The sequence below is a fragment of the Rhamphochromis sp. 'chilingali' genome (genome assembly GCF_963969265.1).
Source record: "Rhamphochromis sp. 'chilingali' genome assembly, chromosome: 7".
Classification (NCBI taxonomy): Eukaryota; Metazoa; Chordata; class Actinopteri; order Cichliformes; family Cichlidae; genus Rhamphochromis; species Rhamphochromis sp. 'chilingali'.
This window is the reverse complement of record NC_137934.1, coordinates 39,225,359-39,293,712: the sequence shown is the minus strand read 5'-3', so window position 1 is coordinate 39,293,712 and position 68,354 is coordinate 39,225,359. Positions and strand designations below refer to the sequence as shown.

The 68,354-nt window shown below is 41.6% G+C and overlaps 2 protein-coding genes across 2 annotated transcripts; both read right to left on the bottom strand.

Annotated features, from left to right (window-relative positions):
• Positions 1 to 33,322: 33,322 nt before the first annotated feature.
• On the bottom strand, positions 33,323 to 37,497 carry phlda1 (pleckstrin homology-like domain, family A, member 1). The gene is made up of 2 exons (XM_080886418.1): positions 36,815 to 37,497; positions 33,323 to 35,698 (listed from the first exon to the last, which is right to left on the bottom strand). Exon 1 carries the CDS (start codon positions 37,307 to 37,309, stop codon positions 36,854 to 36,856), a length of 456 nt encoding a protein of 151 aa, XP_080742544.1. The 5' UTR covers positions 37,310 to 37,497; the 3' UTR covers positions 33,323 to 35,698; positions 36,815 to 36,853.
• Positions 37,498 to 38,649: 1,152 nt separating this feature from the next.
• On the bottom strand, positions 38,650 to 62,029 carry nap1l1 (nucleosome assembly protein 1-like 1). The gene is made up of 15 exons (XM_080887665.1): positions 61,911 to 62,029; positions 57,919 to 57,957; positions 56,792 to 56,880; positions 53,954 to 54,056; positions 51,620 to 51,761; positions 49,209 to 49,289; positions 48,718 to 48,846; positions 48,492 to 48,563; positions 48,277 to 48,416; positions 47,656 to 47,801; positions 47,535 to 47,554; positions 46,926 to 47,048; positions 46,766 to 46,798; positions 46,629 to 46,679; positions 38,650 to 40,488 (listed from the first exon to the last, which is right to left on the bottom strand). The coding sequence occupies exons 2-15, from the start codon at positions 57,933 to 57,935 to the stop codon at positions 40,450 to 40,452; spliced, it is 1,185 nt and encodes a 394-aa protein (XP_080743791.1). The 5' UTR covers positions 57,936 to 57,957; positions 61,911 to 62,029; the 3' UTR covers positions 38,650 to 40,449.
• Positions 62,030 to 68,354: the final 6,325 nt, after the last annotated feature.

The window sequence follows — 68,354 nt, the reverse complement described above, 5'->3', positions numbered from 1 at the left end:
CTAAAGCATATAGTTAGGGCTGGACCAGGTGACCCTGAATCCTCCCTTAGTTATGCTGCAATAGACATAGGCTGCCGGGGGATTCCCATGATGCACTGAGTTTTTCCTTTCCAGTCACCTTTCTCACTCACTATGTATTAATAGACCTCTCTGCATTGAATCATATCTGTTATTAACCTCTGTCTCTCTTCCACAGCATGTCTTTATCCTGTCTTCCTTCTCTCCCCCCAACCAATCACAGCAGATGGCCCCGCCCCTCCCTGAGCCTGGTTCTGCTGGAGGTTTCTTCCTGTTAAAAGGGAGTTTTTCCTTCCCACTGTCGCCAAAGTGCTTGTTCATAGGGGGTCATATGATTGTTGGGTTTTTCTCTGTATCTATGAAGCGCCTTCAGGCGTTTTTTGTTGTGATTTGGCGCTATATAAATAAAATTGAATTGAATTGAAAGCCCTCAGCCAAGTGGCGGAGGGCTTTCGCTTTGGTGGCCTCAGAATCTCATCTCTGATTTTTGCAGATGATGTGGTTCTGTTGGCTTCATCGGGTGAGGGCCTCCAGCTCGCACTGGAACGGTTCGCAGCCAAGTGTGAAGCAGCGGGAATGAGGATCAGCACCTCCAAATCTGAGGCCATGGTTCTCAGCCGGAAAAGGGTGGAGTGCCCACTCCGGGTCGGGGATGAGTTCCTGCCCCAAGTGGAGGAGTTCAAGTATCTCGGGGTCTTGTTCGCGAGTGATGGGAGAAGGGAGCCGGAGATCGACAGACGGATTGGGGCTGCAGCTGCAGTAATGCGGACGCTGCACCGGTCCGTCGTGGTGAAGAGGGAGCTGAGTGTAAAAGCGAAGCTCTCAATTTACCGGTCGATCTACGTCCCTACCCTCACCTATGGCCACGAGCTGTGGGTAGTGACCGAAAGAACGAGATCGCGGATACAAGCGGCAGAAATGAGCTTCCTCCGAAGGGTGGCTGGCCTCTCCCTTAGAGATAGGGTGAGAAGTTCGGCCATCCGGGAGGGGCTCAGAGTAGAGCAGCTGCTGCTCCACATCGAAAGGAGCCAGCTGAGGTGGTTCGGGCATCTGACAAGGATGCCTCCTGGGTGAGGTGTTCCAGGCATGTCCCACCGGGAGGAGGCCCCGGGGAAGACCCAGGACACGCTGGAGAGATTATATCTCTCGGCTGGCCTGGGAACGCCTTGGTATTCCCCCGGATAAGCTGGAGGAGGTGACTGGGGAGAGGGAGGTCTGGGCCTCTTTGCTTAGGCTGCTGCCCCCACGACCCGGCCCCGGACAAAGCGGATGAAGATGGATGGATGGATGGATGAATTGAATTGAATTGAATTGAATTGAACTGAACGGTAATATAGATATATATAATGTCAGTGCTTCCCAGCTTTAAACACTGAATGGTTGTACTCTCTCCCGCACTCCATATTGTTGTTGATCTGACTCGTATGTCATTGTCATGAGACACTCTCACAAACAAAATCACGGTTTAGTAACACAGTAACGCAGTGTGCTAAAGGGAAAGTAACAGTAATCTAATTACTTTTTTGCTATAGTAATCCCTTACTTTACTCATTACTTGAAAAAGTAATCGGATTACAGCATTTCTGCCTATCTCCGCTGTCCACTGGGTAGCCATGGCTCAGGAGGTAGACAGGTCATCAACTAATTGGAAAGTTGGTGGTTCGATCCCTGACTTCTCCAGTCAGCACATGAAGTAGATAGAAAACACAAAGATGTAGAAAAACGTGTGAGATCACAGGTAAATGAGGGATGCTGTATAAAACACTTTGTGTGCCCAAGCACAGTAGAAAAGCACCACATAAAAATCAGCCCGTCATAACCTCTAAACTTGTTTTTCATCGTGTTTGAGAATAGACCAAAGCATGGACAAGCTCATTTTTATTAAATTGCCAGGCCCAGCTCCACTCAGCCCTCTCGGATTCATGGAGGGCTCTGGTGAAATATCGATCTGAGGCCTGAGCTGACCGCTGCACAGATGACAGTAACTAAATGATGAGTCTTTTGATAGAATCCCTGAAGAGGGTATTTAAAACAGATATCTGCTGTCTTCCGGCCACAACTAAGTGCCGGCAATGGCCTCGGGGATGTTAACTCTTATCTATGATGTATCAAGGTGGATTCGTGATTCCTAGCAAAGTGTTATAGCCTGTGTTCTGGCGCCCCAGGTTATATTTTCGCAGACTGTTCGAGCTGCAGACGTGTTCCTCAGATCTGCCTTTTTCCTCCACTCTCCTCCCATCTACCTGTCAAACACTGCAAGCTCCTGCAGTACAAGCCAACACAAATGCCTGGTTGCTGCTGATGGATAGAGACAGCTATAGTGCAAATTCACACACACACACACTGTTTATAGAGGGTGCAACCAGAGCCCTGGAGCAGATTAACGACTTTACTTACCAATTAGCCCACTCAGCAGTAGAGGAAATGGCTCTAACTGGCCTTCTGCTTCCTTTCTTCTGTGTTTGTGCTTCCCCCTATGTAAGTATGAGCGTGTCGGCTCTGTCTGATCTAATTCTGGAGTGTTCGCCGCTGCTCCCTGACAGCTGCCTGCTGGCCAGTGGCTGTCACATGTTGCCTTCACTTCCTGTTCATGTTAAAGCTCTTCAGAGGCAGAACAGGTCTGGAAGCCGGGGAGGGGGGTTACAAGTTGGATGTATATAAATGTGTTTGTGTGTGCCGTGTGACACACAGTCACACAGCAGTGGATCTTTTCCAGTATTTGATTATTAAATTATTATTGACCCTGCAAGACAGAATCTTTACTTTTTCCACTGGAAGTTTTTCAAAAGCCACATTTGTAGTGACCTAAATAGCAGATCTCACACCTAAGCCAATCATGTGCTAGCTGCTAAAAAATATAGAAGCAGCTTCCTCTTTCAGCATTTCAAAAAGGTGGTTTTTTATTGCAGGTAACCAGTGGTGGGTATATTACTTTTAACAGTAACTTACCACATTACACTGTAACAAAATACTTTTAAAAAGTCTTCAGAACCTACTGAGAAAAGCAATTTGTTTGTGTAATGAGCACTAGTGGTGTGCAATACTGCAAATACCAAGTACCGAGTACCAAGTAAATACACAGCCAGTATTACTTGTACTAATACTGATACTATTACTTTTAATTTGTCATGATTTATGAGATGAATCATCATCACTTTGCCAAATCTAAACACAATTTAATGGCATCCATTGGAGTAGGAATGCATGTGGATGTCAGATAGAAAGAAAAAAGTTATTGTGTGAATAGGTGAATGGGCCAAGTTGTATAAAGTGCTTTGAGTGCTCAGATAGAGTAGAAAAGCACTATGTAAGAACCAGTCCAACACATTTACCTGTGATTTTCCCTTTCCATAGACATAAGTTAACACATCTTTCAGCTTTTCATGTATTCAAAGACCTGGAATGTAAATGTGCCTGTCTTTACAGCACTTTGAGTTAACGTCTGTTGATTGCACATGTTGACAACATAAAAAGGAAATTACATTCAGATATTTTTAAATATAGTTGTTTCTATTTGGGGTAATTAATTAATTTCCAATAAAATAACTTATTTTAATGTAGTAAATTAAAACAATTCAGTTGGTTGAATATATTCATTGAATTTCTATGTAGAATCAGCTGTAACAACTATGATGAGCAATAACTAATGCAAGTAAGAGCTACCTGGTTATTCTTTGCCTCTCTGTCTCTGACTGTGACAGTGGGCTCTGTCTAATTACTGGGGTCTGTGTGAGGGATTTCCATCTTCCTCTCTTCCTTTCTTTGCTGTTTGTTCTGGGCAAAACCCTCTTTCTCATGGTCTTTTGTGTCTTTATACAAGTCGATGGTGTTTCCACAGTGGAGAATTTCCTTCCAGCATGTATCGTTGTTTCCAGTTTTTTCCTTTCACATCCCTGAAGCATAATGCTTTGCTTTCTCACTCACTGGAGCCTACTGGCGGCTCAGTGCCACTGAGTCGTGTGGCCGCACAACTAAACACAATGAAGCAAACTATGAATACATGGGAGGAGTGGTGTTTGCACAGACATGTCTACTTTCTGATGAATGGGAAAAAACTACTGAACTTATTGGAAGTAAAGTATTGACCCTATGGTGCTAGTATCGGTCTGATATCATCATTATTTGGCTCAGTCGGCCCACCCCTAATGAGCACCTCTTAGTGGTTCTGCTAGAATAACCGTTAAACTTACTGACTGTGCTACCCATATCAGTAGCATTTCTTTAAACCTCCTAGGACCTGGCGTCCACATATGTGGACATCACATTTTGGGTTATTTAGACCAAAATACTGAATTTTGCTCTACAAGGGCCTGATGTCCACTTACGAGGAGATAATGCTGCCACTGTTCTATCAAAATTCTAACAAATATCCTCATTTGTGGCTCTCATTTTTCTTAGAAACAAAAATCAGGTAAAATAAAAATAACATTTGATAATTCTTTGTTTTTACATTCATCGGGCCCCAATATGCCCAAAGATCAAAGAGAAATTAAAAATGCATGCTCTGGAAGAGTTCGGGTCTTAGGAGGTTAAATGAGCTAAAAGCTCTCTTTCAGAGCTGTAGCGTCATTATTCTCTTCTTCAGTAGGCCGTGCCACAATTGTTATGGAGCTATTTTTAGCTCGCTGGTACTTCTCCAAATATGAAGTATGACAGAAATCTGTATGTTATTCTATAATATCCTGCTTTTGTTTTCTTACACGTTTTACATAATGTGACTGTTTCCGTGACATGCAGGCTATCCTGTCAGAGTTTCATTTTTGTGGGCTTCTGTCACATCATCGTAATCGCAGGAATGCCATAATTGATATCCCACAATACATCTGCAGAGGAGGATATGTTCAGCTCTCTTAATGGTGACAAATTTAAAGGAGACAAACTTTTTGACTACAGAAAAAAAAATCAGATCTGCATTTGTTGAATTAGAGAGCAGGTAGAAGCAAAAAAATAAAAATCCTCTGAGAGCTGCTCTCTCTGTGGTGCAGAGAAGCTTGAAAAGCCACTGATACACTTCCAGTGTAATATAAGCTCAGCCAGAGTTAGCAGTGCTCAGGCAAGTCATGCTTCCCAGTGACTCATATGCTTAATTTTCATTTCAACAGTTTGTAGCGACTGTGTTACACAAACACAGTGGTGTGTTTACTACAATAAAGAAACTCATTAAGACATCTGTGATCATAACAGATGCAAGTTTGTTCTGTGCATATGTTGGCAGCACAAAGGATCAAAAACGACTTCAGAAATTTACAGACTGCACCAATCTGATGTTCATTTCAGAGCTCTCTCTCTCTCTGAGACCCCCCCCCCCCCCCCCCCCCCCAGTTTGATTTTAACTAGCTTGTTATCAAGTGGGCGGATATAAAGCTGAGAAAACTGAGGACAGGGGGGGGAAAGAAATAAAAGTAATTAAAAGAAGACTAGAGACACTGCTCAAAGAATTGACCACTAGAATAGGAAACAAATTGCATCTGCAACACAATCTGAGCCAAGGACTAATGTAAGAGACATGTAAAGTCTAGCTGGTACCGTGTTCTCATCATATTCGTCTTGGGATACTTGGAGTTTGTGAGTGTTGCAGGTGTAATCACTCTCACACACTGATATTTGCAGAAAAAGTCCTGTGAACAACTAAGTACACCCCATGATTCTGCAGCTTGGAGAACCTCCTTTATTGCAGTAACACAAAGTAAGCCTCTTACATTACTGTGGAAGAATAGTGGCCTATGCTTCAGTTCAGTGAGCTCCATTTATGCATAGGTCTCTGAGGTCAAACAACAGCATTTCAGTCAGACGGCAGTCTGGACTTGGACTGGGCCTTTCCACCACCCTGAGTCTTTTGTGTGTGGGTTCACTGTCCTGTTGTCCTGCTCAGCAGAGCAAAGGGCCTGAACATTGTAACTACATAGATCTAAAACATCATCTTTAGATAAACATTTAAATGTATTTTGTTTTCATAGAGCATTTTAGATTTATAACCACCATAACCGCCACGTAATGCAGAATTAAAATTTCTAGGGTGAAGTTTAGTGTGATGATAAGCAGCTGGATAAGCAAGTTCCAGTTCTAGCTGCACTTGATGAGACGGGTCGGGGGAATGAGTTTTCACTACTGCTGACCTTCAAAGTGTTCTGTTTATCGCTCCACTCCAAGGTTCTTACATGTCTCAAGTGTTTTAGTTTACATTAAAAACATCTGCTTGACTCCTGCTAACACTCTGGGTTCTCCTTTCTGTCAGACCAGCACCAACTGCTGCTACCAACTACGATCAAAACCTCATGCCATTCATTTGAGGAAGTGAGTCATTTGAAGAACCTGGTAATTTAATTGGAAACTGCAAATTATTAATTTGAGGGAACAAATTGCTACTTTGTGCACGCAATTATAAAAAATTGTACCCTTGATACCTGATGGGCTGTGTACTTTTCAGCCTCTCTGTCTCGCTTTGATAATTAGCCGAGTAAAAGTGCAAAAAGACACAGCACTTTGATATTAACATGTCTGCAGACTGTGATTTTTTGCTAGGTTTGCACTTCCACTGAGCACTAGATCTATTTATATGATATAAAACTGAGAGTCAGATTTGACTGATATTGCATAAGGTCGGCAAAGAGCTTAGAACAAGCTTGAATCATGCAGCTCTGTTTCTCCTGAGCTCTCTTTCTCTAACCAGTTCCCTGTTTTCTTCCTCCTTTCTGTCCTCCCTGTGGGTATTCTCCTACCTCTCAACGATCCCAGCCGCTCCTGTGCTGTCTGCTTGACAGTGCTCTGTCAAGCCCCAGCATCATCTTCCTCCCCTTTAGTTGCCATAGAAACCGATGGCTGTGGAAAAGTACAAGTGAGTGGATTCTCTGGGTAAAGGACAGCGATATTTGGCCATGCCACACTGCGAGGCAGCTGTGAAAAAGGGTCTGAGGATCCTTGGGGTCTACTGCTGATGTCCAGATAATCAGAAGGTTCTGGAGGTTTTAGAACATTAAAGTATGAAGTAATAACAGTAATAACACTTTAGCCATTCCCTTCCACCCAGACATCCAGGAACAGCGTGTAGTGCAGAAAGTACACGGGCGGTTTAAATGTTTCAGGCACAGTCAGGCTTGTTTTGTATCGGACAACCATTGCATGTCTACAGCTAGGAAACTAGAGCTTAGCAGCCCAATACTCTCCCATTTTTCTGTCACATGTTTCCACTAAATAAATATGAGTAGGGTAGAACTGCGTATGATCAAGATAAGAAAAAAAATCTGCTAAATTACATTTGCAAAACCAAAAACAATTCTGGAGGGAGATGCAACACAAGCTTGCACATTACAACGTTGCTGTTAAGCTGAGCATTGCAACTGTTTGTATGTGTTTTGCTCGTAGATATAAAAGATGGACATAGGCAACAATTTATTAGTAAGGTTCCATACTGAAGCCTCACCATCTCACAGTCTTGTTTTTATGCTGGCTCTTACTGAGGGGTACTGCAAGCTCAGAGTGGATTTGTCAGTCATCTAAAAGGATTTCTGATCAGTAACAGGGACCATAATTTAACTAATTAACAATTCTGTGTATTCATTTCAAGACTTGAAAAGAGCAATTAAAACATGCATTCTGAGGGCTGGTTGAGCTGACCAGGCAGAGCAGATGACCTACATGCCGTAAGGCTCAAGTGTCATTTATGCCCCCACAAAAATGTGTCCGTCTGCGTATGTTGGACAGCAAACAAAACTTGGTCCAGTGTAGTCCTCCGAAATCCCATCACAGATCGCTGTGAATGGGAGAAACAGGAAAACAACATTAAAATAAATGTCAGCTCTTCTTTCCAGCTGGCTGATGGACCGACACCAGCACAAGTGAGACCAGCACAGACTGGTTCCAGATACTGATAGTATTCATACCAGTGTTAGTACTGGTAGGAATACTACTCTGATATACTTGCATAGTGACTATCTTTCCTCACTCACGATGTGAGCCAAGTTAACATACAACTGACTGTGGTTTGTTGTTCTCTGCCAGACAGTGAATATCCAACTATCGCATTAGTGTGGGGAGCAGTTTGATACACACCCAGGGCACTGCTGGAAAAGTGTAAGCCTGTTATGTCGAATTTCACAGCATAAATAAAGGTTTCGAGCTTTGCCACCAAAGCTTTTGTAACACAACAAAAGTCATCGCAGTGGTCCCACTCCTCTGCGTTTATCCTTGCACTGCAGGCAGCTGGGTTTTGGGGAGATATGCCGTAAAATCGAAGCTCAAATTTTAGCCGCCTGTCAGTCACTGGTTTGTTGTAAGTTCTCGCTGAAAGGAAAGCAAAGCCTGTTTTTTTTTCTTTGTTCAAAGACTCAAAAAGAGTCTTTGAAGAAGCATTAAAGCAGCAAGCAGGAAGGGAAAAGAGCGCAACATAAAGAGCATATGTTATTAACACAGGCAAAAAGGAGGTAGGCAATCATGAGCTAACTGGCTAACAGAGCAGAAATGAACAAATTAAATGGAGAAAAGGGGCTCCTTACTTTTATCGAGTTGCAGCTAGGTGTGACATGTTGCTCTCATTCATAAAAGCTGCTGATGGCAGTGAAGTCTCATCAGTGCCTCACAGGCTACACATTTGTTATGCAACCACACAAGCCTATTTAGGGCATCTTCAGAGGGACGGGATCATCAATAATGAATGGCTTGCCCCTGTTTCAGAATACGCTGGTTTAATTTTGATCACACACTCACAGTCGGAGTGTGCACGTTGTCTGAGAGCTCATTTACCAAACACTGCCTGCATCGCAAGTGTGTAGCAGCCATGCCCAGAGCACACACATGCTGCATTTACAATTTCACAACATATGAAGTTGTGATGTAACTGTCGCTTGTCCTGTTTCCGCGTCTTCATTTCCCCCCCGCCGTTCTACAGGAACGCTGAAATAAACAGAGCACTTCAGTTACAGACAATGAGACGTCACTTTCGCGTATTTGCAGCAGGGTGCGCTTGAAAACAGAAATGTTTGATGCAGCAGCCTAAACAGAATGAGTTTAAAGTCAGATGTTGATAGATGTGCAGAAAAGGCTTCAGAGAGGATGATGAATTATACATGGGGTATATGCGCACTGACTGCATGTCAGTGTGTCTAGGGCTCCCAAATGTTTTAGATTTTCAGAGAAAAATGCCATAACCATTTAGAGTCATTACTGTTTCAAAAAGGTTACAGCATGTGGTGGGGAAAGAAATCAGCTTGCAGCTAGAGAGTTTCAGAATAATTCACGGATGTAAATGTGAGCTGAAATTCATCGATGTCTTGCTGAAGAATTGAGTTTAAAGCAGCATGAAATGGGATTTTTGCTGAAAGAACTTGGAGATGTACGAATGACTCCCACAGACTGGTTCAGGTTCAGTCTTTTACTACAGGATGACTCTTGCATGTGTCAGCGTTAATAAGTGGTGCTCGAGTTCTCTAAATGCTGACTGCAGGAGCCTCGCTCCGTCCTGTCTTCCTTCTTGTTTTGCTTGAAATTGGAAGATACTTTTTTGGTAAAGTTACAAAAATTCAAGTTTCTCATAGCTCGGTGCTTCCAGTATGTGATGATCAACTGAGTGGTGAAACTGTTAAACAGTTTAAGAGTCCAGGTTTCTTTTGATTTGTCATTGCAACAGTGGTTCATCGCAGACTAGTTGCAGTTTGGACAAAATTTAAAAGCTGGAGAAAAATGTAAAAAATAAACGGGAAAGCTCAAACTTGAAGATGACAAAACTAAAGATAACTAAGAAAACTGTGGACTCAGCTGGGTCCAGCCCCAAACACATTTCACTTCAATCCAGTTCAGTTTAATTTATATAGCACCAGATCCCAACAACAGCTGCCTCGAGGTCCTTTATAATGTTAAAGTAAACACGCTAAAATATTAGAAAAAACCCCAACAATCAGTCAAACCCTTATGTGCAAGCACTTGGTGACAGTGGGAAGGAAAAACTGTCTTTTAAAAGAAGAAACCTCCACAGAACCAGGCTCAGGGAGGGGAGGCCATCTGCCACGACCGCTTGGAGGTGAGGGGAGGGAGACAGGACAAAAGGCACACTGTGGAAGAGAGCCAGAGATTAATAATAACTGAACTACTTTTAGTAAACACATGTATAAATTCACACATAGAAATGATGCTTTTCTTCATAATAATAAATGCAGAGTGGTATATAAAGATATAGAGAGGGACAAGAGGTGAGTGAGAAAGACAGACTTCTTCTTCAGTTCGGTGCAATTAGACACACTCTGGATTAAAACTGGTAAAATCAAGCAGTTCCGGGTCAGCTGCTCTTGACTGTCACTGGCAGCAGCCCTCGCAGTGACAATTACTTTAATTTCACACAGACGGCCTCTTTTTCGCTCACGTACCTCACTCTGCAGTCTGTGAACATTCATAAATGTGACAGTATTGCTGTGAGAAAAATGCATGTACCTGTCTGTGAGAGGGAATATGAAGAGGGGGTATGTAAGTGAAAGAGAGAGAGGAAAAGAAATAAAGCGGGGGAGGAGAGGCAACGATAAAGTGTGTTGGATTACAGGGTGACATTGAAAGACGCCTCTCTGTCCCTTTTCACTCCATCTTTCTATCCCATGATTCACTCTCTGTGCACTCTTCACTTCCCACACATCATCCATCTCAACATACTGACTCTCGCCCCATCTCAATTTTTCCCCATCAGTGAGGGTCCCCCAGCCATCCAGTGGCATTGCACGAGTACCTGTCAGCACTCGGGAGCGTCAAACATTTTCCCAAGGTGGGCGTGAATGAGATCATTGTCCTTCGACACAGCGGCGTACAGGAGGACGGCCTGGGGAGGGGTGAGGAGAAGGAATGTGGAATGAAAATGAAAGGTGAACTAACAGGAATCGGGAGGGAATGAGACGACAGCGAAGAAGGAAGAGAATTGGAAAATAGGAGAGGATGAAAAGAGGGTAGGAGGAGAAAAACTGCAATGGCGGATAGAAAAGATGATAAGTCTTCAAAGGAGAAGAATAAGGATGGAATAAAGATTAAAACGAATGGTGGCAAGGAAAGGTGAGAAGACGAGAGGAGGGAAAGGAGAGGAAATGAGGAGAAAATGATGAACAATTGGAAAGAAGGTTAGGGGAGCTGAGCAGACAAGAAATAAAACGAGCAACAATGACAGGATGAAAAATAACAGGTATTACTTTGAGGAAGAGAAAATGGGGGGGTGTAAGATTAAAGAATAAAAAGAAAGGTAGAAAAGGGAACATGGATCAGAGATGTGTAGATGGAGTAAAGAGTAAAGACACACACATCAGATCATCTGCTGGTGTGTGGATTGCTGTTTGGCAAGTGGGCCATCACCATCTTGATTTTTCCCCCTTTTTTGGAAATAGACATGAACAAGCACTTTGGCGACAGTGGGAAGGAAAAACTCCCTTTTAACAGGAAGAAACCTCCAGCAGAACCAGGCTCAGGGAGGGGCGGGGCCATCTGCCATGATTGGTTGGAGTGAGAGAAGGAAGACAGGATAAAGACATGCTGCGGAAGAGAGACAGAGGTTAATAACAGGTACAGGTAATTGGCATTTAGATGCTGATTAATCCTGTTTCAGTGTCAGTGGATATTTTAGTACCTACAACAAAAGCGCCCTTTGAACATCAGGAACTATGCTTCCCTAAGCCTTTTGGTCCTCTTTCTCTGCCCTCTCCATTGCATCCACCACCAACCTCATCTGAGTTTTCTTGGCTTTCTGGTGAAGGAAACAAACGAGAATCAAAGTAAAACTGCTCTCACCTTCTAAATTGTCCTGTACAAGTGAATCTCCAGTGGGTACTTTAATGGTGAATTTAATAAGGTCACTTTTCTGGAAAAAGACATATGTACTGTACACACAACTCTAGTATTATGGTTCATAATACTATATATTATTAAAGGGTACTATTTGGCTGCTGTTTTTGCAGAGACATTTTAAAAGCCATAGACAGCAGTCTGTTGCTCTGAAAGAACTGCCCTGATTGCTGAAATTTTCTGTCACATAGAGATCTTAGTTTAGGGGGACATTCAGCGAATGGCTTGAGCTGGATTCTTCCATATCTGCAACAGGCCCTGAAGTACTTTGAATTACCATGAACTTTGGAAGTCTCCCAAAGTTCACTGCAGCATTAAAGGAAAGGACACACTAAATATATCTTGTAGGAATGAAATTCAAGTACCTTTGTGACTTGTTGTGGCTACTTTTCCAGAATCACTTTTGTAAGGTCAGACACTGATGTTGGACAAGAAGGCCTGGCTCACAATCTGCTCTAATTCATCCCAAAGGTGTTCTAACAAGTTGAAGTCAGGCCAGTCAAGTTCTTCCACACCAAACTTGCTCATCCGTGTCTTTATGGACCTTGCTTTGTGCACTGGTGCACAGTCATGATGGAACACGAAGGGGCCATCTCCAAACTGGAAGCATGAGAATGTCCAAAATGTTTTGGTATGCTGAACCATTAAGAGCTTATTTCACTGGAACTAAGGTGCAGAGCCAGCGCCACACCATAATTTCCCCTCCACTAAATTTTGAACAAGGCACAATGACTCATCCATCAACGTTCCAGATTTAGAAGCAGAGAAAACATCTCCACTGCTCTAGAGTCCAGTGGTGGTGTGCTGTGGAATATTTGGCTTAGGGAGGAAATTTAACAGCTGGACTTGCACAGGTGGTACCACACTGGATTTCACTGAGTTCCTGAGAGCAAACAATTCTTTCACAAATGTTTGTGGAAGCAGTCTGATAACACTTAAGGACATCAAGAGAAACAATGAACAGTTCACTGCAGCCACTGTCTCTACTGTTCATGCTGTATTTTTGGTCTTTCGTGTTGTTTTCATACTGATCCCATTTCTGTTGAAGTCTGCCTTCACTCCCTTTGTGAAGGGAGTGAAGCCCACTTGTTAACCCAAACAGCATTCAGCCGACACATAGGTCATCCACCTCAAGCGGAGTGCAGCTGGAAACCCATTTTAGCAAGCTTGGGAACAAAGAAAATAATCATTCAAACTGACACACATCAAAAACTATTCTTTTACTTAATTTTATTTCTCAGAAGTTGATACCGTTCATCTGGACGTAGTGGTTTCAGTGGGAGAAACATTAATTTTATTCATTTATTCTTTTTATTTATTGCCACTGTATCAAAATACGATAGGGTTTGGTTTAGGATTACCACCTAAGACTTAGCCTTCAGAAGAAGTTAAAAAAATCATCATTGGACCTGTTACAGCCTCAATTTTCTTCTAAATAACTCTATATAGGTGTATTTAATCTGTAACAGATGGCAAAATCTAGAGCAAATGTAATGGTGTAACATAATTTACATCATATGTATATACAGTGGCACTCAAAGATAAAGATAATCAACAAGCTTATCTGCACTGTTATGAAATGAAGAAGAAATGAATCTGCTTGATGCCAGTGTTCAGTACCAGGATGCTGATAGTGTCGTCTGAATATTAAACACTCTACCAGGCTGGAACAACAATCACCCATATCAGCATTACAGGCCTGATATCAGATGCAACAGCAAACAAAGAGTTGAATCTGTTTCCACGACGTTCTGTTTGCCTTTGAAAGAAAGACTTTTATTGTTCCACATTATCAGATGACAGCCTGGGAGCTTCAACCAGTTCTGAACTTGCAACAACACGTAAACTTTCAAAAAATACAAAAGCAACTTTTTTCTTGAGCAGTTTTTTATATGACTTAGTCATACTTTATATGACTAAGTCATATAAAGTATGACTAAGTTAGTATGGCTTAGTCAACAGGTACTGATACCCACTGAAAATATTATTAGGTTATATATTGTAAGAAGACTCATGTATAATCTTTATTTATGTGCGCATAAACTCTTGCCATTACTCCAAACCTTTAGTATGTATTACGTTAGCTGAGGAGGGAAGATTTAAAATGTATTGGCATGGTGTTGCTAGCACCAGGCTAATAAACCTCTTAATTTCCTACTACTGATTTATGTAGGGATGGGTTATAAGCAACCAGTTTTACAAAACGTTTCAGTGTTTGGAACACCCAAACATCAAGAAAACACAAAGACCCCAATGAACGAGATTTAATATAAAAGGTAAAATATTGAATATAGGACTAAAGCAAAGCCATTTCTGGTTGACTTTTAAGGTGGCTTTATTCTTACTTACAGGATCAGTCTTTTAGTATTGGACAGTCACTGCCATCTTCTATGAAGATGATCTGTGGGGTACCTCAGGGCTCTGTACTCAAAACTCACCTGTTTTCTTTTTATGTTACCCGTTTATGTCATGTGGATCAAGGCAGGTGAACTCAGTCACAGACTTGGAAGGGCAGTTCAGTGCGTTTATTTGAAGAGTGCTATACAAATACAGTTGTATTATTATTATTGTTGTTGTAAGGTTGCCAGAGTAATGAGTTCAGAAAGTATGATTGGCAAAAAGGAATATTTGTTTATATAGACGTCAACAGAAGTGCTTGATTATTCTGAATATATGAATTCCTGCTTTGTAACTATAAAAAAAAAAAAACAAAAAAAAACTCTTCCCTCTTTTCTGGAGCAGAGTGATCTTGTGGTAAGACTCGACTTAAGCGGTCAAAGAAGTGCAGGAGACTGATGCTGTCCAGTGTAGCAAGTGATTTATTCACCATTCTGTGGCCCAAGAATATTTACAAAGAAACAAATAAGAAACTCAACTCTATAATTAACTCAATTCAAATAAACATAACTGAACTTAAATCAACGGAAATTAAGGTCAAACTGCACACAGCTACACTGACCTGAACCCTTCTTCTGAAACACCTGAGTTCGTCTGCTTAAATAGTCCCCTTAATCAAACACTTTCTCCTCTGGACTATTCCATTCAGTAGGTAGGTGAGATGAACATGATTATATTCATCCTCTACTACTCCTCTTGACTGGCAACATAAACTCTGGTGTAATCAATACATATCACAACATTAAATCTATTTCTTTATAAACCCTTTAAAATCAACTTTATTAAATTATAAGAATTCTTCCCCTCCTGCCCTTGGTCTCTTCCTGTGACCTCAGATGAACCCAGAAGGTATAAAGCAGGAAGTAGAACTACATTTCCTCCTTTTGCTTCTGGAAGACAGGTAGGTAAAGGTAAGTTCAAACAATACAAATTAACAGTTGAAATAAATAACATGTTAACTTAACAAACTTGTATGAATTGATTTAAACCAAGATGTTATATTATATAATCTGTAAAAGTGCAGAACATAAACCCGGGATAGTAGATGTTTGCCTATTGCAGATTACATGTGAAATATGGTTAAATCAAAACAAGAATGTTAACTAAGAATGTAGACAAATGGTCTTCTCACCCACTTTGTCACACTCCCCCCCCCCCTTAAGACCATTACTCCTCTGAGTCACGGGACAGGAAATCAGCAATGACATTCTTATGTCCAGGTCTATACTGGACCTGGAAACGAAAAGGCTGGAGAGATAAATACCATCTTGTTATCCTGGCATTAGTGTCTTTCATATTATGAATCCATTGCAAAGCACGATGATCAGTCTCAAGAACAAACTCTTTCCCAACAAGATAATATCGCAAGGTGTCTAGAGCCCATTTAATCGCCAATGCCTCCTTTTCAATGGTCGAATACCTCATTTCCCTTGGAAAAAGTTTGACTGATGTACTGGACAGGCAACTGCTGCCCTTCCTCTCCTTGCAGTAAAACAGCTCCCAGACCCACCTCAGAGGCATCTGTTTGTACTGTGAATGGAAGGTTAAAATCTGGACACTGCAAAACAGGTTTCTGACACAAACAGTCTTTCAAATCATTAAATGCATTCTCAGCATCTTTCGTCCACCTGATCCTTGTAGGACTAGATTTTCTTGTCATGTCAGTCAATAAAGCTGCTCTTGATGAAAAATTTGGAATTAGTCGACGATACCAACCTACTAATCCCAAAAATGATCTCAACCTTTTCTTTGTGTTTGGCAAGAGTGCTGCAGCAACTGCATCCACTTTTCCAACCTGAGGGCGAATGCCTCCACCCCCTATTACATAACCCAGGTACTGCACCTCGGGCTTGGCGATGTGACATTTCTTGGCATTTATGACAAGTCCAGCATTTGCGATACGTCGAAACACATCAGCAAGATGTTTCAGATGATCTTCCCATGTACCACTATAAACAACAATGTCATCAATGTAGGCAGCTGCATATTGTTCTGCACCCTTCAACACTCGATCCACCAACCTTTGGAATGTAGCTGGTGCTCCATGCAAACCAAAGGGCATCACTGTGAATCTAAACAGTCCACTCGGCACTCTGAATGTTGTTAAGTCCTTAGATGAGTCTGTCAAGGGAACCTGCCAATAACCTTTACAGAGGTCAAGGGTAGTCAGAAATTTAGCATTTCCCAAACGATCAATTAGTTCATCAACCCTCGGCATTGGATAAGGATCAAAAGCAGACACAGAATTTAACTTAGAAAAGTTTACACAAAATCTAAGCTTAGGATCATCTTTCTTTGATACAAGCACAACAGGGCTACACCACTCACTGTGCGATGGCTCAATGATTCCTGCAGCCAGCATCTCCTCCAGCTCACTTTTCAACTCAGGCAATAGCTTAGCTGGGATACGGCAAGTGGTATCTCTAATTGGCCGTTGGTCTGGAGAATGCAAAGTGATTTTGTGTTCAATGAGGTGTGTACGACCTGGCTTTAGACTGAAGAGTTCTTTGGTCATAAGTGATTGCACCTCCTGACGTCTTTCCAAAGGCAAATGGTTTAAATCTGGAAACACAGTTTTGACAGCTGAAGAAGGGAAGTACTGCTCCTGAGGCTCTTCCTCATCCACAACTGTACGTGCCCACATGGATGTTGAGTCCTGTGGCTGGTCAGTCCACTCTTTCAAAAGATTGACGTGGAACACTTGATGATTCTTTCGACGGTTTGGTAAATGAAGCTCATATGTGACTGGGCCTGTCTTCTTTGTGATTTCATATGGCCCCTGCCACTTTGCAAGAAGACTGCTCTCAGAAGTTGGCAAAAGTAGAAGAACTTTCTGTCCCTCACGGAAGACTCTTCTTCTTGACACTTTATCATATCTTTGTTTTTGCCGCTGTTGCGCATGGGCCAGATTGTTATTAGCAAGTTCTTGGAAATGTTCTAGCTTGTCTCTCATTTTGAGGACATGTGAGAGTTCACTAAACCTCTGCTCTGACATCGAACCCTCCCAAGCTTCTTTCAGAACATCCATTGGACCTCTGACAGGATGCCCATAAAGTAGCTGGAATGGTGAAAACCCAGTAGAACTTTGTGGAACCTCTCAGTAGGCAAATAACAAAAATGGGAGCCATTGGTCCCAATCTGACCCTGTTTCATTCACAAATTTCCTGAGCATTGATTTTAACGTCTTGTTAAATCGCTCCACAAGGCCATCAGTCTGTGGGTGATAAGGACTGGTCTTGACACCCTGGATCCCTAACAAACTATATACTTCTTTAAGCATCTTAGAAGTGAAATTGGTCCCCTGATCTGTGATGATTTCTTTTGGGATACCTACTCTGGAAAACAACTGAATCAGGCAGTTAACAATCTGACAAGCCTTTATTTTCTTCAGGGGGAAGGCTTCAGGACATTTTGTGGCATAGTCACAAACTACAAGTATGTACTTATGACCTGCTTTACTCTGTTCTAGTGGGCCAACAATGTCCATGGCAATGCGTGAAAAGGGTGTATCAATGATGGGCATACTGATAAGCGGAGCTCTATCTGCTTTCCTGCCTGGAGCTGTTAACTGGCACTGTGGGCAAGCTTTACAGTATTGTACCGTATCACTGAACTATTGGGGCCAGTAAAATCTGGGAATCATTCTAGAAAATGTTTTAGATTGTCCCAAATGTCCTGCCCAGGGAATGGAATGACTCATTTTCAAAATGGTAGATCTCAAACTCTGGGGGATCACCAACTGGTCACCAATCTTGCTACGGCGATGCAACAAATCTCCTTTAACCACAAACACTTCCTGCCTTCCCTCAACTGTAGTTGACTCTGGAACACATTTAGAGAACAATGGTTTAAGTGTTAGATCCTCTTTCTGAAGCCTAGCAACCTGACTAGCACTGGGGAGAGACTCAGTCTTTAAAGGATCTAAAATGTGTTCAGCTACTCTTGTTCCCTTCACCTTTTCATGTCTTCTCTGTCTCTTGCTCTTTTTTGGTTTAGAACGAGTGCTAGACTCGTCCAATGGGGCATCCTCATTTGCAAAAGGTAATTCATCCCAACCCAAAGCATTAACCTGTAGCTCCTTAGCTTTTGACCTTGTGACCGCTAACAAACTTTCAACGGTTTCAGTCTGACAGGGATGCTTGGCTATTAGCTCTGTGAGTATTGGGAGATCACGGCCCAACACCACTTGATAAGGCAGCGTTTGCAGCACTCCCACTGAAAGAGTGTAACACTGGCCTTCTACTTCAATTGCAACTTCAGCAACTGGGTATGATACCTTATCACCATGAATACAGCACACATCCACTGTTGCTCCTGAAAAGATCACATCCCTGGGAAGACTGTCTTGTCTAACCAGAGAGCGATTACTTCCTGAATCTAACAGAGCTACACAGGGTTTGTCTTCAACAAATACCCCAATTGATGGCTCACGTTGCTGACATTCAATTTCATTTTTGTGATTCTCACTGACTTCAGTTTGTCTAGCAGAACACATGTAATTTTTACTAACAGACATCTTTGTACACTGAGCTTTAAGATGACCTATCTGACCACACAAATGACATGCTTTATTGGTTTTATTTTTTGTCTCAGATCTGGCAGGATCTGAGTTATACCAGTTCTGTCTTGTGTGCTTAACTTTCAAGTCAGGGCCACCACCTAACTTGTTGAATGGCACGTTGGAATTTGACTTAACTGGTGTGAAGTCTTTTGATGGTCGACGAGCTGCTAAGAAAGCTTCAGCCAGTTCTGCTGCTTCCTTGGAAGTCTTTGGGTTACGTTCCTTAACCCACGTCCGAAGATCAGGATTCAAAACCTTGAGAAACTGTTCCATGATGATGGCGTCTCCGATTTGATCCTTTGTCTTTGTTTCAGGATTCATCCACTTGATGTACAACTCCTTTAGGCGGACCTGCAGCTCCCTTGGTGTTTCCTCTGCTCCAAAGGTACTAGAACGAAACCTCATTCGATAGGTGTCAACACTTATTTCATATTTCTGCAAGACAGCACACTTTACTTTTGCATAGTCCATAGTGTCATCAATATCCATGGCTACATAAGCGGAACGTGCTTTACCAGCTAGCAGTGGTGCTAGGTGAAGAGCCCACTCATCTCACGGCCACTGGCAAGCATGAGCAATTCTTTCAAAGGTGATTAAATAATGTTCAATGTCCTCACCTTCATTGTAAGGTTGCATTTTTGGCCCCTTCCAGCCTGAATGTCTCACCAGTGTTGAAAGCTGTGCCTCACTGCGTTGATGTGCCGGCTCCAAGTCAAGCCTATTTGATTCTTGTGTGCTGGCAGATGGTTCTGGAGTAGGTGCTCTCGAAGAAGCCGATGTAGATGCTTGTACTTCAAGTAACTGATGCTCTAGATTGCCATGCTGCATCTGCTGTTGAAGCTGGGCAAACTGATGCCGGATTTGCCTCCATCTATCATCCTGGCGCTTGTGCTCTTGCTCCAGTTTAGCATCACGTTCAGCCTGCTGTTGCATCAGAGTTTGCAAAAGTTTGGACAATTCAGCCACATTCTCTTGTCCAGAAATATGGCCACTTATTGCCCCTTGTTGGTCGCTGCCATCTTGTAAATCATCTGCTTCACATTCTGGAACATGCCCTCTCTTTGCTCGGGTAGACATCTTCTCCACTCCTTAATTGGCCTGGAATCCCACTGCTGCTGCTACCAAATGTGGTAAGACTCGACTTAAGCGGTCAAAGAAGTGCAGGAGACTGATGCTGTCCAGTGTAGCAAGTGATTTATTCACCATTCTGTGGCCCAAGAATATTTACAAAGAAACAAATAAGAAACTCAACTCTATAATTAACTCAATTCAAATAAACATAACTGAACTTAAATCAACGGAAATTAAGGTCAAACTGCACACAGCTACACTGACCTGAACCCTTCTTCTGAAACACCTGAGTTCGTCTGCTTAAATAGTCCCCTTAATCAAACACTTTCTCCTCTGGACTATTCCATTCAGTAGGTAGGTGAGATGAACATGATTATATTCATCCTCTACTACTCCTCTTGACTGGCAACATAAACTCTGGTGTAATCAATACATATCACAACATTAAATCTATTTCTTTATAAACCCTTTAAAATCAACTTTATTAAATTATAAGAATTCTTCCCCTCCTGCCCTTGGTCTCTTCCTGTGACCTCAGATGAACCCAGAAGGTATAAAGCAGGAAGTAGAACTACATTTCCTCCTTTTGCTTCTGGAAGACAGGTAGGTAAAGGTAAGTTCAAACAATACAAATTAACAGTTGAAATAAATAACATGTTAACTTAACAAACTTGTATGAATTGATTTAAACCAAGATGTTATATTATATAATCTGTAAAAGTGCAGAACATAAACCCGGGATAGTAGATGTTTGCCTATTGCAGATTACATGTGAAATATGGTTAAATCAAAACAAGAATGTTAACTAAGAATGTAGACAAATGGTCTTCTCACCCACTTTGTCACAGATCTCCAGTGGTGGACGGTCAAATTAAAAGTGACTGTAGCTCAAATTTATTGGTAAACAGGACAAGCTGACATTTCCAACATAGAATTTGTTGTAAAACATTCCTTCACATTTTACATTCCCACTCAAACAATACAACTCAGCGCAATAAGTGCAATTAATATAAGTTGGTGACAAGACTATACCATGTTATAACGTGCTTTAATAAGACTCTAAGACTTAAAAGATTACATCATCTTCAGTAAGGTACTGTTTGTGTTGTATCAGCTTATTCTTATTCATATGAAAATATCAGTATTCATTACCATCATATTTTTTTATTAGAGAATCCATAACAAAAGACAACAAACAGTCACTGGAACAAAAGGAAACTTTGTCCTGGGGCTGTTTTCTTTCACCACATTGTTTAGCCTTGAAATATACACAAGGTAGTATCAAAAGCATCCGTCTCATTACACACACACACATACACACACATTACAAGCCTACCTGTGTGCTGTGAAAAGCCACAGTCAGACTACTTTTGTATCAGCTTGGGTGCTGATTCACAGTGTGCGTCACCGCTTATTCGCATTCCTGGAGACTGAACAATGTCTGTGTTTATCATGACGATATGTAACACACAGGGGGGCCTCCTGCCAGGAAAAGCAATAAAGATTAGCTGTAATTGGAGAGGATTGAGTGGAAAATGTTGTTGCTTTTTAAGGACAAACGGTTGGGTATTCATACAGATTTGGCAAATGTCAAGTCGACTACTGTTGGTACACCCTAAAATTACCCCTAATCTCCTGTGTCTTGTTCTGTGTTTACATCTTTGAAAAACAAAAAACTCACAGTCCCACCAGGAGTCACAAAAAATAAGATGCGATTTAAGCTAACGTTAAAATCTCCACAGATTTAACAAAGCTTTACGGTGACAGTGGAAGAATTTTCCCAGTCATAAAACAGATCCAGGTCTGAACCACTTTTTGTATCCAAAGTACACTTCTAGCTGCCAACTTTACTAACAAACCTTCCAAGCACAGTACAAAAAGAACATTTGCTTTCCAACAAGGTGACATCTCAGGGAGCACTTGCAAACAGGCTATGTATCGCTGCAAAAAAGTATTTTCAGCGTGTTAGTGGAGCACCACCGCACGGTAGCAAATACTAATGTTACCTGATAGACTCAAGTAGAAGCAGACTGTTTATATTATGATGCAGACCTGGCCAGTGCATGTGCACGCACTTTCTTTACGAAAACTAACTGATAAGGTAGATTATAGACTGATGAAGGTGGACAACTATGGGTATCTGTAATCATATTACGTTTCTCAGTCATGCTATATTGTAATGTATAACTGTATTCAATTTGACAGGTACTTTACTACTTGTCTTGCAAAGTTTCTTCAGTTATCCGCACACCAGGTGGATAAAAAGGAAAAAAAATCAACAAATGTTTTTTTTCTTCCTGTTGCACCACAGTCAGCTGATTTAAGTTAATGTGCAGATGGAGGAACATGATGGAGCGGTCACAGCTTTGTGGAGTGGCGATACGGGCACGCTTATTTTTATTGCACAAAAGGGTAAGAATGCGATGGTGAAACTGTGTCCAGGATGTAAAAAACATAAACCTGCTATTACAACTTCAGCTCTTTTCAAGCATCTGCATAGATCCCATGCTAAGGCAAAGCTAGATGAGAACCCAGAATCATGCAGGTCTGTACATTTTTCTACAGCAGAGTCATTGTGGTGATTTAGTGTCAGCTTTGTGTGAAAATGTGTGAAAAATAAAAGATTGTACACGTGTCCTTATTAGGATAGGGATTGTGTTGGTGTGGGGGACTGTAGCCTATTTATATTGCTAACTGCTACTTATGTGACAGTGCGTTTCAGGTCATTTTGCACTGTAACAAGAAAGTAATGTAACAAGTAGTGTAACAAATTCCTAATTTACTGCACTAGATAAGGTCTAATACATTACTTTTTTCCTGTAATAACCCAACACTGGTTGTGACCTACTGTTTTCTGACTTAGGATTTGATGTTGTTTGTGAAGTAAAGCTAAGGTAATGTTGCCCAAGCCTTCTACTTTTGAGCCTACTTTAAAAACATGTCTGAATTTAAAAAATAAACAAAAAAATAAACAGACAGTTTTGAAAATTAACAGAAATCTCGCTGCAACACAGCCAAGCTAGTAGCCCCCGAAAGACGATGGTGAATTAACCGGTGCACCATTATGAGGACAGTCAAAAGTCATTTCAGTTTGATGGTTGGTTGCATTCATTAAAAACGGGGCTAAATCAAATAGAAAATGAGGCTCAGAGGCACACATAAGACGGGCTGATCTGAAAGATGGTGCATGTTGGCTCTGTGCTCACTGCTCTGCTGCAAAGAAGGAGACCTGCTGATGCCAGACTTATCAAATAATATGAATGAGAGTAATCCCGGTTATGGATGCCTGACGACCACGCTACATGGACTAGTTGGTATCTAACATCAGTGCTCATCTTAGAGCTTTTTCTTCATAACATAGGAGTGTTGTGGCATTTATTGATGACAGCATAGCATGCAGCATAACGCGCACACACACCTTTAACATCTGTTAAAACTGGCACAGATAACGGTATGAGGGGGGTTAAGCAGATTAAAGTGTCTTTTAATCCCATGGTTGGATGCTCACGTCTTGCGCACTTTTTGCGAGTGGGAATTCCTCCCACTGAAGTAAACAGCATCACAGCACTCGCACATTTCCTCCTTAGATCTACCACGAGCCACTATTAGTGCTCAAGGTGAAGATATGAAAGTCATATTAGGGAAATCATACCAACTGCTGTGTGTTAGAATAAGATTCTATATAACCAATGCATTAAAGTGCATCTCAAGCACTGAGAGGGATTTTAATGAAGGCAGGACATTGATGGGGCCCAGCTTCACCTTCTTCTTTACCTGATCGTATAGTGTTTGAAACAGAAACATGTCTGTTCACTTGTCTCCAGTTTTGTTTAGAGCAATTTCATGGTTCTTCACGGTGCATGAACCGCAAAAAGTATTTGATTATTTGATTAACAGCTACTGCCAATATCTATAAAAATAAATCCTGCCGTTGTAATCATGAAAACGTTGTATCTTTAGTTGCCAAACTGGTTCTGGCCAACATATATTCCCAGATTAATTTACCTGCAAAGTGCTTTGGTGTCTCAGTTTACATTATTCAGAAACTGCCATTTGGCTACTGGCAGAAGATAATCCCAGTATAACAACAACATTATCTCATGCAAAAAAGGAACTGTGCTTTTCACACAAACAAAGGAGGTACGTCATTGGCTGAGACACAGCTGTGCCTGCTGTTGCAGGCCTATCGCTGACCTTGATGGTGCAAGGAAGGTTGAGTCAGCTCAGCTGCTGGACTGCTGTTATCATAGGCAGACACGGTATAACCTGTGTGTGTGTGTGTGTGTGTGTGTTTTTCCCTGTCAAACAGACTGTTGGTGTATATTTGCATACATGAGTCTAAAGCTTACACCAGCTGCATATTCATTCTGATAAAGGAATGGATACTGTGTGTGTGTGTGTGTGTGTGTGTGTGTGTGTGTGTGTGTGTGTGTGTGTGTGTGTGTGTGTGCGCGCACCCAACTGGCCTCCTGCCTACATTAGAGGACATAAATGTCACATAAATACATTTGATCGCTGTTTTGTAGACCTCGTGTTTTCGTTACCACTCAGCTAAAAGGGAAGAAAAACACTATAATTTTCAGAAGGATTTACTTCATTCTTCTCACTCATGTACGCACAGTACTGGACAAAACACACACAAAGACGATGCAAAAAACATATTTTGAGAGTTTTGCTATACTATTAAAAATAAAAGAGCACACTCTATAATATGACACTTGCTGTTCAGCTCTACTCCATTCTACTTCTATCAGTTCAATTCAGTTCTCCTATATAAGCAGCCATTTGCAATAACAGTCACCTCAAGGTGCTTTAGGTAAACCTCAACAGTCAAAGCCCTATAAGTAGTCACTGGGAAACAGTGGGAAGGAAAAACTACCTTTTAACAGGATGAAACCTCCAGCAGAGCCAGGTTCAGGGACAAGAGAGGGAGTGTCATGGCCCCGGGTCTTGAACCCCGAGTTTAAAGTTGTATGGGTTTGTGATTTCTTTTGGGTTTTGTGTGTATCGTGTTTTTCTCTTGCTCTCTGTTATTTGTGCTCTTTTCACTATGTTCCTCCAGTCCTCTCCTCTCAGTGTAAGCTGCTTCTAGTTTTATTTTGATCATCTCTGATCTTGTGTGCCTTGTATTGCATTTAGTTTGTTTTCCACTAGTCTTATTACCTTGTGTTTATGTTGTCTGAGTGCCCCCTGCCCTTTGCCCTTCCTCAGTGCTGTGTGTCTACTTATGACGGTTTTTTGTTGTTCAGATCTGCAAACATTTTGGACTTTCTATATTTCAATATGTCAAAAACCTGCCTATGTGAAAAAAGCAGCCAACAAAAGAAGAAGAGACAGACAAGACCAAACATGTACCAAGTGATTGTATTTTCTTTATTACTGCAATAGTCCTGAAATGACATGATTTCATATCAGTGTGGTTCAATAAATCTTCATTCATGCAGATTTAGGGATGAAAAGTTTTGTAACGCTCTTTTATTTAAACCAGTCTGTATGACGCAGCGCTTACAAAGGATTTAAATATGTGTGGGGAGAAGGTCAACAGGTTAGTTAACTTCAGTTCATTTGATAAATATCACCATGAGACTCTGGTAAGTCAGTGTGTTGACCTAGATGTGTCAGTAAAAATATCTCACTATGTTTCTCGTTTTTTTTCCCTTCCCCTAACATCCACTCAGTCATGGCCAAGGAGCAGCCCAGGAGCCGAAAAATAAAGCCAGCACCAAAGTGACAAAAGCTGCAGTTCCTCTAGTCACAGCCCATGGCCTCAGCAGCACTTACACGCATATCACAGTTTTGCTTTCTGTGGATAGTTTCCTTCTTCACATTTTGATTGGGGTGATTATTTTGTACTTTTTCCCCCTTAATTGCATAAGGGCCACACTGATTAACCTAATTCAGGAGCCGGTTGGAATCTGCTTTTTCAACTCACTAAACTGAAATACTGATTTTGTAGCCCTCTTACAAAATGGCTTTGATGAGACAGATCTGTGCTGAAGCTAAACTGCAAGTTCTGTGATTTCTGTAACTCCCAAAGGTCGGTTGGTCATAAAAAATTTGATCTCATAAAGTTCGGTTTTACAGCCAACACATCTCTGTGTCTGTAAACCCTCACTCAGGATTTTATGGAGTTTTTTAGCAGGAAGAAGGACCAAGGTGACATTTCTACTCTTATCACCAACTTTCTTCTCTAATCACTGAGAAAGGAGAGCCGAGCCAGCTGACCAGCTCTGCCTCTGCTGGGTGGTTTGGCAACAGGTGCTGCTGTGTGTGGGAGGTCATGTAGGACTAAAGCCAGCAAGTACGGAGAGGGTTGAAGTGCAGAGACAGGTAGCAAAGCCAAATCTACAGACGCTCCAGACTCAACACATACACAGAGTAAAGAACAGTTTGAATTACACCAACACCACCCAGGGCTGGAGCAAAAAAACACCATCTTTTCCTATTTAAGGACACAGTATTTACTTTTTTTAGAGGGCATGTCAACATCTAACAAGGTGCAATGACTGAAAATGCATTTTGGTCCAAATATAAAAGAAACAGGCTTGAAAACAGAGCAGCACGAGTTTGAATAGAAAAAGACCCACAGGTGCATTAACGGTCACCTGACTGTGTTGAATTTTAGAAATTACATTTGTCTGAGTCGATAAAGAAAATCTACTTCCTTCTGGCTTTAATTATTCAATGTGCCGTGTCATTATTCAATTCTAATCTAAAATTCATGCTTTTTTTATTGATCGCATGAAAGGCCACTAAACTGTTGCAAAGCAGCGTGGCTTTTGGGAGTTCCTTTTTGCGACACAGAGAAAAGGTGTATTTGAGTAGCAAACATAAAAGCAGAGATAAAGGCACGGTGTTAAATATTAAAAAATAATAACTCCTTTACACCCTCTGGATTTCCAAAACACTTTGATTTTCAAAAGAAATATTTGGCACCATCACATGCAAGTTACAAAAAAGTGAATCAACAAGAGAATCAAGCTGATGACAGCAACCCAAAAACACCCGCAAAATTAAAAGATGCATTTACTCCATTGTTGTCCTAGCACTTACTTGGCTCGCTCGCCTCAACTTGACTCAGTTTTTAGGGTTTTCCATTAGGTAGTAGTTTTTAGTACTCGGCAGGAGTAGGTACTAGTGGAAAAGGGCTTCAAGTGTTCCTAGTTGAAATTCAAAGAAAGCCATACAGTTTAGAACAAGCTTGGCAGAGGTAGGAAAGGAAAGACTTCAAAGACTCTGGAAGGAAAACTAGTGAGAGAAGTCTCTAAAGACCCCGGAATAACTGCCAAGACAGTAGTGAGTGACTTTGTAGTGTCACAAAGATGTTCACCAGAACCCAGCACGGGAATGGACTGCCAAAAAATCCACTTCTCCAGATGAGACACCTTTGGGGGAGGCTGAAGTATGCCAAGGACAACCTGGAGAGTCCCGTGACGTCCTGTGGGGTGGATCATTTTGTTTCTTTCCGCAAAATAAAATAAAAGTAAAATATAAGCATGTGAAATAAAATCAAGATGTTTGGAAAAGCAGAGCTCAAAACGTCCTGCTCTGTTGAACAGCACTTTTTAAATGAATTTCACATTTTACACGGAAAGCAGACTAATGATTCTGTCCTCATCTGTAACCAGCTCACAGTTCTAGTTTGGAGCAATCAATGAAACACTGTATTGAGATGTAAAAGCAAAATAATAAATATTCATTTTGTTGCCGCACATATTTTTCACAGCCTGAATATCACAACTCAAACTGGCAGCACTGAAAAGGCAAATATTGCAAAACTGCAGTTTGTCTGAAAATGCTGGACTCAGCTGTTTCCTCTGCTTTGATGAAACTTGCCTTGATAAGTCACATTTTGAAGTTTGGGCATTGAAGAAATATATCTTGGCCATGGTGCATGCTTCTTTTCAGTTTAGCAACTTTGTGAAGCCTCTGTGTTCTGTCCATGGCTTTCTGACGATGCACAGGTTGACCAGGTTGCTGTTCACTGCTGTAATTATGAGGGACAGAGTACACTGCAAAAGCTGAAGTGCTAGTACCGTATATGGGACGTTAAAATAATGCATAGATGCAAAAACTGTTTGTTTGTTTTGGATCAGGAGGTAACCGTGCGACATTTTAACGGGGATTGATTGCTTTTGGAGCCAACCTCAAGTAGCCACTAGAGCAACAGCTATTTCAAACACTTCAATGTTGGCTTCACTTCTCAGCCCCAAAGGTTGCTGCTTATTTCTCTTTTATCTTAACCTAACATTCTCTAACAGGAAAATCTGTGATATAACTCAAGCAAAGAGGCTATAAGGAATACAAAGCTGTAGCTATCTGATAAAAACCAACTAAACCCCAAACACGTCACAGTGTCTATGAATCACAGAGAAGCCCAGCGATGATTTTATATTCCACGGCACTTTTGCCTGGAGACATGTTTGCATAACTGAAACTCCAGTCTGTGCCCACACATACACACATGGAATGAAATGGGCAAACTGACAAGCTGAAATACTTTCTCAAAGAGCCAGCTTGCCTTGCTCATTATAATTATTATTTTTTTCTTTCCATTTGGGTCATTTACATAGAAATTATAAAACACACAGTTTATGTACTACTAAACAGATGGTTCAGTATTCCTGGATTCTTTATATGGCTTTACCACACTGCACAGCCGGCTAATAGCTAATCACATGAAGCATAATGGTTTAAAAATGCTCAATAGTTCAAATGAAGGTCTAAAATATGGCAGCATTTATTTTGCGTTCCGACTACAGAATAATGAAACTTAGATTAAACCAACAAAAAAAAACAGCAACTTGAGTGGAGCACTCGCTGGTGTGCAGTCCATCAGGAATACAGACAAAAGCTCAAACAAGTTGGCTCTGATTGTAACGTGCAGCATGAACAAAGCACCGTATAGCAGTCTTACACCTATCTATCTTCCACCCACACAGCAGGGAGAAAATAAAACAGCTACTGTGTGAACAATCTGCACTCCGTTCTCTCCGCTGATGAGCTGTTTCCCCGTCTGACGAAGCCCGTGGAGTCGGGCTGACGCCAGATGTCCCAGAATAATGGGCCTTTCTTTGTGTACCTGTTATCGCTTCGCCACTTTGAATAACGAAGCAATCTGAGCGGCTGCTACACGAGCCGTGATACGACGTTGATGTAGCACAATAAGAGTGGCAGCTGAGGATGATTATGGCTTTTAGACAGTGGTTAACAACACTTGTGGACCAAACCTTTTTCTATGATCAAGCAAACAAATATCAGAATAAAAGCAAAACAAACCAGGAAATGTTCAGAGCAAGCGTAAAGCAGTAGAGCATTTGACTCTCAGACTGCTTATGAAGAAAAGCACAATACTGCTCGTGAAATGCTGTCACTTGTAAAAACCATGCCATATTTCTGCACACTGTATAAACAGTGAGTTAAAGTATGCTGTGTGCGTCAGATAACAGAGGCACATTAGCAAAATCAAAATGTTATATGAAGGCGGGGCATAGTTACTACATGAGGAAGAAAACTGGTTTGCTGGTCCAGTGGCAGGATGTGTGGCTCATAAATGTATAATCAGAGGTTGCCTGGTCTGCTGACCTCACCTTTTCATAACTGCTGAGCATAAAGAAAAAAAATCCTTAAAAACTAACAATCGAAGGGAAAAATATACTCTATGTATTAAAGTATGAAGGTGTCAGAGGTGTTTCAGACGCCTGCTGTGCAAAGTCTAACAAACATGATGACTGCATGCAAATCCACACTCCTCAATTTGCAAATGAAATGAGATTATTGTATCCATGTTGCATATCTTTGTATAGCTGCAGCATATCATTTAGCTGAACATTATAGTAACCCCAAGATGGACAGTTCCAGTCTGGCCTGTTAATCTGTTCAGGAAGTTGAGCCAAAATCGGGGAGCAGTCCCAGCAGGCGACAGGGTGCACCCTCGTTTCCCCTGGGAAGAGTGGGCTCAAGGAGCTGGGGCAGCAGAAGCCTCGGATGAGCACAGGCACGGAAACTCCAACAAGCTGCACAGCATCCTAGGCCATCGCGGGCAAGAAAACCCAGAAACTAAAACAAAAAAAGAAGAAGAATGAAAAAAAGAGTCCCCCGGTGTGAGCCTATTCATAATCCTTTTTTCATCACCGAGGACCCCTCATTTTTGGACGGGGCACAAGAGGCAGCGGTGGAGGTGAGCTGGCACTTAGGCAACTTTTCAGAAGTACTTAAGGTTTTGTGAGGGTACAAAACCCTGTTTACTCTTTCCCTCCTAGGCTCCTGGACGTCTGATTGGCCAACATTTTGTTTTTAGCGTTTACATGGTAAAAAACGGAGATATTTTTTCAAAACTGCACGTGTGGACGGGATATTTTTTTTAAAACGAAAAGGGAAAATCTCAGTTTTCAAAAATACCCGTGTACGTGTGAATGTAGCCTCAGTGACTTGTAGCAAAAACAGGTTACATAATCGTTCGCGACACAAACTAAACAGGTACTGAGTCAAACTACCTTCAGCTAGGAACTGCGATTGAAGCCACAACCAATGGGAGTAAAGAAAACCACTGACTGGCATATATTGATTGGCAACCCTCTAAAAGAATCGGAAGAGTGTGTGACAAGTGACTTACTCTTTTTGTGGACAGGAACCAGTGCCACCACTTCCAGTAAGATAATAGCAAATACAGCTAAAGAACATTATGGAGGAAACAAGTTTACTAATAGACGTAAATTCATCTGGTGGTCAGAAACACAGCTCCACAGCTTTTACTCTCCTGGAACTGTGTTTCCTTACAGAGTTGGTGGCAGGAGCAGACAACGCCCGACTGTCTGCTAAAGTAAAACACAGACAATGTAGCAAATTTGTAACAACTTAAGTGGTCACACCAATTTAGAATACTAAGTTATACTAAGCTAACCTGAACTATAGCTTAGGTTAAATTAAATCGACTTTCTCAACAAGCGTATAAGCTACTGTACATGAGTGATATGCAGTCTGAGGATCAACGACTGCCCGAGGCACTCATATACTGCAGTTCTCACAAAGTCATTTAGCCTAATCATATAATAGTGGATCCAGGGAAGGTTGCTGGTTACCCGGAATATTCTGCAATTTATGGACACATGAATTCACTACTATAAAATCAACAAGGCCTGACAATTTTTATGCACCATTTGAGTGCCAGTATTGTGGCATACATACAAATGGTCTGCTTAAAGATCCCGGGCCAGAGTGTACCTGCTCCAAATGCAATATATAAGACTCAGCTTTGGAAGGGATCTCGTAAAGAATGTACTTTTAAGACTTGAAGCGTTGTAGGCAGAAAATCCACCACAAACTAAATGCAACAGATAAGGACACACAGACACACTAAGTGATGAGTTTATGCTCTTTTTACATGTTTATACTATAGAAGGGAAGGGGATAAAGACTTCTAGGCATGTCTGCCAGCTGAACTTCATCACAGCATCACCTGAAGCAAGCAGGCTCCATTCAAATGTAACATACAAAATCCTGCACTGTCTTCATCCATCTTAACCTGTGCAGGTGGTCGGACATGAAACCAACCTTTAAACATATATATATTTGTCTGTGAACTTCAAGTCTGGGAAATAGACCTGAATATCTTAGACTTGCTGGCTTAGTTTCTACCTTTAAATCCTATTAGCTGTTCTTTTTTTAACATATAAAGACTTTCAACGAGCTAGTTTAGTGTCTTACTCTCTTCATTCTTAAATTGTTATGCTGCATTGTTTATTGCATTGCTTGTGCAACACCTTAAAACTTGTATTATTCATCCAAAAGGGTCTTATGAAATCGCTCACTGTGGAATTAACTTCCATCAGCACCAAAGATGAGCTTCAAGTTTCAGTACAATGTGTGTGATTTTGTTCTGTTTCGTGCCCTTTTGTCACAACTGAAATTATTCATTATTCCCAAATTTGTCTGTGCGGGATACCTGTAGGAAAATACAGAATACAGAGAACTCTGGTGAAGGTATTAAAATGTGACACTGATATACTGATTCAATTTATATCACAGTCAACTTTTAACTTCTGGACTTGACATATAAAGGATAAGCCAGAATCCAGTCGCCCAAAATAGTCTTGTTTTGAATCAGCTTCTTGTTTGGAGATATTGAGTGAGCATCTTGATAAATAGGCTGGATACAGAAGAAACCTTTTTTTTTTTTTTTTTTTAATTGTCCTTTCCTGTGAGTAGCCCGGTGGTGGAACAATGGCAGCGGAGTATCCCGAAGGGACCCCACAAGTTTGGATTAGATGCTCTTCCTAAATCACTCGCAGCCACATGCACCTATATGTGGCACGATATTCCTCCATATCGTGAAAACCAAGTCCCCCACATCATACTCCAGATCAAAGAGAGCTGCTGATGGTGAGGAATGAGTTAGCGCTCATCCTACATGCCAAGACGGAACTACAGAGGCTTCTTAAGTAATGTTTGAAGAGCAGCTGCCGCGGCTAGTTCAGAGGGGCCGGCTGCCATGTTGGACGGTCTCCAACAACAGCAAGAACTGTAATCGTATCCTTGTTGATCCTTTCTCTGCTTTGTAGGACAGTCTGAACACAGAGCTACAAATGAACACAGAAGCTAACCACTTTTGTTAGGTTAAGAAGAAAACATTGACTGTGATGCACTTATTGTTAGCAGTAAAACTCTGGAATTAACGTGTTACTGGATGGAAATGAACAATGCGATCTCTTTAACTAGAAAGATCATTCTGGATACTTGTTAAACTTTATTCTTTCCTTCAGCAAACTGAGTATTTTCAAAACTGTATCCATAAGTAGTGCCAAACACTGAGTTTGTTACCCTTTTCTATCTCTTCTTGTTCAAAGTTGGTGTTCAGAATAATGTGTAAATTGCCAAAAACAACAACGAAAGTACAAGTTCGGCTCAGAAGCAACAGAACCTTTTAACTTAAGTATTTTTGCTGTTCCAAACTTGTCCTGGTATGACCAGTGGGCTAATGTCACAAACTTACTGATAATTACGCAACCATTCTGCCTGTACTGCTGTTGTCACAGCTTGTAGCACTGATCATCAAGGAAATAAAAACATACTTAGCCTTCACCTTAGAGCCTCTGCTCTGTTTGATAAGAACATTAAGTAGAACAGGTAATGAAGGACATGGTTCACACAGAGTAGTCCAGCATTCCTGTGTTGGAGAGAGTGCTGCCTGTCACATGCACCATGTTTAATGAAATTAACTCTGCTTTGAACAGAGGAGGAGCTGGAGCCACGTGCGCTTTTGACATTACACGCTCAGTTTATCTGAGCAACGACAACTGCCAGTGAAACCCAATTCTCTCTGTGGTTTCTACTTTTAGAGCAGGAAACATGGGGTGAGAGGTTCAGGGGTTGTAAAGCACTGAAAGGCTGGAGACGGACAGAGCAGCAGCTAGTTAAACAGGTCACGGAAAAGTCCCTGCAGGGCTGACATTCATCTGCCGCTACAGGAGAAGAAAGCACAGGAGACAACAGACTGAGTTTGGTTTGGTTTTTTCTTGCTTTTTTGTTTTTTTTAATGGAATGTATCTTGTATCGAGGTATGAAAATAGATCTCACGTTGAAATAAGAAATTGAACAGTGGCTACAAAGGGCACAGCTATAACTGTGTGTAATGATGGCAACAGGAAGGAATGTCAGAGAAGCATCACACCAGTTGCATTAGATAAAGGGCAAAGCTGTGACCCTGTGTGGGAGATGACAACAACACGGAGACATGTGCTGGTCTGCCGGTGATACGCTGGCAAGTGGGGATAGCAGAGGGAAACTGCCAGCTAACAGGAAACGACATGAGCCACAGTGAGATAAAATGTTTCCTGACAGCACGATATTCCTCCATCGTGAAAACCAATCAAGGACATTTCTGAGCCCATTACCCAGCATGTCCCTGTAAATGTTGCCATGTACCACACCGTTTCAAAGTATTATCGGTCTGTTTGCTTTCACATGAAAAGTATGTCATGCCTATTAAAACTTTGCAAACGAGTGTTGTGGTTTTACAAACATTTCTCAGAGGCAGAGCTGCTACAGAGACAGAAAGAATCTCAGTGGTCATGATAAATGTCTGTTAGCACAGCGAATGACGGTGCTTTAGCTTTACTTGGATGGCTGGCTAGCTTAAATTCACAAACTCCTATCAAAATACAGCTAACTGGGAAAACAAAACCTATCAGGTCTAAATGCCACAATATTTTGTTGTGCAACATGGACATTAGAGAAACATTTGTACAACTACAATGCTTGTTGATACATTACTTACTGATAGTAAGTATCACAGTGAACAACTCAAAATCTGGACCTGCAGCACTTTTTTCAATTTCTCCGTCTTTAGCAGTGATTTGAACAAATGGTAAAATGGTAAATGGTCTGTATTTGTATAGCGCTTTACTAGTTTTTACTAGTTGATTCTTTCAGTTACAAAGTTTCTAAAAGAATCAAATTCTTATGACCATTAAGTTTTACACGGGCCAAGTAGGTTTAACGTGACACATGAAACTAATTGCAAGTGGAGAAGGTAACATTGCATTTGGGGAGACTATGAATATGGAAATCAAAAGAGCTGGCATTTAAAATAGGTCTTTTTTTATGTATAAATGTCAATAATCTCTGTATGAGTGTCTGTGCAAAGTTTCGTTCAGATCGGCCCGCCCCTGAAGGAGGAGGTAGGGTCCATACAGACATACTACAATCACTATAGTAATACTGTTAACCCAATCATGCTTATGTAGTCACTTAATACGCCAAGTAATAAGGACTTGGATTTCCTATGAACCTGAAATTTCAGAAGTTGGTAAGAAACTTAATATAACTTAAAAGCCACATGAGCTCTCTGCAAAGACTCGCTTGGCCCCTAACAGGACAGTAAAACTCAAAAACAGAAGCTTTACAATCTCTGATTCCACACAACTCTGAGAACGTTGGGACTGTCTGCTGTTTCTTTAAGTTTTCCTTCTCTGTTTCAGCCATGCCAGAAAAGATTTAGCACAACCACTGAACCTGTCTCAGATTGCAGCTCAGATTCTGCAAACTGGTGTTGTAACTCACACACATCCACTTTACTTTGCACTAATAATCTTCTGCTGTTACTAAGCTCTGCTCTGTAACCACTGAAAACCAGCTGAGTGTGATAAGCTAGCATCTTCTTTAGTTTTAAGACTCACATAAAGCAAAGATATCAGACAACTTCTGTATCTATGAATGCAGCAAAAAAACAAAAACAAAATTACGATCGATTTACACCGTAAAACACTCCCATATACTGCCGCTATACAAATGAAGAGCGGAAAATAATGTTTGTATATACTGAGCAGGTATATCAGCTTATAGACTCCCTACAGATCTTCAGTATTGTGAGTTATAACACTGCACAAGCGAAAAAAAATTGTTTTGAAATGAGTCTTTGGTTCAGTTGAAAAATAAAACAATGGACAGTGACACATTCTACTAATAGTGAACTGGTTTGGCTAACCTACGATATCCATCCTAATACATATGCAAGCTTATTTCCAATGGCCTTGTAGGCTATGAACCGCAAAGCCACTCCTTCCTCTTCCATTTATCAACAATGTAACATTTTTATAGAAAATATATATATACACTTCTAATAAATAAGAGATAAACCCATCGCATGGTAGAACACAGCTCTTTTTTTCTCACATGCTTTTTGTCCATGAGTCTTTTGTGAAACAAGTCTCTGTACTGAAAAAGGGCGAGGCGCAGGTCTGTGGAAACCACCGCATGGAAGAGGGGTTCTCCTGGAGAATGGAGGCTCGGTGGGGAAGCGGCAGGGAGAGATGCACCTCGGGTTCAGATTCATCCACCAGCTGAGTTAACCTGCAGATGCAATCAGTTAGTCAGGCTATTGCGCGTGTATGCATTATTTATATCATTATGCTTTTGCATGGAAAAGAAAGAAATAAACACAAATAGCAAAATATACAAAAAGTCATATTTCTGCTGAGTTTTTCTGCTGTCACATAGTCTAACAGTATTAGCATCAGCAAATGCTATAATCTCCAAATAATGTCCTCAGTCTCCTCCTCTGCAGTGCACTTAATTAAGACCACAGAACAGCAAAATCCTGATCTATGGACATTTACTGTGGGGGAAGGATCGCTTTTGAAATCTATTCCTCTTACAAAACCAGTGAATGTGTTTTAACAGCGGTTTGGGTTTAAACTAAAGATAATGCACTCTAATGACTCTTCAGTAAGAGGGTTTGTGCCATATTTGTAATTGATGCGGATTATTTTTCACCGTGAATTGGGAAAAACAAACATCTGTGTTGGTTCAGGCTGGCTTTGAGTGTTTGACTGGACCAAAAGCTGCACGTGCTCCGTCCAGCTGCTCCTACAGAACACTTTAAGACGCATTTGTGGGCTTCACGTCATGTGCGCGCGCACCTTCACGAATACGCCTGCAAAGTCTGCGCATATCTACGCGTAATTTGGCACGCGATGTTTCACTTCAGCTTTACTTAAACTTTAGTGCATGAATCTTTACACCAGTTTAAAGTTAGCTTAAATTTAGATTTAGACAGATGGACTACTATTTTAAATCGCACACGAGTCTTTCGGTTATGTATGGATGAAGTGAATTGTCGGAATTACTTAACTGTAAGTGATTATGTCAGGGGCATCATTTCATTTTACGGTTATCAGAGCGAAAGGTAGGTTTTGGTGAGAAACCCTTTTATAAAATGTCAAACCTGCCGTCGAAGTCTCTTTTCTTGCGAGCGAATTCACCTCCACGAGGGGGGGTACAAGGAGGCCTAAAGCGCGCGGGGGGCTCCTAAACTTTTTTTTTTGTTTCACCAAAATAAATCCTGGTTTCGTGGGATTAGTTGGACCACTGACAGAAGATAAACGCTTTTTAATTTAAAGGGTACCCCCGGGTGGTCCGCGGACCCGGGGGAGCCCCCTCCACCGCTTTCTCCTGTAGCTGTCTTACCGCAAATCGTGCACCAGTGTCTGCGGGACTCGCCGCAGGTCACGCTACGTTCGGAGAGCTGCGCACGGTCTTTTGTCCGGGCATCTGCACCACGAGCAGCTGCTGCTTCTGCCGGGTGGACTTGACGGCCAGGATCGCCTGCCGGTTCTTGTACTGGACCATCTGCAGAGTGATCTCCGCGTTCCAGCCCTCGTCTTGCGGGCACCTGAAGTCGATCTCCTTCCCCTCCGTCATGACCACCGTGAAGTACACGTATTTACCCTTCCGCTCCACGCAGTCCACCGTCTTCATGTTGGCGAAGTGGAGCTCCTTGACTTTGCCCGCGTCCCCGCCGCCGCCGCCGTGATGCTGCTGGTGGTCGTGTTGCTTGGGCGGCAGCAGCAGCACGCCGTCCTCGGTCAGGACGCAGTGTTTCTTCTTCCAGAGCTGCAGCAGCCCGTCGCTCCGTTTCTCCAGCAGACCCTCCTTGAACACTTTCCTCCCGTTTTCCAGCATGTTTACCCGGACGCCTCGGTGCTCCTGCCCTTCGTGGCTGCTTCACGGACTGGACGCGTGTTTTACTCCCAAGCAGGTGAAAGGCATGGGATGCTGCTTGTGACTGCGGCTCCAAGAAGCGCTGGCTGTAGTGAGAAGGCTGCCAGCCTGCCTGTCTGCTTGCGGTGTTTGTGTGTTGTGTGTGTATATGTGTGTGTGTGTGAGAGAGAGAGAGAGAAGTGGGTTGGGGGCGGGAGGGGTCTGAAGAGGTGCACCGCCCCCCTGAGTAACATCCAGCCTCCTGGGATGAGCACAAAGCAGAGTACTGATAACGTCAGTATTTTCAGTTTAGTATGGAAGAAGAGATTGAAAGTCTGCCAGTATGTGCAGACGCATCAGAGGTGCTTTAAGTTGCACTGCGCAGAGCTGAGATTTCGCCTTCATGCATAAACACTGTAACACCGCCTAGACTGAAACGCAGGCAAATTATTGTAGTCAGTCATTCAGATTCACTGCCCTCCAAGTGAATCACAGTGACAGTAAGCACCAGCCTGCTTTACATGCACTCAGTTTTCATTTGCATCACTACTGCTGCCCTTCACTCTCCATTCAATTGACCTTTTGGTTCTTGTGTGGGGTTCTGTGTGCTCATGTTCAGTTTCTATTACAAACCGCACTCCCCGGGGGACATGGTTTCAAATGTTGCACAACTGCGCCATCTGCTGGAACAAGCACTTCATAGGCCACATTCCCAGTGTAGTTTGAAAAGTAATTTCTGGGGCTTGTGTTTTTTTTTTTTTTATTCAGTGTGTTTTCTTGGTAATCATAATGAGTGGGTTATTTATAACACAAAGAAATCACCTGCTTTTCAAGTATGATGGCTTCATTATAACCAGTCCAGTTCTTTTTTGGTCCCTTAAATGACATTTATAAAACTGCTGTGATATTTGTTATTCAGAATTTCTGACACTCTTGGCCAAATCTGTTTTGACAAAAGACATTTTTTCATGTCAATGAGACTTTAACAGGATAAATGAAGGAAATACAAGTCACTTTCCCAAAGAACAGGTATATTCAAGGCAGTAAATGAAGCCGACTCACGTGCATAAGACAGTTTAAATTGGAACGCTTATTTTAAACACAACACTTTGTCAGGACCATTTGTGATATTTTATGATGCACGACTACAAGTTTAAAAATAAGTGTCAGGGCATGCAAATATACTTTGATGGCAACCTAATAACCATGCTGTAGTTTCCGGGTGATAACAAGCAAAGCATTGTAGAATATTTCAATCTGTCACATCAACACAAACAAAAACTTGATGGGGAGGAGAGAGAGAAAAAGTCAGCCATCACATACATGTTTAACCAATTTATTCATGAACATACACGTACAGTTATTGAGTACATTAGTATTTTGTAGCATAGCATTTTGCCTTGACAACAGCTGCTCAGAAGGACGCCCCCACAGAAATCCAGTCAGTCCATTTCCAATGAACATGATCTGGACACTCCCTGCAAAATGCCAAGTACCCTGGATCTCCACAGTGGACATGATGATGCCCCAATGACAACCAACAGATGGCTGTTCTCACAACCGAGGGGAGAGAAAGGGGGGGGGGGGGGGAGACGCTAAAGGACTGGGGGGAGCAAGGCTGCTGTTACATTTCAGTTCCTCTCCTGGCTTTAAGTATTGCTCCGACAACCTTTTCCAAGGCATTCTGGGTAACAAAGGAAGCAGGTTTGGGTGGGCAGGGTGGTGGGTCATGAGCCAACACAATGGCCTTATCACACTCCCCCATTTCTTTCACAGTGATAAAAATGAACCGTGACCTCAGCTACTGGGCTCAGGTTCACATGCGACATGAATTGGTTACATGATGGGGGTGAACAAACCGAAGAGGGAAAAAGTGAGGTGAGCCCAATCTTGACACTCCACCCCTCCCCTTGTCATCCACCGTGCTACATCTGCCCAACACTGTTCCTATAAAGCTTCCCTGAATGGGACTAGTGTGCCTCCCTCGACAACAACGGTAATGCACTTTAAACCAAATAGCACAACTTGAACTCTGCAGAGCGGGGCTACAGCAGCACCCCCTCTCACATCCCCCCAGGTATGGGGTGGGAGGAGTCAAAGGGCTGCTCACATTGAATAATTGGACAGGACACCACTGGTACACCACACAAGTAACAAAGTGCTATAGAAAAAGACGACAGCCACACTACTGCGAGCCTTCGAGGAGCCTGAAGCGTGAGGTTACTACGCCATCCTGACAAACTGTCTCACCCCACCTTCCAGAGTTTTCTTAAGATAAGGAATGTTCGAGAGTCGGCTGTAGAGAGCCACAGGAGCGAAGAAGTCACTGCAAACGTCAGTTTTGATATCATTTTAACAGTCCGTCCGGAGGAAGAATGGCAGACTCTTTAAGAGGTTCACTAATGGGGCCAGCCAGTCCGTTTACCGGAATGTTTAAGCGGAAAGCAGTGGAGCACAGGTGGCACAGGAATTCCCAAAGAAGTTGTGGGGGAGTGGGAAAAAGAAAAGTCAGGTGAGGGGGTGGCAACTGTGGATCCCACAGAATAAACTGGACTGGACACTCAGGTGCAGCTAACACATCCATCCTGTCTGGAAATGCTACAGTGCTTTGTGAGTTCTCTTTTAAGTGCTCAAGTCCCCGCTAAGAGTTTAGAAAACAAAAGCTAAAATAAATCACTGGGACAACCTGGAATTTAGCTTGGAGGAGAGGATATATAGATTGGTGTCGCCGCAATGCCAGTCTAAACCACAGCTGTTGTCTAAGAGCAAATACAACAAAAGACTTCACAAGAACCCAAACTAGTTTAGCAGTGAAGAAACAAGTTCATGCTTTTTGAGGGAGGTTATCTTCCTGCAGTCTAACTATTGTACAGAGAAGGAAGAGAGGGGAAAACAGGTCTAGTAAAATACTATGTATATCGAGCCACACTGCTCCCAGTATATTACCATGAGTTTTTGTAACAAAAATCTTGAAACCTTTTTTTCTCCAAGTTCTCTACCAAGAAAAATACAAAACATTATAAGGCGGTAAGTAACTATTTTTTTATTTTTTTTATTTATATATTTCTTCTTTTGAGAAGCTGTTACAGTGCAGTTGATCCTCGAGGCAGCCGGGTCAGGCTTCACTGCTGCTTGCACTCAGCTGGGGGGGCTGCATCCTTCTGTAAGAAACAGGATGGTGGGTGTTAAGATGAAGGCCGCTCCATACGGACTCATTCAAACGGCACGTACGCAGTCACGCCACTCCACCACTCAAGCAGCTACAAACTCAAACTTCTCACCTCAGCTATTTTTAAATGCAACAGAAATGACAAGGATGTGATGACTGACACATTCACATTAGACAGACAGCAGTATGAAAATACTTTTTGTTAAACAGTATTGATGCAAATAAACATCAGGCCAGGGATTCTTTAGGGTGCTGGTGAGACCATTTGAAAGTGACATGACTTTCAGAGGATCGAGTGCACTCCCGTGGGAAGCTCCAGCAGCAGGTTAGCTTAGCAGTAGGCTGGCTCTGCTAAGCTAACATTTTTTTCTAATTATCATATGCAACTTGTGACCTTTAAGTGCTTCATATAAATCTTTCCCCATATGTCTTTGTATCAGCATGAGGCAAAATAGTGACAAACCTTAGATGGCCATTTCAAGTTTTTCTTCTGGAGTGTAAGTGTAAGAGCACTCATGATGAAAGCTAAGCTGACCACAGGTGTGAGGGAGATAAAGTGCTTAAATGGATAAAATAAAGCCCGATGTGGATGGCTTGGAGTTTTATAGTGCCCTGAGCGAGCTGTAGGTATTGCAAGTTTCTTTTACACAGCTAGGAGGTTCCTGTCATTTTTACTTTACTGCAGTCGTGACTGGGAAACTTCAGGGGGCTGTGCGCTCATGTCTGAGTAAGGACCACTTCCCCACCCACCAGCCTCTACTGCACAAAAACCATCAGCTGCCAGCATCCCCAACATGCCAGCCTAACATGCTAGTTTCAGCAATATTACGGTTCCTGCTTTAACGCACATTAGTTGGCATCTACCAGGAGCATGTCAATCTTATGCAACTCTTAAAGCACCCTCAGACATCTTTCAGCACTCGCATGTTACTAAGCACTTCAGAAATCAGTGTGAAGGGTTTCCAACATCATAGAATACACTTTGATTCTCTTATTGTCAGCTGTGCCAAAGGATTAAAGGATTATTCTGTTCCATTTATCAGCACATTCATCCAGTAAACACATTTCTACTCGTCTACTTGATGCATTCTGAGCAACCAGGAATGACAGGTAAAGGTAATTCCTCATGAGATAAACAGTTTGCTCATTTTTCTGAGACTTAAATGTTGCCGTTTGAGAACGCCGAAATGTATCTTGGTGCCTTAGGAAATGACAACTTTCAGATCTCTCTGAAACATTAACGACATGATAGATCTCATTTTAAGACGAGCTGGTGGATCTTCTTGATGGGGTGTGTCAACAGAACAATCTGCTGTCCTCAGTTTGACTTATGGTGAGGAAAGAAACTCGCTCAGTAATCTTCAACAAATGCAGACAAATACTGGAGTTTCGAGGCCTCCATCACTGTGTGAGATAATCTCATAATGAGTCCTGTGGAGGACAAAATAATAATGATTGTTCACTAAAACAAAAAAAAGAAATCAGACATTTCTGTGTAACTTGTTGATTAGAGGCTGATATACCAACATCCAACCAGCTAACTGCCAGAGATTCAGTGACTGAAAATTTAGCTTCAGAATCTCCGCTGGTTAATTAAATTAACAATGGCTGGGGTATATTTTTTTTTAAACCAGCAAAGTTGAATAATGGGACTCCGTATCCACAGTACAAACTTGGGAGAGACCCAAACATCTGCCATAGGAGCCCATTTTCCATTAGCCCTTTCAAAATAACAAATGTCGACACTTTAAACATAAACTCAAGGACTTCAGATCAAATCAATTAGCTGCCAAATAAATGAAACACTGGGGCAACTTAAGGTTTAAAACCACACAGAGGATCATTAAGCCCCCGGCACACTCAGGGTGGGACATCCTTGGACATTACACACTTGCAGAGGTGATGATGGCACGCTGCAGCTGTTCAAGGCTTGATGCCACACACATTACTACAGAGTGAGGTCGTTGCTGCCACCGTTCAACACATGTGGCTTTTAATGAGCGACTCAAAGTACACATTCAAAAAACGAATGCCCTGTCTGTAACCAACACCACTGCTGCAGCATCTGAGCTTCTTTCTCCATATACTACCAGAACTCCAGTTTCTAATGGATCGTAACAGGCCCTTTAGAATTAAAAGCACTTTTGGGGACATTTGAGAGCCATTTAACCAGACATTAAGACATCACAGCAGCCCTGTATTGGGGGCATGTAGATGAACAGAGGTCATGAAGGAAAACAAAGGACGTTCATGGACGAACAGACCAATGACATTTAAATGGGAACTCACACATAAACAAAAAGGACATTTTTGCCAAACAAATCATCACCCTGATGAACTAGCCTGTGTTTGTGCATGGGAAGAGTTCAACATGGTGGGGACAAAACAAAGAAGGTTGGGCTCGCTTCAACATACAGAAATGATACAGGTGCAAATGCAGAGCTCTAATATGGGTTAAACTTCATGAAAGAAAAAATAAAAAAGCCAAACCAGTGAGTTAGGATAGTGTTAACACAGCAGCCGAGGAAGGGTGGAGAGAGACAAAGATGGAAAAGCCATAACCCAAAATCAAAAGGTGTGGGGGTGGAGGGTGGTGGGGGTGTGATGGTGGAAAAACTGACAATTAATGAGCTGTACCTACCAGGATAGGGTTATTTTTCTACAGTCACCACTTAAACCTAGTGAGGAAAAATTTAAAGAGTAGCTGACAAAATATGCCAAAGTGACAGGTGATGAAGACACATCAATGAATAGGAGGAAAAAAAAGAAAAAGCCAAACTCGCAGAATACAGAATGTCAGATGTTTTAGTTGAGCAAAGCAGCAGCAGAGCTCATGCTTGTTTACATGCTGTGGTGTCAAACTCAGCTTCTTCAGTTTGGTGTAATTCAAAGTTACTAGTCTCAGGCCAAATGAGTCAACACGCAAGGTCATGCAGGTAACCCCTCAAAAACCCAACCGTACAAATATGACTACCTACAAAAGGACACTTTGAGTCCATTGATCACAGACGTTCATGCATCTTGCTGCCGTTTCCAGTGCTTTTGTTTACTCAGTTTTTTCCAGCTGCATTACCTTCATCAAGAAGGATGCAGAGAATCTCAGTGAACAAAGAGCCCCGCAGGAGACAACCTGTTATTTTGTGTCTCGGGGGGACTAGGCCAAATCTCATCAGATTTGCACTTCATTTGGTGTGTGCATGCCCACTTCTATTCAAATGGTTAAAGATGGGCACAGAATTTCTGGCCCATTAAAAGCTGCTGACCATGACGGGTGGTTCAAGCAATGTTAAACTGATAAATACTGTATAATGTTGTCTTTACATTCCATGCATTTTCAAGTTTATTTCTAATGCAGTGAATGTTTGCTGACAGGTGATGAAGGACCCCTGGCTCTCAGTCACAATACTTTACAAAGTGGTCTGGCTCATTGAGTAACCTGCTGAGTAACCATAATGTAGTAAAGATACATAGTAGTAATTGGACTGTCACAATAAACACAGCTGGTGTGTTCAGGTTACAGTAAATTTGGAATCCTGGGACGTAGGCAGCCTCGGCAGCTCTGGGTGAGGGGGGAGAAAAGCACCTACTTTAACTTGATTGATGACTTTAATATTGCAGTCATTTGTGACTTAAATTAATGTTTTATATCCAGTCTAAGGTTTAGACCAGGGGTCGGCAACCTTTCTGATGGCGAGTGCCATTTAAAAATTCCTCAGAAGTCAGTGTGCCATATGATTGCATTAAGAATAAATTTAATAACACTCTATGAAGTTACACAATAAAAACAAAGACACTTTTTATCCATAACAGCAAATGAACTGTACAACAGAAAATACAAACGCTATTTATGGTCTCCTCACAACAACAAGAAAAATAAACTGGGCCAATTTGGCATGTTTGTTAATACAGAGACATGTTAATGTGATCTCTGGTCTCCCACTCAGACACACAGGTCTCCGGGTGTCCAGCGGACAGCTACCTGAGGACACTCATGTGAGAGAAAATCTGCTCACACAGATATGTAGAGCCAAATACTGTCAATAAGGCCTCTGCAATGTTCTGAAGACCAGCAGGTGAACATGCAGCTCCATGAACACGCACAGCTGTGGATTCCAGCTGCTTCGATGTTGCATTAACTGGCATTACCTCAGCCAGTTAATGCGAGACAAATCCAGCTGCTCATTAAAGATTTCTGGTTTGTTCAGAAAAGAAAACATTGGTCCAAACGCCTGAAAGTCCCAAAAATGCATTGGGTCTCGAGTCTACGGATGTATCCGTGTATTTCCATGGTGCTGATGCTGTGCTGAGTGGACAGCTCCTGAAGCTTTTGAAGTGTCGGAATGTGGAAAGCTAACAACGTCCCTCTAAGTTATTTTTAGCCAAATACAAGTTGAATCTGGTAGTTGGGGTTGTTAGCTATGATACCATCATTAAGAAGCGACACAACTAATGTGTCTATGCGAGCTAATTTGCGATGTGCACCGCTGGCCCAGCCATTTATTTTTTGATGCACCTTCTCAGATTAATTCACTGCGTGTCGTGCTCAGGGCTGGACTGGGACAAAAAACACAGCCCAGGCTTGACTAAAGACCGGCCCACCAGGTATTAAAGCCATAAAGCCTTTGAATGAAAGCAAATGCTGCTGTGACAGTGATGTACAGTCTTGTTGGTATATGTATGATTTCTATACATTTTACATCAGATAAACACTTTGGTTGTAAGCTTCAGATAATTATTTAATAACAGCGAGACATTTTAAATGAGAATAAGAAAGTATTTCTTTGTGCCCCCCTTTCCCTGTTAATGCCCTCCTTGGCCCCCTGGCAAAACTTTCCTAGATCCGCCCCTGCACAGTTACCAGCTGTCAGCTACTTAGAAAAGGATCCTGGTGTTATTTAGCTCTCAGAAACAGCTCATAACTTCAACTCATTCATGAGAGAGAATGAGAGAAGAAGCAGCTGAAGCGTAACGACAGAATAAATCCAGCTTTGTGTCTTTTTCATTGTAGCTGAAGTCCGGGACAAACTGCGTCTCTTCTCAGCTCAACACGAAACGCGTAATAATTTCTCTGAATGCAGGACGATTCTGTCTTTTTACGGGACGGTTGGCAACTCTACTAACTAACCTTATGAATAAAATAAAGTTCACTATCAGTAACATCACAGCACCCACCCAGCTGTATAGAAACTCCATCATGCTAGCTAGCACGCAGTACGAGTTATTGTAACTGACTGTAAAAAGTCAGCACAACAAAAATAAACTGCACCTAAACTTGGTTTATATCTGACCAAGATAGACTGCAGGTCATAATTTCAGTTCACCTGACACTCAGACCGGCGGCCGCCTCGGGTCTCTCCTCCTCCTGCCTCTCCTTCCCTCATCCACCTGCTGGCCTCCACCAAAAATCTGGCCAGTCCAGCTATGGTCGTGCCATCAGTAAACCCTTCGCGTGCCGTGCCTAGGGTTGCCGACCCCTGGTTTAGACTAAGATTGACGTGGTTTCCAGATGAATTTGTTCATTAGGTGATGAAGTAAAGATAAATGAATGAAGATAAATTGCTTACTGGCAGATAGATTTTGATACGTTTCTGGGCAGTTACCATAAAATGAGGTAAAATCGTGTCCAAATGTGGCAGAAAGCCTATTGGCTAAAATTCTGTACAAACTTGAAGGACTTTTTTTTCCTTGTGTCCTTTTGTTTCTGGCATACTGTATCTGTGTTACTTTAGCTTTAACAACAACAACATGCAGCATTCAAATTTCAACAACTTGTAAAAGTCAAGCGGAAAATGGAGCGCTGAAAAGACAAAATATCAACTGGATGCATTTTCTGTCTTAACCAGAGAACCAAACCAAGGTCACAACAGAACAGAAGCTGAAGCAAATTAAAGCTGGTGTAAAATGAGATGCATTTGTTGACAGTATGTATTCTGTATGTTGAAATCAGCTGTTCTCCACCTGCAGCTCAGGATCCTCAGGTGACAGAAAATTATGCAGAAAGATTCTGAACGCAGTGACTCGTGAAGCTATCCATCGCCTTAAGTAAGAAAATCCTGAGCCATCAAAGTTGAGAACTGCTGAGTAAGGTCTTTTCTCACAGCACCAGAGATCTTTACAGACATGTTCTCTCACCTTGGGATCATAGTCGGGGTCGTTCTCCTCGTCAGCCTCCTCTTCACCTTCCTGAACACACAGCACAGGGCAACTTCAGTCTACAACTTCCAAAATGTAAGCTTTAGTGGCCTGTGGTAGTTTTTTGGTGGTTTTACCTCATCATCTGCCTCCTCTCCCTCTTCATCATACTGTAAAAGAAAAACATTTGTTAAGAGCCAGGATCATGCCAAATTAAAATGCTTATCTAAGTTGAATTAATTCTTACAACTCAATCACTTTGTAACCCCACCCAAGATATCAAATGCCCACACTCACATCATCGTCATCATCCTCTATGGCCTCTCCTGTGAAATACAGCACCGCTCGGGGTACGATACGTTCGCGGATGAAGTGGCCAATTTCAAAGTCAGCAGCCAGAATGGCTTCCGAATCCTCATCCTGAAATCAGACAGTTTATTCATGCATTTCCTGAACAAAGTGAGAAAGCAACCAGAGCTGCCCCTGATTCAGCATTTCTATACAAATGGCATCTGAAGTGCGTTTCCTCCTTGGAGGGAAGAATGGGTACAAAACTGATTACAAATCCTCTGGCCTGTCAGGCACTAAGGTTTGCCTTTAAGATGTGCCAAGATGCAGCTGGAGTTAGTGTGTGATAAAATTTGAATTTTGTCAAAATCAAAAGTTGAGAAAACAGTTTGTTGCCAAGCTGTAGTGGCTTTGCTTCTAGTATTACTCAATATTAAGATTCACAGACCAGCCCCTCTGGCAACCTTGACTGTAGTTACTTATCTGGGTCACCAAATCATGTTTTTAAGTCACTACATGATGTTTGAGGTTAATGGAAGTGTGCGTCTCATATAAAGAAGTTCAAGTTAATATCAAAAGACATCCCAGGTGAAATGGTGTGTAAAAGCACCAACTTACCAACTCGCCATTTTCTGGGACTGCAAAGAAAGCACAGATCAAAATGAAACAATGCAAACAAACTCAGACTGGAGCAAACTCTGTATAGCAACGGTCAACTTCTCTGCCATGTCACTCTTACCCTCTGGTGGGGTGAAGAAGTTGAAAAAGGAGTCGTTGGGGACCGTTTTGGTGACCGTCCTGACCGTGCCACGGCCCTTGTGCTTTTGTTTCTTTTTGATTGTTTTCAATGTGACGTTCTTGCCCTTTGTCCATTCAATCGTGCAGCTGTTGTCAAAAACAAGGAGCAATGGAAACAAGGTCAGGAGGCAGCATTTGAAGTGTCAAATCTAAAAAACATCTGGGATGTACGAATTATCCAGTAAGGACTTTCAATTATCCTCTGCCTCTCTGGTTGGAGAGCAATACTGGTGGCCACCAGTGCTCACCCACAACCTCCAAGTTAATACGAGTTAATACGAGTTTGGTATACATTTGATTTATAAATTGTGACCTCGAGGTCACAGAGTTCAGACTCATCTCAGATATTTGGTCGGTGCACCTATGGTATGACTTTCAAAGTCCTATGTCAGTTCACAAGCTGCCACGTTGCCCACTCAACAGCACCACTCCATCAGCCTGTGACAGCTGAGGTGCAAAACTGAAGAAATGATAAGCTCTTTGGCAGCATTTCATTATGTGCATCAAAAGTTGCTTAGAAAACAAAAACCTGAAAAGAAAAAAAAGAATCGCCGACACTCACCCTGTGCAGCTCATGATCTCTGGCCCATCGAAGGAGAAGGGGTCGTTCTCATCGGGCTCTGACCTCATCTTGTAGGTTTTTGTCAACACTGTGTTTGTGAAGAAGTCGTTTGGCTCAAACTGGAACTCTAATGTGAAGCTCTGGTGAACACAAGAGGCTGATGAGCAAACAGTCAGACTGGTTTTAGCCATTTAAAGTATGAGAAGCACACTTACCATTGGCTGTCCTGGATCTGAGAATTTTACTTTAATGTCTTGTAAATGCTTAAGGATGGGTTCATCATGTTCCTGAGGGGAGGGAAGAAGTGGTTTAGAAGCAAACACAGAAAACCACACGAGCCAGCCTATACAGCTATTGGCCAGGAGGTGGAAGCAAACCCTGATTATTGAATTAGAGAAGTAGTCGCTGTCTGTGACCCATTTTCTGTGTGCGTAAACATACCTGCAGCATGTCACTGAGCAGATCCACATTTTTGAAAACCGTTAACCAGAATTCAGGAATGCCTTTGGGGTCTTCTTTTTCCTCATCCTTCTTCTCTTCCTCCAACTTGGCCTTCTCCTTCATCTCATCCTGGTTAAAAGAGGTTTTCTTTTAAGTATTTGTATGTGTGTTTGGTGAATAAACAAACCAAAACATTTTATGCCCCGTCCACATATACAACCACACAGCACTGAACAGTAATGACCAAAAGGGGATGTTAAAAACAAAAAACAAACAAAAAAAAAACCTAGCTTCACATGCAGCACCATAGTACAGATTTAATCCACTCTGAAAAGCAGTTGTCTGAAATCAGTGATGGTTGGATGCTGTGCTGTCACTTTGGGAAGACAATTTGGTCCACGTATGAAATGTGAAAGCAGAAAAATGCAGAAAGCCAAGTATTTGTACAGTAAGCATGCAGGTGTATTTGTCATTTGTCCCTGCTTACGTACCGTCAGCTCTTCCTCTTCATCCGCTTTCCATTCACATTCCTCATCTGTGGGCTCATAAGCTGCTTTCACTATGTCACTTCTCTGTGAGGAAACGAGAGAACCATCTGAATTACATATTTACACATGCATTTATTTTATACTGCAAGTTATACCACAGCAAATCAGTTCTTACAAAATAAACAAATCCTGCATTCTGTGAGTTGTATGAGAACAAGCGATCTCTGGATTCAAATGGCAAAGTAGTCATTTCAAACAGTGTTACTTTACAGGAAAAGGTGCCTTTAACACTGCATTAGTGACATCAGAAACACCCAGAACAGCAGCTTGAAAGCAGTCCTCACTGCAAAGGTGAAGGATCGTGCTAGGGCTGCCCAATTAATCGAATTTTAATCACGATTACGATCTGGGCTTTTAACGATCATTAAAAATGACTGAGCCGATTATTAGCCCCTCCCTCATTTATCCGCGACACCTTAAAGGCCGGTCCGTGAAAATATTGTCGGGCATAAACCGTCCGTGGCGCAAAAAAGGGTGGAGACCGCTGATTAAGAGGACCCGAGGGAAGCTCGGAAAGCTAAGCAGAAGTTATTTGGAGAGTGACTGCCGTTGGTTGAAAAGAGTTAAAAAAAAAAAAAAAAAAACTTCAGTGGTGTTGCACACTATTTTATATTATTTTTTTAAAGTCATTGTTAACCCTTTAAAGCCGGTCAGAGCAGCACGCTCCGTTTTGCGTAACTATTTTTAAATCCCTGTAGAACCTGAACTGTGTAAGCTAGCGCAATGATTTGTTTTGCATATGAAACCGGAGGAGTTGTACTTACATCTTATGCCATCAGCTTGTCCTCGGTCACAGTTTCGTTCCACATATAGCTTTGCAAAAACTGCATAAAAAGCTCTTGCAGGAACAAAAACATAATATTCCAGAAACAGGCTTTGCCGTTCCTATCAGCTGTTCGTAACACTTCCCACAGTGAAATGATGCACCTGCTGTTTTCTTTGCAAATTTGCATCATAGGATTGTTTTTTGTTTTTCCTGCAGTATATAAAAATTGCTGTATCTCCAAAATAAAACTATGAAGACACTCAAAGTAAATTTCCCGTGGTGGGAAACTATTTTTTGCAACTTTATTGTATTTAAAGTTTTGAGGGATAAACCTCTTAAATTTCTCCAAGTAGAAATATATGTAAACAAAACAAAAGCGATTTTCAATTTTTTTTAGTTTATTGCACTTTTTTGCAATTTATGTAATTTACTATGGACTTAATGCAGACATATTATTAAAATATGGGCTATAACAGTTGTATTGATGTATAGCAACTTGAAATGCTCCCACAAATGGCACTACAGCATGTAAAAAAAATAAATAAAAATAATATAAGCTCTGGTGGACTTGGTTCTATAGTAGGTCTTAAAGGGTTAAATAAATATCGTCAAATAATCGTGATCTCAATTTCAGTGAAAATAATCGTGATTATCATTTTTGCCATAATCGAGCAGCCCTAGATCGTGCACTTATGTTACACGCAGTACAACAGTGTGATCCAAATCCATAAAGGGGCTTTTTACAACCTCTTCTTTCATCACCTTCTGATGCAACACAAAGCAAACCTTTCAACACAAGTCAGCTTAAAGCATTTACTTGACTATCAGTTAACATTTAAGAGGAACTATTTTTATAGTTGAGAAAACAACTCATTTCATTTCCCAGAAAAATTCTGGTCCCAGATTATCAAAGGTTTGCAGCATATCTGAGAAAAGCTGCTTTCTTGGCTCCACCACAGATGGAAGAATGATGAAAGAGCTATGGTTACTATAGATACACTGACACACATGGAGTGTGCTCAAACAGCAGACCAGAGCCATACGTTTTCTATGCAAGCTCCAAGTTCCCTGAGCTGCTTCTAAATCCTGATGTAGCTTCACAGATTCAAGAAAGTGTGCACTCGAGACAAATGATGCTCAAGGAGAAAGCGTCAAACACATCAGTATCAATGCAGGTCTAAACCTACTCATGTCCAGTTACAACGTGAGAGCTGCAAGTCTTGTTCAAATCGAGCGCTTTGGCCCTCAGGAAGCGCTCAGCAGATTCTTGTATTTAATCAATGTTTAGGTAAATGTATATGCAACCTGTAGGCTTATGAGAGTTTCTTCTGAAGAGCAGAATTTGTGATTCAACAGTTCTTCAAAAAAACAAAAATAAATAAATACATTCTAAAAAGAGTTTTTAAATTGTCATTTATGTCCTAAGTCTCTGTAAAGGAAAGAGCCATACAAAATTAGGCTTCTGGTCTTACTGTGAGTGACTAAAGAGTGGCTGCATCACACTGGAACACATAATACGCAGTAAGTTTTACTTTGTGGTGACAAACCATGACTTCTTTACAAAGTATACACAAGACCAAAAACATACTTTGTCGAAGAGGGGCTGGTAGAGGGCAGCATACTTTCTTTCCAGCTCATGTACTTCCTCGTAGAACTTCGCTTCAATGTGGGCACATTTGACCTGCAGGTTCTTGAGAGCATTGACACGTCTCTTTACGACCTTTGGTAAACTGAGGGAGGACACATGAACAGAAGACATGAGGACAATCCTGGTTATTGAAAAGTAATATTTAAACTCCAAATAAAAAAATGTAAGTATAAATATATATATACTTGATTGTCATTCGTTTTCTAGCCCTTACAAAAAAAATTTAAGTCACAGGGGGGAAAAAGTGATTGAGGCAAAGAGCGGCCCCCTCTTCAGAAGTTAATCTGCAGAGAGCTTTAGAGAATGGCAACAAAGTGCAGACATACTCTCCCCAGAGGATCCATAGTGAGTCAGGATGGCCTTCCAAGAAAACATTTTAAAAACAGTAAAAAAAAAAAAACTATGCTGAGAACTGCTTTTATTCAGATTTGCTTCATTTAACACCAGCGTCGGTTTCTTTTGCAGATTTACTTGGTGGACACTTGGGGAACTTGTGGCCTGGGTCTTGCTGTAGATGAGAGAGGGGTTCCTCCTCATGTCTTACAAGGTCACTTCCATGTTTGCTTTTAATGACAGACAGTTTATATTTTTAAAACGCAAACTGAAATGAATATGAAACCATTTCATCACATCCATGCTTCTCATTTCCAACTCATCGCAGACTTATTTTGTAGGATGCTACCGATTCCATTCAGCTAGCTTTCAATATAGTGCATTTATCTGATGGTGGAATAAATTCTCCTGTAATGCAAATCTGCTCTTTCTGCTTGTTCTTTCACATCAGACCCCATGTTTCTGCTTTTGAAGGTGCACATCTCTGCGGTCCCATTTGGACACCCTGCAACTTTAACATCCTAATTACATCTTTAGAATCTGTTGAATGATCAGTTAACCAGACTCAGAAGTGCAGAGAGACTGCACCCAGTCAAGTTTCTCTGCAGTGTGGTAAATTAGAGATGCCTGCACTAGTCTGGCAGGGGAATGCGTGTTTGAGTCCCAAGTGCTGGGATGCAACCGGTGAGTTTGGTGGTGACTGCCAAACACTTGACATGTTGATTAAAGAGCTGCTTGCTGATGGTTTTGCTGAAGAGAGGAGCAGTGGGTGGCTCAGCCCTGTAGCCAAGATGCACAGCGACGCTCACAACCTAGCATCTCAGAAGCCCCAACCACTGACTGAACTGTCGCCGTTTCAGCAAGCATCCTTCAGTGTGGTTTTTGTTAAAAGTATCTCCTCCACTTGGATTGTTTTCGTTTTAACTATGACTCACGTCAGCTGCGATTACATTTCCTGGACTCAGGCAACAAATTGATCCATGTTAACTCAAGTGACTACACAAAATAAAGTCTTTGTGCAGCTATTCGCCCACTAAAGCAGCCCTCATTATTTACAACTGATGCCAGTACTATGCCCTGAAATGCGGTGCCCCACTGTCCTTTTTCCACAACATCATTGTATGCATTTATTTTAAAGGCTCTCTGGTATGCTGTTTTATGAAGGACACCAGGTGCTCACAGCCACTTACACTGAGAAAGCAGAGCTAGACTTTGGATTTTGCATTTTAAAACGAACAGACAATTTTGTCTTGTTTGAACTTCTGTTTAATGTTTCACTGCCTACAGTCTGGAAGTGGTCTGTAAGACATTAAATGGGTTTTCCTATTACCATACATCTCACCTTTATGTGCCTCAGCATACCCAATTTAAAACCAGCTGTCCTTACAAAGTGATGTTTGAAACTCAACATGCGTTCTTCCTTCATCGCATCCGAGACGATAATAGCTGACCTCGCCAGGGGCTGAGGCTTCCCACTTCAATGTAAGAAGCCCACCTGCTTCACACTGAAACCCGGTTGTATTTCTTGAGCCATGTAGTGTCACACCGGTAGATGCTCATCAACTCATGACTCGCTGGTTTTGACTGCACCGTTGGTGTTGACCTCAACTTCAAAGTCATTTGCATTTCTACTCAACAAGGTGTCGTCACCATTTCAGATACTCATCAGTATGCTGAAGCATGTAGATTGTAGGTGGATGTTTTTGATTGTCTATTTGCAAGGACGTGATTGCTGTAACTGATGGAAAGCCCACAGCAACAGTTGCCAACAGCCAGACTTAAAAAAAAAAAAAAAAAAAGCAGGATCTACTGAACAAAATTTAGTGAATACCACTCTTGCATAAAAACCTTAATATAAAAACAAAAACAAAGTCTGTACATTATTCTCAATTCAGAGCTGCCTGTGTGCTGCTCAGGCAAGACAAATGAGCCATCCCTCACCTCTCCATGTACCCTGATGGTGAGCCATTCAAACCATCCAGCCTCTCCTGCAGCGCAGCCAGGATCTGTGGATTCTGCATCATCTGGACAGTCAGCTGACGAGCTGAAGAGAAACATACAGTGAAAAGAAATCTATGAGCAGAACTTGAGCATCATCTCAGAACTGATGTTGAGCGGGATTCACTTAAAACTACACTCAAATATACTGATTTATAATTGAAACCCAAATCAGGAGCTGCACAATAACAATTTCACGATTGTTTTTGTAACCATTCCATCACTGCTCGGTGGAGTGCTCTTAAGTACTTTGCTTGTTGTATGCTTTAAAGTGTGGAAACAGAGGTTGATGTCTGGTTATGTGCATTATGAATGTTGCATATACATATATGCTCAGCAGTCAAAGAGTGCTCTTTGTGCAGCCAGACAGGTGACAGATGGTACAACCCAAGTGTCTGACACATTGCTCACACCTATCAAAGCTCAGTCAGATTGCTGCTGGCAGGTGAGAAGATTAAAAAGACTGGAAGTCACTTTTCTCTGCTGGCACATCCTGGACATTTTCCTTGTGTTACAAGCCAAAAATCAGCGAGCTGTCTGGGATGCTGCACCGAGTCAAATAAATAAGCTTCTCTGAATTTAGACAAAATCAGCTCCTTAAGCAGATGCTTTAATGTAGAATTCTGTAGTAGACCAAAAACACAAGAAGGGGGCTGTTATGAAGTGACAAAACAAATGTTGCTCCCCTTGTGACAAGGGGTCACCACAGCAGGCAGCGCCACATGTTTTTATTTGGTATAGTTTAACCCTGGATAACCTTTCTGAAGAAACCTGAAAGTGGATTTGTGTCTCTGACTGAAACTGAACCACTGAGCTGTGTGTAAACCACCACATTAGATTGTTTTAGAGAAGCATCACTACACCTTTACAAACTGATCCCCCTGTAGTCTTCAACTGTTACATTTGAGGTTTTAAAGCTATACACACTTAAACCGGGTCACTGAGGGGGATTTGAATTATGTTAAAACCCATTTGCAGCACTGTCAGAATTAAGTTAACTAGCAGCTGTAGCACATTCCTCAAGTTATGTAAATGCAGGGGCAAGTTGAGCAACTATAACTGCCCATGTTGTTAAACTGACACCAAAAAAAACAAAAAACAAAACCTCAAGTCAAAGTCTATCGGCTCAGCTTACTGGAACGACTGTAGGTAGGGCTGCTCGATATAACGATATATATCGGATGACGATATAAAAACATCTATCGTTTCATTTTACGCTATCGTTTGTTTCGTGGTGTTGCAAAATAAACTGTTTACGGTAATGTTTTTTCATGGTTCTGATGTCCCTGTAGTGGCTATATTCATTTCTTAAAGTTCTCTCTTTCTCTTATATTTAATATAACCACACAGATGGACAAGCGCCTGTTTTTATGCATCGTCGATGCAACAACGACGGTAACACCATCGCGTGTCCGCTTGTTTATTTTCCACATAAACCTTTCACAATAAAGCTCAAGATCCTGTTGAGACTTTTCAAAATAAACTGAATCACGTGAAAGATGCAGAATGTTTACGGATGAGAAGTAAAAAAGAGCCGCCAGGTGCTAAAAAATAAACCTTAGACTCAAACGTTAGAACAGGCTTCTCCCCGCAGCACGCCGTGTAATAAATACTCAAAGAAAACGGCGTCGTTACAACTCATGTCTAAAAATGTATCGTTTCATGCATCGGCTAAAACACTCGACTCCAGCTACGCGCAGCTGGAAACACTTCACGCAAGTCGAGCTGCCCGAGATTCACAGAATTTACAGAAAATGTTACATTTTTGTGATTTATATCGTTATCGGACGACAGATGTTTTATATCGGGAGATGAGATTTTGGTCATATCGCACAACTGTAGTAGTAACTGAATTTCAACCAAGGTGCCGCTACTACACAACCAGCAATAAAAACTTGTTTTTAATCATTACCAAATCTACCAACCACAGGAACTGCTCTATAGTGCATCCACACACTACAGAAACTGTACTACACCACAGTACCTGTGCAACTGACGCTACAGCATTACTGAAACCCTACAATAAAGCAGAGGAGTATCTGCAGGGCGTGGGGTGCTTCATGTAATTAATAGATTTACATTCATCTCAAACATCAGTTAAAAATCTCAAATGTTCAGAGCTTGTGATTCCCAAGTTACAGGTGTTCCACAACAGCCCTCATGTGTGAAATCTCAAAAGATTTCTTAATGAGGGTCTACACTGCATGTTAACGCCAGCAGGCTGCAACCATGTATTACTCATGCATTTATAATCCTCCCCCAACTTCTAGGTCTTGTGTACAGACTTCCTTAAAGTGTGGCCACTGTGACAGATCAGACGTAGGCAGCCAGAATCAGTCTTCTTTCAAGTCTGGCTTTTAAAACACTGCTCAAACTAGCTATAAAAAGATAGGCCCAAGCAGCAATCTATATCTAGCCACAATAAGCCGGGAGTAGGCCAATATGTGAGGAGTCGTCAGAACCATTGAGGATCAAAGAATACATAAACAGCATCGAGATCCCAAAATAAAACGGATCAGTGCTCCCAGCTCTCAACTGTTAAGTCTATTATGCTGTATTCAAGTTTATGTGCCACTTTGTTCACCCACTGATACTGAGTGTTTGAATTGCCATCTTCTCAATGTTATCACTTGGCTATTGATATTCCTTTGGCACTGGCTAAATAGCTTTTTTTGAGGGGGGGCACATGTGACCCCACATTCCCCCACTTCTACATTTCACCTAAACCACAGAATATGCGCAATTCAACTCTAGACTGTAAGTATACTGAGACTGCCTTACCTTTGCTGTTTTCATCTTCTCCCGTCTCCTCCTCTTCCACTTCCTCAACATCCTCCATATCTGCTGGGTCCATCTCAGCCTGATCTTTGCTGCTCAAGGAGAGAGGGGAAGGACAGAGGGTGGAAATGTTAGCCAAAACAAAGCAGTACTTATGAAGGAACATTTAAGATTGGCCAAACACTCCTGCCATCTTTTGGCTGATCACTGACCACTATGCCAGCCACATGTGGCAGTAATAGCATGACTAACAATGAAGAGCCAACTGCCATGCTGACACACCTTGCCCAAGATCATCCTGATACTGAGTGAGGGCCAGCAGTGATGCGGTGCAGCTCTAAAAATTCACTAGTAAACAAAACTGGAGTCTGCCTTTACCCATGATGCTGCTCAAAGCAGTGAAACATGATGCCCAACTTCAAGATGCAGCACTATCACAGTTCAATACCGAACATAACACAGCTTCACTAGCCCATCTCATCCTTCCACCAGGCTGCAGACTATTGTGAAAAATCAATGCCCAAGAGTGGAAGAATTTAAGAGTCAAAGAGACAGCTTCCATCCGATTGGGCCATTGTTACAGAGCCATACATGTTTTAAAGGTGGCCTGTAAAACACTCATTTAAAGGGGGAAAAAAAGTAACCCTAGGTGTTGGAGAGGTGTGTGGAGGAGCTCCTACTGCACTGCACCCTTAGATTTAACCTGAGGGGCACTTTCTGAATCTGAAAACTCAGTACCAGAAACTGCAGTTCCTCCAATGACCACATGAAGCTGGCTCCAAAAACAAGTCCAACTACTGTAGGCTTCATGTTAAAAAGTCCCATTTCATATCATAATGAGTGTGCAACTATAAATCACTGCCTCTTTTGCAACAACGACACAGGAATTTTAGAGTAAAAGGCTGGGGTGTGGATGCTTTGACAGGTGTCCCACCTGCAGCAAACCCTTTGTCAGGCTTTACCGCAACTAATCTGGACCTCTCCATGGTTCTGCTTTTGGTATATTTAAGGTTTACCTTATAAGCACAAAAAATGTCACCTTCAACTTAGAAAAGAAAAAAAAAAAAAAACGAGTTGACATAGAGGCCCAATGTTTAATTTTAGTTATCAACACCACATAATGTACTTACTTGTCGATGTCTGCCATATTAACCGAGTCTCAAGTGATGCTAGAAAGAAAGAACAGAACCAGTTAGCTTAGAAATCCTGGATTACATGTTATTGTTACCAGAGGGGTGCACTACACAGGCTTTTTGCAAAATTGTTCAGCCTAAAGGCAAAGCTGCATCCATCCTAACCAGGTTAGGAGATGGCAACTTATTAACACAACCTGCTCAAAATGACTAGTTTCAGTTTAAAAACTGGCTGCAAGAGCCAGAGTAAATCATTTAATGACAATAGAAATTTCATACGCACAAAGGTGTAGTGCAATTTGTATAAGTACCAGAGGGCACCGAAGACACATGCATGAGGTTACGCATGATTGAGCTAGAGCACACTTTATGTTATGCAACTTCTGTTCTCACAGTGGAAAGTTCAGGAGTAATGACCACAACCAAAATGCGGCTCTTATCAGTAGTTCATCCGTCTGTTGAGCCTCATCTCTACCTTTACACATCTTTTTCTAGTAAGCAGTTAAAGGGTGAATACCACCACTCTGAACAATTTTACGTAATATACTTAAAAACAAAAAGCCTGGCATGTCCACTAATATTAAGAACTTGCAGAAAGGAAAGGTATCTGCGGGGGCATTGAGGATATTAATGTGCATTCATGTTTTTAATTAGTACACTAAGATTTCTGTTGAACACCGTTTACAACCAACTTCTAAGCTAATATAAAGATACTGGTTTAAATTTAACAGTCCTTCATTGTGTTGTTAAACAGCTACTGGAATGTTACTGAGCACCTCCACAGTAAAAAAAATAAATAGAAAAATTTCTGCAATAAGCGCCCCACAATGTTGTTAGAGAACGCTAATAATAAACCACAAAAACTCGAGTTACTTCATATCAAGTCCCTTTCCCTTCTTATTACCACAAAACTAAAATGATATAGTTTTTATTGTATAATTTTAAAAATGTAAAACTGCAGCCTCACCATTTTGATGCAAATGAAACTAAACTGGCTGTATAAGTAATGCTACTCCTGAAAATAGTGCACACACAGCACTACCCTCCACTCCAGAGGAAATGCATGAAAAATGCATATAAAAGGAACCCTAGGCTGCAGTCAACACAGCACTGACAGCATCTCACGAAAGATCAAACCAGAGCCTTATGAGGCATTCACACACTGATTAAAAACAAAAGACTGAAAATGACTTTAGTGCATATGAATGTCATCTTTCCCTCATTAGTCCTTTGCCGATCAGTACAGCAGTCTGTTTAGCACTGTGGCTACTATTACCTGCTATGATCGATATTCAAATAAACTTTACTAATCTCTAATAACACGCCCATCCCCAAATAATTAAGTAAATAAATAATTAACTTCTTTTTCCAAAGAATTTTTATTAAACACTCAGGATTTGTCTAAATCCATCACATGCTTATTTTAAGAGTCCCATCCCAGTCTACATGGGATCAACCCTGGCTGTTAGTCAGTCACCCCCTTGCCACTCAGCCAAGGCCACCTTCCCCTGAGAGACTGATTAGGGTGGCGGGTCCTTGATGCAATTCAGTTGCCTCTCCCTACAGACATATTCCAACTCCACCAGCTGGGAGTTTAGCTGCTTGACAGCAGTCCCTTTTCTACTCCTGTAGCCTGGTACAGTTTGGTTTAGCACTACAGGAACCAGTTCTCCACCAGCTCTAGGATGAGACTTGCATGCAATTGCTGCTAAAACCCATAAAGGATGGACCCGAGACTCACTGAAGAGGCAGCTGAGTGCCATGGAGGAACACATGAGCCAAAGTATTTTTTTCCCCATTAAGAAAAAAAAAACAATTATTCAATTTTTTAAAAGTCTAATGGACTTTGACTACCACTACTTTATCATGACAATGTTACAAGACACATTTTATATGAATCATCACTGACCTAGCAACACATGAATGACACGACGGCATTTCAGCAGAGTGCAGATGATGGTAAAAGGTCCATAATCCTTTTCCTGACTGCCATGTTCTTGCTGCTGTCCCAACTCATTAACTACATTCAACTGTCATCCCAGGGGCAAATCTGTCCCTTGTTAGCCTGTAACACTAGCAGCTGCAGGGCTTCAAGAACTAAAGCCCAGGAGCTTATAATCTATTACACTTAACTTTTGACAAATTAGAATCGAAACCAAAAATCTATGTAGGTCTTTCAACAGAGCAAGGAAATTATTTCAACAAAGCAGCATATCATAACTGTTTATCTCAGGTGGGCTATATTCAGCCGATACGCCAAGATTATTCAGCTGCAGAGCTGATGTGACACTTTTAGTTTGGAAAAGTCACATGACAGATCAATAATGTGTTTCTTCCCTCTTGCAGAGGATAACTGATTTAGGGAGAAGCCTGCCTTGTTGGCTGGTTTGTGACTTTAATTACATCCCATTTCTCAAATGAAACCTGCAGTCTGCCACTTTTGGAATAGCAAGAAACGTTTTTAGGCTTTCACTTTTTAAGTTTACACTGACAAATGAATAAATCTGAAAGTGTCTAGGAATAATAAAAGCACATGTGCTTTGTTACTCTAGGATGACACCCACCGTCCCTACTACCTCTCTATTTCTCCAAATTATTGATAAGTACTGGAGAAAGCTCTTAGGACAAAAAAAAGAAGAAAAAAAAAACTTCCACTGTGCAGAATGAGATGACAGTGTTTTTAGTTGGGGTAGTTGACTTATAATGCACGAAACAAAGACTTGGGTATATTACGCACAGGATAATACCAGCCTGGAGCATTTTCTATCAAATTGCCGAGGCCAACCTGCGTCAATATCAACAGCATGCCTCATTGTTTAAGTCCCTAAAATACCTCAACTTGTTTTTTCATTGTGAAAAGTGATAACAACATCAGCGCTTCCAGAGCTATATGTGGCGATTCATTTGAACAAAAAAGATTTAAGCTGCTCCCACTTTGTATGGTGTGTAATTGCCATTAAAAAAGAAAAAAAAGACAACTTAAACCCACCTACGTCTTCCCTAGAGAAGACTAATTGCAACATTCTCCTAAAAACATCAAACTGGCCCAAAGACAGACCCTTACTCAAGATAGCCATTTCTTCTATCCCTGCCCAGCGACCACGTGTTGCATGCTGAAGTCATGTTGACCCATTCATGACTAACAAAAAGCCCCGGGTGGATGCCTGCCTGCTGAAACCACATTTCGGCTTCATTTGGCAGCCAACCTCTTGAAACGTTTACTCATTTTACCCACATAAAACAAGCCGGACTCCGGCTAGTGTACAGACCAACTTTAGCCGGCCTGCCTCAGTCTAGTATCAAAGAGCTCTTGTGTGTGCGCTGCTAGTTAAAGCTAGCTTGCGTGCTGCTAGCTCGATGCGCACTACTCGGGGAGAGCAAGTGGGAGGAACAGCTTCGACAGACACGGTGCTGTAACTAGAAAATATGGGCCAGTTAGGAAGTGGTGTCAACGCTCCAGCACCACGTTTTAACCAGCTTCCCCTTATGTAATAGAACCGACTATCCAATTCAACCAAACGCCGCGTGCCGTTATCAGTAAAGCTCAGTCTCGTGAACAGTCCCCCGTCCCCCTCCATCTCCACCCACCCATCCTCCACAAAAATAAAAATAAGGTCAAGTCCAAAATTACAAGAAAGGAGACACGTGTCAACAAATGTCGAAAAACGCCGACAAGTGCCGGACTTAGCCAGCGTTTTGTCCTCTCTGCGAATGCAATGACTGGTCAAACAGTCCGGTGGAAGCGGACGAACATAAACGCTGTTTTATTGTTTTTTTTTTCCCAAATCGCGTGTAACGTTAACACACATCATGGTGGAGCCAGTCTCAATGGCTGCTGCCACTGTCTGACTTGACTAGCATTAGCAAAAGCAGCGCTGTCACCCTCTTGCCACCGTTCGCTCATACAGTGGGACTGAAATTCAACTTCGGGGACGACGACCAAGTTTGGGGCGTTAGCGCCGAAGCCATTCCCAACTCCCGTCTCTTACCTTCGCTGTCTAGCCGGAGGCTGGTTTGGTTAGCGGCGCTACGCAGTGAAGCGGTCTCGGGGAAGAAAGAGACTCCGCTCCGATGGCGGTAAAAGGGAGAGAGATCCCGCCGCCTGCGCTCATATACATCCGACGTCATCACGTAAACCGGCAATCACCGAGGCAACGCTGTGCATGGGAGGGGCGGCGGTGAGGTTGCCCCTAGGGGGGGAAAGCAGAGGATGAGGAAACATCGTTCCAGTCCTCCTTATAGTCTTCTAATCATCTGGTTGCTGCTCTTCATCACCTCATTCATTCATTATCGTCACAACTCTCTCTTAATCAGCGTCTTAAACTTCTTCACCATGTCATTTCCAGTCATTATCTTATACCACGATTGTCATGATCGCAGCTACCAGCTCCATTGCCTTCATCGTGCAAGCAGTCGTCTTCATCATCACTGCCTGGGGAACTGATTACACTCATCATCAAATCAAATCAAAATTTATTTATATAGCACATATTAAAAACAACAGTGTTGACCATAGTGCTTCACTGTCAATAAAAACATGAGACAGTTAAAACAAACAATAGAAGAGGACAACAAACAATAGGTAACAACGCAACAAGCTAAAACAGCCAACTAGACAGAATCAAAAGCCAAAGTAAAAAAATAAGTTTTAAGACGTAATTTAAAAGACTGGATAGACTCGGCAGTGCGAATATGAACGGGGAGGTTATTCCAGAGTCTGGGTGCCACGGACGTCATGGACGTTGTGACGCTCGTCCTTTTGCCATAATCTTCATTCTCAGTTTCCCCAGCAAGATTCGTGCTCCCCCTGTTATTAGCATCAAAATCACCATGTCTTCACCAGCATCCCCAGCCACTTTGACTACAACAAACCACACTTTGGGACCTTTTGTTGGCGGTATCTATTTTAGTCATAAAAACTCTCAGACTTCAATGCTAATGTGTGTTTCAGCTGTTCTAGCTATGTTTTAGCTTTTCTGTGAAGCACTTTGTGGTTTTTATCTTGAAAGGTGTTATGCAAATAAAATGTTACTTACTTTTTACTTTACTTACATGGTGACCCAACAACGTACTCACACTTTATGGTGGTTTGCTTAAAAATGAACTGTGTGTACACCGCTGTTACACTGAACAATAGCACACCCAAAAAAGTTTTTTTTATAGATTGAGGACTTAAAATCTGAGATAGGTAATGGTTAGCAATGGTTAGCACTCTTGCCTGGCAGCAAGTAGGTGCTGGGTTCAAATCCACCATCTGGCCAGGGCCTTCCTGTGTGGAGTTTGCATGTTCCCCTTTGTCTGTGTGAGTTCTCCCTCTGGGTGCTCTGGTTCCTCCCACAGTCTAAAGGCATGCAGTTAGTGGGGTTAGGTCGAGTGGTGATTCTGTCCATCAATGTCCCACCATATAAGCGAAAATTTATCAGGTGGTTTTTGAGGGAAAGTGTATGCCGCCGGTTAAAAAAAAATAGCCTACACACATTTGAGTGATGACATATCTCAAAACAGAGACAGCCGGATAGAAAACCTCTTCCTAGTGACCCGGAATGAAGCCAGAAGCAAAGACTGGAAGGATTTCACTGTGATTCATCCATCAGGCAGCACCGGACTCAGTGTTACTAACACCAGGCACACTGCTTGGCTTCTACCCTCCTCTGAGCAATACCTGGCACCAGCCCAGAGGTCGGATCTCTCTCATTCCACACTTTCCCAGAAGACAAAGCCTTCCCACATGTGTCTTTGATGGCACAAAACTCAAAAGTGAATATTTCCCTGAGTCATGCCAGCCAGAAGCACAGGAACAGAAAGCAGATAAAAACAGTGAGAGGAATTGTTTTCCAGCTTTCACATTATAGGTCCACGTGAGAGCTGCCAGGTAAACCCCACTTTGAAACACGTGTATTTTTATTGTCAAAACCTACCAAAAGCCTTTTCCCCCCCCAAGGACACCTATATCCATTTCTGTTATATTAATTCATTTTTATTTCTAGTGTTACTTTTTTCTTGCAAGTTTTGTGCTTTGCTTGTGTTTTCTGTTTCTTCTCTCTTTTCAGTGACTTCCTTCATCTTTTGAAAAGTCACTTACATTATGCATCTTCTGCGCTTTTCCTTCCTGTCTCTGTGTCTGTCCCTGTGTCTCTGTTTTTGTCCTCTTGTGTGTCCTTCTATTTTTCTGCCCTGCCGACTGCTTTCCCCCCAGTTTGTTGTCTTGTGTTTCTGAGTTACTGCTGAAGACTTTTCTTTTTCCTGTTTTGTGCAGTGTCTTAAGTTACTAGTTTTATACAAACAGTTCACACCAGGGGCCTTAAAGTTGCTCCCTGAATGGAATGAAATCACCATTAATGTTAGCAATTACTTCTGCCAGAGAGGTTGTGTTTTTGGTAGTGTTTGTGTGCATGTGTTTCATTCTGTCTGCAAATGTGGGATTTCAAAAAGTTCTAAATTAATTCTGGTAAACTTTGTAGAGTGGGGTGATGTTAAAACTCCATTAAAATTTGCTTTACATCCACCAAGGCCTTCAAGGGCAGCGTAACTATTCATTGGTCAAAAATTGACAAAAAGCCTTAAACTTAGAAACTATGAGTGTTTGACTTCTTATCTCTCCTTCAAGGTCAGCAGATTAATCCGAAGGTCAAAATGATTCTATACAAATTAGATGTAAAGCTATTTAATTCTTACTCCCATAGTTTGTAATTACAACATATAGGCATAAGGCATATAGGGAATATAGTGGGAATTTAAATATCACATTACTTTGGACCTCTTACCTCTACTTCAAGGTCAAATAAAGTCAAACTTTCATGAAATGCCTTTTATTTTTAAAACATTAGACATGATTTACATCCAAATATCATGTCACCTTTGACCTCTGACCTCACTTTTACATTTCTGGCTTCCTGTCATGTTGATCCCAAAATGTGTCATATCTTTAAAGAGAACCTTGACTAGAGAATGAGCTGCTTAGAAATATACTGTAGTATCATTTTATGGGTAAGGGTTAACCCTAACCCTAGGGACAGTTATTCATGTCCAGTTATTTACAAATCAATATTAAGTTCCTACTCCTACATAATGTTTATATACGAAATATTCTACTATTGCCTTAAAAGTAAATAAAGCCGAGCGAGTGAGCTTTGAGCTTTGATGTCAAAAAAATGGTCATCATTAAAAACTGTAGTCAACCAACCAACAGGGGCTGACCCGCTGGCTACCCATGATGTCTTATTCCATTGCACTGTTAGCAGCATTTCTATAAACAATAATTACATTTCATTATATTTTTATTCATCCATTTTATGTTGTACAGGAATGATTATTCACTAACATTTGAATATATCACCACATGCTCTTTTAGCTGGAGTGTGGATATGGGACTCCAGACTGCAAATCTGCTCCAACAAATGGGAGCTTCGCCTGCTGCAAAGAAACTGCCCTGTTCTTGTCATCGTTTTTCACACCACTGACTGGTGACATATCCACCAGTCAATAAGACCCAAACCATTTTTTTAGCATTTTTTCCCAGTCAGTAGGAATATAGTATTGTGAAAAAGCCAGCCATCATTTCTTCATATCCTGCTTCCAACGAGACTTTATTTTTATGTCATTAGCAGCCTGATGCAAAAACACATAATTTGTTCCCATTTCTTCAGTTAAATCTTTTTTTTTAAGACTAAAAATAACAGAATTTGACAGGCATAAAATAGCATTGTAGCACCAACAAGATGATTCCCAAAGAGCTTCTTGATAAAAACTTGACATATCTCATCATGGGTGTGCAGTAGAGGACAAAAGAAGAAGTGGCAGGCCTAAGATTCTACAGCATCTGAGAGTCATGGCATTAAGAATCGGGAAAAATCTCAGCAAAGAATATATATAAACAAGAGGTCTTAGCAGAGAGTGTCTACAGATGTGGTGAAGGGTCTGTCTGCATTTCAGTCAGTGATTTTGAGGGGATCTTTTAAAATTGACAGAATTATTAATGCAGAAAAATACAATCAGATTTTGAGCCACCATGCAGATCCAGACAGTACAAAGTAAACCCATAGACCACTGACCCCACCACATGCTGTTGAGAATCATTCCTCTAGAAAAAGTAAAAACAGGCAAACAGGCTGAACTGCACACCTGAGCAAGTCAAGTCAGCATCAGACACGAGTTAGAGGCAACCACATTTTTACTCTCTAGCTTTTAATTGTGACTGAGTTTTGTTTTGTTCTTTGTGTGTGTTTGATCTACTTTTTTACTATGTACAGCACTTTGGCCAACCTGTGTTCTTTTTAAATGTGCTGATTGATTGATTGATTGATTGATTGATTGATTGATTGATTGATTGATTGATTGATTGATTGATTGAACCATAAGATAGCTGTGGTTGATCTGCCCCCAAAAAAGTATTATTCCAAAGTATAACATGTACCTTGACCAGAGATGGGGCACAGTAGCATCTTTATGCATGGGATGGTCCAGCTTAAGACTTTAATTTGTGGCATTTCTGAATTTGAATGCATGTTTTTCCAGTAAAAGCACCAGCAGATGAACCTGACTGTACTATTTGAAATGTTGAAGCCTTAAGTTTGGCATTTTTGTCTGTTTCTCCCAGCAGTCTTTCCAAACAACCCATATTCGTTCAGACCTTTTCTAGTTTAACTGGGGCCCTCAGAATCTGAGAGGTAGCTCTTAGGTATTTTGCAGTTTTTCTAAGCATTGCACAATCTTACCTTGGGTTGGATTTGCAAGAATGTCCACTTCTGGAAAGATTATTGCCCTGTATTTAGACACACCTGAATACACCAGCTGCTACTTTTCCTCTTAAAGTGAGGATGTGCTTAATTTTTCTAATGTTATTTTAGTAAGGACTATATATACACTGTAACCTTGGGATGCATTGCACACAAACAGATGCTAACATAGTTCGTGAAACTAACAGTTATTGAGTTGATTTTATTCACTGAGAAAACTTCATTAAGTTAACCAGACAAGCATAAAAAGATGCCGTGGCAAATCAGGGCTAACGAGACAAGGGAAACAAAACCAGATACATTAACATGAGACACGGACTTTCAAAGTAAAACAGGAAACATAACCCAGAGACGTGGACTTGACAAGGGGACACAGCAGACAGGGGAGACAGAGCAACTAAGAAACACAGACAGAAACCAGAACATTAATAAAGAAACCAAAAGACTAGAAACAATAAATAATGGCAGAATCAAAGTACAATAGTAAAGAAAACTCAAAACTCTGGGTCAGCGACCCAGGTCTCCTAACGACTGGTGACCGAGGCTACCAACAACTGCAAGGAGGCTTTGCAAGCAATTTCACCCTAGCAACCGCCAATAAACGTCACTGACGGGTATCTATGCCTGTGTGATAGGGCCCAAGTTAAAACCTGGGTAATTTATTTTTAACAATTCATTTTAAAAGTTACTTAATAACTACAGATATACTATACATCTCTGAAACTTGTGAGTGTTTTATAGGGGCTGAAGCTATTCAACTCTTGAGCCAGATAAGAGTGCTGTTCTTGCTAGAAGTAATTATATTACTGCTTATTGGAGAGGAATAACGTCACAATTTTTGCACACTGTCAACACGTTATTCTTCATTTGATGCATAATTAGCTGCCGAAGCTTGCAGGCGTGCCTCCTCTCAGTCACACGGTGTCCTTCCTCTGTTAGTAATACTGTGGGGAATTGGTGGAAATTTAATTTTCAACTTGAGTGCATTTGCAGTAACTAACTGGTGTGCACTCCCCTCCTCACACAGTCAGCTCACTGTCAGTGTGTGTACACAAAGCAGGACTCTTCATAGACATAACACTTGATAGCTCTGTTGAATTGTCATTAACAATATGATAGTGGATCTAAAAAAAGAGAAGAACTGACTGAAGTACTGCTGCTGTGGCATTTCTCACAACTTCAGAGACCTGCCTAATTAATATGGTGTGTTTCTTAACCTAGTCCACTTAGAAAACTCTAAAGAACTGCTCTCTTAATAGGCCTGACTCACTCTTCTACGCTGCTTTGCTTCCCAGCATGTGTCTTGTCACATGTGCTGGCCCAGATAGGCAGTTTACAGCTCAAATGCTGCTTATTTACTATGGCCTCTTAGAAGTGACACAGTGATGCTTTTTGAAGTTTCTCCCTGTATTTTTGTCTTTCATTCTATTGCTAATGCATTGCTCTACAGAATTTTGTACAAAAAAGTATTGGACTATAGTTGGTTATAAGAAAAAATTAAGCTCTCTTTAATTATGTGAGAAAGAATAGTTAGTTTGACAAGTTGGCCTGTGATGTGAACCGTTTCCTCCCATGAATTAATTGCTATTGGCTGAAAGCAGTGACCCACACCAAAATGGTCTGCTCCCTGAGCAAAGGGCATCTAACAAGGTGACCCTGACTCCAGGCTTCGCTTTGTGTTCATTTTCCCTTCACTAC

Excerpts from the sequence above, each read along its gene's own strand:
- nap1l1 (XM_080887665.1), bottom strand. Across the intron at positions 49,290-51,619 it reads ACCAGCCCCTCTTCGACAAA|AGAAGTGACATAGTGAAAGC; the intron begins GTATGTTTTTGG and ends GTTTCCTCACAG. Across the intron at positions 46,799-46,925 it reads TAGAGGATGATGACGATGAT|TATGATGAAGAGGGAGAGGA; the intron begins GTGAGTGTGGGC and ends TTTCTTTTACAG.
- phlda1 (XM_080886418.1), bottom strand. The coding sequence starts at position 37,309 with ATGCTGGAAAACGGGAGGAAAGTGTTCAAGGAGGGTCTGCTGGAGAAA.